This window comes from Phyllobates terribilis, unplaced genomic scaffold, assembly GCF_046119375.1.
Source record: "Phyllobates terribilis strain yellow unplaced genomic scaffold, ASM4611937v1 Scaffold_17__1_contigs__length_24005725, whole genome shotgun sequence".
NCBI classification, from domain to species: Eukaryota; Metazoa; Chordata; class Amphibia; order Anura; family Dendrobatidae; genus Phyllobates; species Phyllobates terribilis.
Genome location: NW_027362777.1, coordinates 9,796,537 through 9,868,625, shown reverse-complemented (window position 1 = coordinate 9,868,625; position 72,089 = coordinate 9,796,537). Strand labels below are relative to the sequence as shown.

The following is a 72,089-nucleotide window of genomic DNA, read 5'->3' as shown; positions in this document are numbered from 1 at the left end:
GAACGGGGACTTGGAAGAAGATTCGCTGTCATGGTTGTTATAGGAGAACTCAGCCCATGGTAAGAGCTCCACCCAATCGGTATGGTGAGCGTTGACGAAGTGCAGGAGGAAGCTGGTAAGGATCTGGTTGATACGTTCCACTTGGCCATTGGACTGCGGATGGTAAGCAGAGGAGAAATCCAGGGTGACATCCAGCAGCTTACACATACAGTGCTGGCCAAAAGTATTGGCACCCCTGCAATTCTGTCAGATAATACTCAGTTTCTTCCTGAAAATGATTGCAATCACAAATTCTTTGGTATTATTCTCTTCATTTAATTTGTCTTCAATGAAAAAACACAAAAAGAATTGTCCTAAAGCCAAATTGGATATAATTCCACACCAAACCTAAAAAAGGGGGTGGACAAAAGTATTGGCACTGTTTGAAAAATCATGTGATGCTTCTCTAATTCGTGTAATTAACAGCACCTGTAACTTACCTGTGGCACCTAACAGGTGTTGGCAATAACTAAATCACACTTGCAGCCAGTTAACATGGATTAAAGTTGACTCAACCTCTGTCCTGTGTCCTTGTGTGTACCACATTGAGCATGGAGAAAAGAAAGAAGACCAAAGAACTGTCTGAGGACTTGAGAAACCAAATTGTGAGGAAGCATGAGCAATCTCAAGGCTACAAGTCCATCTCCAAAGACCTGAATGTTCCTGTGTCTTCCGTGCACAGTGTCATCAAGAAGTTTAAAGCCCATGGCACTGTGGCTAACCTCCCTAGATGTGGACGGAAAAGAAAAATTGACGAGAGATTTCAATGCAAGATTGTGCGGATGGTGGATAAAGAACCTCGACTAACATCCAAACAAGTTAAAGCTGCCCTGCAGTCCGAGGGTACAGCAGTGTCAACCCGTATTATCCGTCGGTGTCTGAATGAAAAGGGACTGTATGGTAGGCTACCCAGGAAGACCCCACTTCTTACCCCTAGACATAAAAAAGCAAGGCTGGAGTTTGCCAAAACTTACCTGAGAAAGCCTAAAACGTTTTGGAAGAATGTTCTCTGGCCAGATGAGACAAAAGCAGAGCTTTTTGGGAAAAAGCATCAATGTAGAGTGTATAGGAAAAAAAAAGAGGCATTCAAAGAAAAGAACACAGTCCCTACAGTCAAACATGGCAGAGGTTCCCTGATGTTTTGGGGTTGCTTTGCTGCCTCTGGCACTGGACTGCTTGACCGTGTGCATGGCATTATGAAGTCTGAAGACTACCAACAAATTTTGCAGCATAATGTAGGGCCCAGTGTGAGAAAGCTGGGTCTCCCTCAGAGGTCATGGGTCTTCCAGCAGGACAATGACCCAAAACACACTTCCAAAAGCACTATAAAATGGTTTGAGAGAAAGCACTGGAGACTTCTAAGATGGCCAGCAATGAGTCCAGACCTAAATCCCATAGAACACCTGTGGAGAGATCTCAAAATGGCAGTTTGGAGAAGGCACACTTCAAATATCAGGGACCTGGAGCAGTTTGCCAAAGAAGAATGGTCTACAATTCCAGCAGAGCATTGTAAGAAACTCATTGATGGTTACCGGAAGCGGTTGTTCGCAGTTATTTTGGCTAAAGGTTGTGCAACCAAGTATTAGGCTGAGGGTGCCAATACTTTTGTCCGGCCCTTTTTTGGAGTTTTGTGTGAAATGATCAATGATTTGATTTTTGCTTCATTCCCTTTTGTGTTTTTTCCTTGCAAGCAAATTAAATGAAGAGAATAATACCAAAGAATTTGTGATTGTAATCATTTTCAGGAAGAAACTGAGTATTATCTGACAGAATTGCAGGGGTGCCAATACTTTTGGCCAGCATTGTAGCTCTCTAGAAGCCCGAAGTTAACTGCACCCCTCAATCAGACACAATGTGGAGGGGTAGGCCGTTGAGACGAAAGATGTGATGGATGAAATCCTTAGCCAGCACAGATGCAGACGGGAGACCAGGCAGAGGGATGAAGTGGGCCATTTTAGAAAAGCGGTCAGCGACCAACCAAATGACCGTACAACCGGCAGAAACAAGAAGATTAGTAATAAAGTCCATAGCAATGTGTTGCCACGGGGCAGCAGGTACGGGAAGAGGCAGGAAACAGCCGGCTGGAAGATGTCTGGGAACCTTGTTGCAGGCACAGGACGAACAGGCCGTGACGAAGTCTACCACATCCTGGCGCAGGGTAGGCCACCAGTAATGCCGGGTAATGAGCAGGAAGGTCTTCTTCTGGCCAGCATGGCCGGCTAGTTTGGATGAATGACCCCAGTGAAGAACCTTCTTACGATCCGTAACCGCTACAAACGTCTTACCGGGTGGGAGATGAGACAAGTCCAAGGGGGCCACATTCATCACTTTGGAGGGATCGATGATATGCATAGGCTCCTCCTCTTGATCGGAAGACAGGAAGGATCGGGACAAGGCGTCGGCTTAAACGTTCTTGTCCGCCGGGCGGTAATGTAGGGTAAAGTTAAAGCGGGCGAAGAACAAAGACTACCGGGCCTGACGCGGATTGAGTCTTTGGGCATTCTGTAGATATGCCAGGTTTTTGTGGTCAGTATAGATGACCACCGGGTGCAGAGTCCCCTCGAGCAGGTAACGCCACTCCTCCAGCGCCAATTTGATGGCTAACAGTTCTCGGTCTCCTGTGGAGTAGTTGCGCTCAGACAAGGAGAAGAGCTTGGAGAAGAAGCCGAAGGTTACCATTCTCCCGGATGGAGATTTCTGGGTGAGCACTGCTCCGGCTCCGGAAGAGGAAGCATCAATCTCCAGAAAGAACTGTTTGTTGCTATCCGGACGGTGCAGCACAGGGACAGAAGAGGTTTGTTTAAAGGAGAGGAAGGCCTCCTCCGCTTCGGACGGCCATTCCTTAGGATTTGCTCCCTTTCGGGTGAGCGTAGAGATGGGAGCAGTCCGGGAAGAGAAATGTGAGATTGTCATGGTTGTGTCGCCACGAAGATCGTCACGATTGCACAGCCTGACTTCTCGCAGCTGAGTTTTTGGTGTTTTGTGCTTTTCGGCAGTGAGGGAGTTAACTCTCTCTCTCTGTGCTAGACAAGGTCCAGCCTCGCCCAGCTGCAATCAATTCTGCAGTAGTGAGATTCCTTCATATGTCTGCTGCTCTGTTAGGGAAGTTGTCGGTGAAAGCATTTCATGCAGACTAACAGAGCGGATCGTGGTATTTGGAGTTTCAGAGCTAAGTGTATTTGGAGTGATTTTTCCCTTCCTCGCTTTATCATTTATCTCCTTTCCCGTTGGTGTTCCCTCTGTTGTAGTTGTGTAGTTTTTGTATGCAAGGTGGTTTTGGTTTTACCCTTGTACTGTCTCGTTCGTCTAAGTACTGAGTGTTGGCATATTATTACCTGTCCCCTTTTGTTGTGATCGGGGTCCTTCTCAGGACTAGATTACTTAGGTGCAGGGATCCTCAGGAGGTAGGGGTTACGCTGGCGGCCTGGACCTCTGTACCTTTAACAGTACCTCCAGGTAGAGGGATTAGTCAGGGCCCCAGCTCAGGGTCAGCTTAGGCCCCCTACCTCCAGTACACAGAGACAGCGTGACATTTTCACCGACCACTTAGATTTTCTCCAGCTACCATGGATCCAGTAGCCGGTCTAGCTCGGCAGTTGCAGAGTTTGTCCATGGAGCTGGCGGACGTTAGGTCCAAGGTTTTGTATCCCCAGGAGCAAGCCGGACCAGAACCTAAGGTAGCTCTCCCTGACAGGTTCACTGGGGGGCGGGACAAGTTTTTTGTTTTCCGGGAGGCATGCAAGTTGTACTTTCGGCTGCGGCCTCGGTCATCGGGGAGTGAAGAACAAAGGGTGGGAATTGTCATCTCGCTCCTACAAGGGGACCCACAATCTTGGGCGTTCTCTCTTCCCCCGGGCTCCCCGGCTCTCCAGTCAGTGGATAGGTTTTTTGCTGCTCTGGGTCTTGTATATGATGACCCGGATCGGATCTCCCTTGCTGAATCTAAGTTACGTAGGATCCAGCAGGGAGATCGTCCGGCGGAGGAATTCTGTTCGGAGTTCCGTAGGTGGGCCACTGACACCCAGTGGAATGACCCGGCTCTTAGGAGCCAGTTTTGTCAAGGTTTATCCGACAAATTAAAGGATGTGTTGGCACAGTATGACTCTCCCGCGTCACTGGAAGCCGCTATGGCCCTTGCTATTCGCATTGACAGACTGCTTCGGGAGAGGTGCGGGATAACTCCACCCCCTGTGATGACTCCACCTCCTACAAGGTCCCCTCATATGGTGGTTCCCCTGGTCAGTCCAGAGGAGCCTATGCAATTAGGAGGGACATCATTTTGGGGGAGGGGACCGGTGGCACACCACAAGACTGGAAGGTGTTTCTTCTGCGGGAGAAAGGGACATTTTATTGGGGGGTGTCCATCCCGTCCTTTGCAGAGTAAAGAGTCGTCGGAAAACTTTTAATCCCAGGTTGTGTGGTGGACGGCAATCTGGAAGTAGGTATTTCGTCCCTGTGGTCATCTCAGTTTCTCGTAGTTTCCCTGGGGCCGGGAATACGGATGACCCGGTTCCTATCCTTCAGGAGGGGGTGGTAGTGTCGGCAGTATGCTCTGAGCTTGAGGAGGAGGTATTGGAGGCTCAGGGGGACGCCCCTGTTGGACCTCCAGGGAGACTGTTTGTTCCAGATCAGCTACGACAAAAGGTGATCGAGGCACACCATAACTCAGCTTTAGCCGGACACCCAGGAAGTAAAGCAACTGTGGATCTCCTCTCGCGTCGGTTTTGGTGGCCTAACTTACATAAGGAGGTGGTAACTTTTGTTGCGTCCTGTGGGGTTTGTGCGCGCTCTAAGACCCCACATACCCGTCCGTCTGTGGCCCTCTTACCTTTGAAGATCCCGGAGCGTCCTTGGACTCATCTGTCTATGGACTTTATTACGGACCTCCCGTCGTCTTCGGGTAAAACTGTCATTCTCGTTGTAGTAGACAGGTTCAGCAAGATGGCACATTTTATCGCTCTTCCTGCTCTTCCTAATGCTAAAACTCTTGCGCAGGTGTTCATTGGGGAGATTGTGAGGCTTCACGGGGTACCCTCCGATGTGGTGTCGGATCGGGGGTCTCAGTTTGTGTCCAAGTTCTGGAAGGCATTTTGTACTCGGCGGGGGATGCATTTGTCGTTCTCATCGGCTTTTCATCCCCAGACCAATGGTCAGACGGAACGTCTGAACCAGAGTTTGGAGACATATTGTTACAACTCTCCTGTTAGGTTTTTTTTAGTTTGCTGGTCACATGACCATTTTGCCTATTTAATCCGGCTCCGCCCTCCTGGCTTTGCTGGACTTCATTTGTATTTACTACTGTTGAGCTAGCTTGTTGCTCTATTGCCGTTCTCTGTTAGTTTTGCTAGGTCTTCTGACCTCTTTGCTTTTTGTTGTGTGTTTGTCTTTGACTGCTACTATTTCTGCTAGGAGGTGTCCAACTTATTCCAGTCCCTAGATCTTGTAGGGATCCCTCCCCCACATCTATAGGTCTGCGTTCAGACTAGCCGAGGACTTTAGCGGGTCTGATCGCAGGATCAGGTTCCCCGTTACATCGTAGGGATCTAGTTTAGTTCTATTGTAGGGACAGATCTCCTGCCTTTCCTTAGTTTCTGTAGCAGATCATAACAGTAAGTCCAGCCATAAAAAAATAATAATAAAAAAAAAAAATAATAAGGGGAAAGGATTTTCTCTGGGGAAAGACCTCCAGTTTTCCATCATGATCTCGGTGCAAGATTTGGCTCAACGCTTGCAGGGACTCTCTCTGGAGGTGACCAAGCTCCAACAACACGTGAGTAGCTGTTCTGGAGCGCATTTTGTGGAACCAAAGGTACGTCTGCCTGATTTATTCTTTGGCGAACAACAAGATTTTTTTTCTTTTAAAAATGCTTGTCTATTATATTTTCGTTTGAGACCCGGATCCTCTGGTGATGAATCACAGCGCATAGGGTTCATAATGTCACTTTTGCGCAAAGATCCTCAGGGATGGGCCTTCTCTCTCCATCCTAGTGATCCGTGCTTTAGTTCAGTGGATAGTTTTTTTTCTGCTTTGGGTTTGTTGTACGATGATCCTGATCGTGTCTCATCTGCTGAGTCTGAATTAAGACGTTTGAGGCAGGGATCAGGTAATGTGGAAAAATATTGTTCTCACTTCCGTCGGTGGTCTGCCCAGGTGGGGTGGAACGATTCAGCTTTGAAAAGCTTGTTTCTTGCAGGCCTAGGTGAAAGGTTTAAGGATTTACTGATTGCTTATCCCACACCTGGAAACTTGCAGGAGGCAATGCAATTAGCTATACGGGTGGACAGAAGACTGCGTGCAAGGGTTAATGAGAGCAAATCCTCTGCTATGTCAGCTTCGAGTCCTGAGAGGTTCTGTGCTGACAATGGAGAGCCGATGGAAATTGGGGCGATGGCACCCCGCTCTCAGGAAAAAGACCGCCGACTTTCTGAAGGCTTGTGCTTCTATTGCGGAAGTTCTGGTCATTTTATTAAGAGCTGTGTGCTTCGTAAGAAGAAAGAAAAAAAAAAAGGTCAGTCATGCTCGTATTGCCTGTTTAAATTCTAAGGGGGTATTCCTATCTGCCACTACTGCTGCTCAGGATGAATTAATTGAATTTCGGGTATTTGTGGATTGTGGATCTACTCTGAATGTGATTGATGGGGGATTCTTGGAAAAACTTAGATTAGAACCTAAAACTTTGTCATCCCCTATTGCTGTGGTTTCTGTCGATGGCTCTCCCTTGAAGAGTGTTACTCACAAGGTCTGTGAATTTCCCCTCACTATTAATGGTATTCATCAAGAGAATTTGGATTTGGTGGTATTGGATAATTTGCCTTCTCCAGTAATATTGGGGTTACCCTGGTTAAAATTGCACAATCCTGTACTCAGGGCCGGCGTCAGCACCCGGCGCACCCGGGCAAATGCCGGGGCCCTGAGCAGGCAGAGGGGCCCTCTGGCGGTCGCGCACCCCGCTGGGCTATGGGCGGAGGAGAGCGGTGTCAGCGCCCGCCCTTCTCCGCCGCTTGCTCAGGGCCCCGGCAGCTGGATACTTACCTCTCCCCGTGCCTCCGCAGATCAGCTGTCTTCCTGCTCTGCGCTCCCTGTGACGTCTCAGGTCAGAGGGCGCGGTGACGCCTTTACACCGCACCCTCCCCTGAGTCATCACAGGGAGCGCAGAGCGGAAAGACGCCGCCAACGCTGGAGTTCGGACCCGGACAGCGGGCAGCGGGCAGCAGGCAGCAGGTAGCAGGTGAGGAGAAGGGAGGTGAGTATTTGATTTTTTTTTTTTCATGTTTGGAGGCATGGGGCAGTATAAAGAGAGGGGGGGACATCCTGCATGGGGCATTATAAAGAGGAGGGGTGACAGCCTGCATGGGGCATTATAAGGTGGGGAACAGCCTGCATGGGGCATTATAAAGGGGGGGCAGCCTGTATGGGGCATTATGTGGGGGGTAACAGCATGCATGGAGCATTAAAAGGGGGGGGGCCTGTATGGGGCATTATGTGGGGGGGAACAGCCTGCATGGAGCATTATAAGGGGGGGGCAGCCTGTATGGGGCATTATGTGGGGGGTAACACCCTGCATGGAGCATTAAAAGGGGGGGGCCTGTATGGGGCATTATGTGGGCGGTAACAGCCTGCATGGAGCATTATAAGGGGGGGACAGCCTGTATGGGACATTATGTGGGGGGTAACAGCCTGCATGCAGCATTATATGGGGGCCAGTATCCTGTACGGAGCGTTATAAGGGGACCGGTATCCTGTATGGAGCGTTATATGGGGGCCAGTATCCTGTATGGAGTTTTATAAGGGGACCAGTATCCTGTATGGAGCGTTATATGGGTGCCAGTATCCTGTATGGAGCTTTATAAGGGGACCAGTATCCTGTATGGAGCGTTATATGGGGGCCAGTATTCTGTATGGAGCCTTATATGGGGGCCAGTATTCCGTATGGAGCCTTATATGGAGGCCAGTATTCCGTATGGAGCCTTATATGGGGGCCAGTATTCCGTATGGGGGCCAGTATTCCGTATGGAGCCTTATATGGGGGCCAGTATTCCGTATGGAGCCTTATATGGGGGCCAGTATTCCGTATGGAGCCTTATATGGGGGCCAGTATTCCATATGGAGCCTTACATGGGGGCCAGTATTCCATATGGAGACTTATATGGGGGCCAGTATTCCGCATGGAGCCTTATATGGGGGTCAGTATTCCGCATGGAGCCTTATATGGGGGTCAGTATTCCGCATGGAGCCTTATATGGGGGCCAGTATTCCGTATGGAGCCTTATATGGGGCCAGTATTCCGTATGGGGCCTTATATGGGGGCCAGTATTCCGTATGAAGCGTTATATGGGGGCCAGTATTCCGTATGGAGCCTTATATGGGGGCCAGTATTCTGTGTGGAGCAATTCACCGGTTTCTGAGCTATTGTGCAATTTACAATAGATATCACTCATGTAATGTAAGTAGTGAAATCTTTGCATTGTACTATATATATATATATATATATATATATATATATATATATATATATATTCTCCGCCGTATCTCTGCATCATGAATCGTGGTATGTGTTAAAGGGGCCCACTGAGACTCTTTCGCCCGGGGCCAAGAAAAACCTGGAGCCGGCCCTGCCTGTACTGGATTGGTCTACCAATGAAATTAAGTCCTGGAGCCCTAAGAGTTATGACAAGTGTTGTAACGGGCGCATTGCTGCTGTGGATAGAGGGGAATTGCCTGTACCTATTCAGGATTTTTGGAGAGTTTTTTTCTGAGGAGGAGTCGCAGGTTTTGCCTCCCCATAGAGACTATGATTGTACCATTGAATTTGTCCCTGGAGCGACTCTTCCTAAGAGTCGTTTATTTAATCTTACTATTCCTGAGAGAAAGGCTTTGGAGGAATACATACAGACAAGCTTGGCCGCTGGTCACATTAGGCCTTCCAAGTCTCCTGTGGCTGTTGAGTTTTTTTTTGTGAAAAAAAAATATGGCGGTTTACGTCCTTTTCTGGACTTTCGTGAGATTAATAAAATTACTGTACGCAATCCTTACCCACTGCCATTGATTCTTGATTTATTTAACCAGTTAGTGGGGGCCAAGTGGTTCTCTAAAATTGATCTCCGGGGGGCATACAATTTGTTGCGCATGAAGGAGGGTGATGAATGGAAGACTGCTTTTAACACTCCTGTGGGTCATTTTGAGAATCTGGTTATGCCTTTTGGTCTCACCAATGCTCCAGCATTTTTTCTGAATCTTATTAATGACATCCTTAGACCTTTAATCGGCAAAGATGTGGTTGTGTATTTGGATGACATTTTGATTTATTCGCCGGATCTGGAGTCTCATTGGCGGAGCGTACGTGAGGTATTACAGTTATTAATGGACAATTCGCTTTTTGCTAAGCTGGAGAAATGTGAGTTCGCTGTACAGAGAATTAGTTTTTTGGGCTACATTGTCTCCAGTGAAGGTTTTGAGATGGACCCGGTTAAAGTTCAGGCTGTACAGGAATGGCCTAGGCCTATTGGTTTGAAATCTATACAGAGGTTTTTGGGTTTCGCCAATTATTACAGAAAATTCATAAAAAATTTTTCTATTATTGTCAAACCGCTGACCGATCTCACCAGGAAAGGTGCTAATGCGGTTCAGTGGACTTCTGAGGCCATTGAAGCTTTTGTGTTTTTAAAGGAGAGGTTCACCTCTGCTCCCATCCTTATGCAGCCTGATGTGACTAAGCCGTTTTTGGTTGAGGTTGATGCTTCTTCTGTGGGGGTTGGTGCGGTGTTGTCTCAGGAAAACAAGGATGGAGTACATCCCTGTGCCTTTTTTTCAAAAAAAATTTTCCGAGACTGAACTTAATTACGATATTGGTAATCGGGAATTGCTGGCGATTAAACTCGCATTTGAACACTGGCGTCACCTCTTGGAAGGTGCTGAATTTCCCGTTCAGGTTTTCACTGATCATAAAAATCTGATCTATCTTGATGCTGCCAAGCGCTTGAATGCCCGTCAGGCTAGGTGGGCACTTTTTTTCTCGCGGTTTAATTTTTCCGTTACTTACATCCCGGGTACCAAGAATGTTAAAGCGGATGCTTTGTCTCGCAGCTTTTCTCCCATGGTCGGTGTTGAGGAGGAAGAGGCGACCATTTTACAAGAAGGTGTTGTGATTGCTGCTTTGGACTTCGTTTTGGAGGATGAGATTCTTAAAGCACAGGAGAATGCCCCATCTAACACTCCCCATGGGAGGTTGTTTGTGCCTAGGACCTTTAGGAGAGATTTGTTTGTTGAGTGTCATGAGTCTCGGTTGGCAGGTCATCCAGGAATTTCTGAGACCAAGAGACTTGTGGGTCGCAGTTTTTGGTGGCCTGGATGGCAGAAGGAAGTCATTAAGTGGGTGTGCCAATGTACTGTGTGTGCAAGATCCAAGTCTTCGCATGCTCCTGCTGCGGGGTTGCTTTGCCCTCTGGAGGTTACTAGTGCACCTTGGACACATCTGGCTATGGACTTTATTACTGACCTTCCTCCCTCTGAAGGTTTCACGGTCATCTGGGTGGTCGTGGATCGTTTTAGCAAGATGTGTCACTTGGTTCCCTTCATCAAACTGCCTTGCGCTAAGACACTCGCTAAGGCCTTTGTCAAGGAGATTGTCAGACTACATGGTGTTCCTACTGACATTGTTTCTGATAGGGGACCTCAGTTCGTGGCTCGTTTTTGGCGTGCCTTTTGTGACAGGTTGGGAGTTCATTTGTCGTTTTCATCCGGATATCATCCTGAGTCTAATGGCCAGACAGAAAGGAAGAACCAGGATGTTGAGCAGTTCTTGCGTTGTTTTGTGGCAGACAATCAAGAGGGGTGGTCTGAGTTTCTGCCACTTGCTGAATTTGCTCTTAACAACCATACATCCTCTTCTGCTGGGTGTTCGCCTTTTTTTTGTTGTTCTGGGAGACATCCGTCTTTTGGGTCATTTTCCAAATTGGTTTCGGCTGTGCCTGAGGAGGAGAGTTTTTCCGGTGATTTGGAGAGAGTTTGGACGGATGTGAGTGGTAATCTTCAGGGGGCTAACAAAAAAGAGGTACTTTGATAGGAAACGGCAAGAGGTTTTGTTTGCTGTTGGTGACAAGGTTTGGTTGTCCTCTAAGAATCTGCGATTGAGGATTCCTTCTAAAAAATTGGGTCCCAAGTTCGTAGGGCCCTTTAAGGTACTTCAGATAGTTAACCAATCTGCTGTTAGGCTGGAGGTTCCTACGTCCTGGAGGATTAATCCGGTGTTTCATGTTTCTCTGTTGAAAAAAGCTGATGTGTCGGATGGTGACGCCTCTGCCACTGTTCCTCCGGTGGTGGAGGACGGGGAATATGAAATTTCCCGCATCCTAAATTCTAGACGGTATAGAGGGAGTTTGCAGTATCTCGTCGCTTGGAAGGGTGTCGGACCTGAGGATAACTCATGGGTGAGGGCGGATGATGTTTCTGCCCCCAGACTTGTCCGAGCGTTTCACAGGAGGTTTCCTGGTAAGCCTGGGCCTAGGGGATCCGGAGGATCCTCTTAGAAGAGGGGGTACTGTTACAACTCTCCTGTTAGGTTTTTTTTAGTTTGCTGGTCACATGACCATTTTACCTATTTAATCCGGCTCCGCCCTCCTGGCTTTGCTGGACTTCATTTGTATTTACTACTGTTGAGCTAGCTTGTTGCTCTATTGCCGTCCTCTGTTAGTTTTGCTAGGTCTTCTGACCTCTTTGCTTTTTGCTGTGTGTTTGTCTTTGACTGCTACTATTTCTGCTAGGAGGTGTCCAACTTATTCCAGTCCCTAGATCTTGTAGGGATCCCTCCCCCACATCTATAGGTCTGCGTTCAGACTAGCCGAGGACTTTAGCGGGTCTGATCGCAGGATCAGGTTCCCCGTTACATCGTAGGGATCTAGTTTAGTTCTATTGTAGGGACAGATCTCCTGCCTTTCCTTAGTTTCTGTAGCAGATCATAACACATATCTCCGGTGTTTTGTGTCAGAGAACTAGGAGGACTGGGCTTCTTTCTTACCTCTGGCGGAGTTTGCTCTTAATAATAGGCGGAGCGAGTCCACTGGTAAGTCCCCGTTTTTTGGGGCATATGGTTTTCACCCCCAGTTTTGTACTTTCAGTAGAGGGGGCTCTTCGGGGGTTCCTGAGGAGGAACGATTTTCGTCATCACTCGCTTCTGTATGGAGAGGGGTACTGAATAATCTGAGTACTATGGGGAACCGTTACAAACGTATGGCTGACAGGAGGAGAGTGTCTGGTCCGGACCTAAGTGTGAACGATCTGGTATGGTTGTCTACTAAGAATATAAAACTTAAGGTTCCTTCCTGGAAACTGGGTCCCAGGTTCATCGGGCCGTACAGGATCAGTTCTATAATTAATCCGGTGGTATTCCGTCTTGATCTCCCCCCTACGTTTAAAATTCACGTGTTCCACAGATCGTTGCTTAAGAGGTATGTGGCGCCGGTGATACCGTCACCTTTACCTCCGCCTCCAGTGGTGGTCAATGGTAACTTGGAGTTCCAGGTATCGAAGGTCATCGATTCACGCTTTAATCGTCGGTCCCTTCAGTACCTGGTTCATTGGAAGGGGTATGGTCCTGAGGAGAGGATGTGGGTTCCTGCGTCAGATATTAACGCAGACCGGTTAATTCGGGCCTTCCACACGACTCACCCGGATAAACCTGGCCCTGAGGGTCCGGAGGCCCCTCGTAGAAGGGGGGGTACTGTCATGGTTGTGTTGCCACGAAGATCGTCACGATTGCACAGCCTGACTTCTCGCAGCTGAGTTTTTGGTGTTTTGTGCTTTTCGGCAGTGAGGGAGTTAACTCTCTCTCTCTGTGCTAGACAAGGTCCAGCCTCTCCCAGCTGCAATCAATTCTGCAGTAGTGAGATTCCTTCATATGTCTGCTGCTCTGTTAGGGAAGTTGTCGGTGAAAGCATTTCATGCAGACTAACAGAGCGGATCGTGGTATTTGGAGTTTCAGAGCTAAGTGTATTTGGAGTGATTTTTCCCTTCCTCGCTTTATCATTTATCTCCTTTCCCGTTGGTGTTCCCTCTGTTGTAGTTGTGTAGTTTTTGTATGCAAGGTGGTTTTGGTTTTACCCTTGTACTGTCTCGTTCGTCTAAGTACTGAGTATTGGCATATTATTACCTGTCCCCTTTTGTTGTGATCGGGGTCCTTCTCAGGACTAGATTACTTAGGTGCAGGGATCCTCAGGAGGTAGGGGTTATGCTGGCGGCCTGGACCTCTGTACCTTTAACAGTACCTCCAGGTAGAGGGATTAGTCAGGGCCCCAGCTCAGGGTCAGCTTAGCCCCCTACCTCCAGTACACAGAGACAGCGTGACAGGGATAAAGAGACGGTAATAGTTGGCGAAGCCCAGGAATCACTGAATCTCCTTCAACCCCTCCGGACGGGGCCACTTTAAGACGGCAGAGACCTTCTCGGGGTCCATCCGTAGACCTGTCTTAGAGATAATATAGCCCAGGAACGGAAGAGAGGTCTGCTCGAAGAGGCATTTTTCAAATTTCGCATATAGGTGATTCTGCCTGAGCCTAAGCAGGACCTGACGAACATCCCTCCGGTGTGTAGGAAGATCCGGAGAGAAGACCAAGATGTCGTCCAGGTACACCACCACGCAAGAATATAAGAGGTCATGGAATATGTCTTTAACTAATTCTTGGAAGACGGCGGGAGCATTACAGAGACCGAAGGGCATCATATGGTATTCATAGTGACCGTCCCGGGTATTGAATGCCATCTTCCACTCGTCTCCTTGGCGGATCCGGACCAAGTTATACGCCCCACGAAGATCGAGCTTGGTGAAGACCTTTGCGCCTTTAAGGCGGTCGAACAGCTCAGAGATGAGCGGCAGGGGGTATTTTTTCTTGATAGTAATTTGATTGAGTCCTCTATAATCGATACAGGGGCGTAGTGAACTGCCTTTCTTTTTTACGAAGAAGAATCCGGCTCCAGCCGGGGAGGAAGATTTCCGGATGAATCCCCTAGCCAGATTTTCTTCAATGTACTCCGACATGGCCCGGGTTTCGGCCAACGACAACGGGTAAATACGCCCACGGGGTGGAGTGGCACCGGGTACCAGGTCGATAGGGCAATCATATAGCCTATGAGGTGGCAGAGTCTCTGCCTCCTTCTTTTTGAAGACATCAGCATGGGACCAGTAAGGTGCCGGTAGACCAAGTAAATTAGCCGGAGTAGATGGAGGTCGAGCCGGGCGAACCGGAACCAGGCAGGTCTCATGGCAATCCTGCCCCCAACGGACCACCTCACCGGATTGCCAATTCAGAACGGGTTCATGTCTCTGTAGCCAGGGTAGACCTAGCAAAAGGGGGTGAGAGTGTTAGAACCTTGCTCTTAGGTCATTTTTCCTTTGCTGGTCACATGACCTTGTTGGCCTATTTAATCCTGCTCCGCCCTTCTGGCTTTGCTGGACTTCATTGTATATCTACTTTCTAGCTAGCCTGTGCTCTGTGTCTTGCTCTGTTAGTTTGCTTGGTCTACTGACCTCTATGTTCTATATATTTTGTTTGTTCGTCTGTCTGCTACTATTTCTGTTAGGAGGTGTCCCATATTCCTCCCAGTCCTTAGTACTTGTAGGGATTCCTTCCCCACATCTATAGGTCTCCGTACAGACTAGCTTAGGACTTTAGCAGGTCTGATCGCAGGATCAGGTCCCCTGTTACATCGTAGGGATTAAGCTGAGTTCTATCGTAGGGACAGATCTCCTCTCTTTCCTTAGCTCTGGTAGCAGAACATAACAGTAAGTCCAGCCAGCAAATTCTCTAAGGAAAGATTTTTCTGTTCCATCATGGTGTCGGTTCAGGATTTGGTTCATCGCCTGCAGGGACTCTCTCTGGAGGTGGCCGAGCTCCGTCAGCATGTGAGTAACTGTCCTGGAGCACATTTCTTGGAGCCTAAGGTATGTTTGCCGGATTTATTTTTTGGTGAACACCAAGAATTTTTTTCATTTAAAAATGCTTGCTTATTGTATTTTCGTTTGAGACCTAAGTCCTCTGGGGATGAATCCCAGCGCGTAGGGTTCATAATGTCACTTTTGCGCAAAGAGCCTCAGGAGTGGGCCTTTTCTTTGCAACCTAGTGATTCATGCTTCAGATCAGTGGATAGTTTTTTTTCTGCTTTGGGACTATTATATGATGATCCTGACCGCGTCGCATCAGCTGAGACTGAGTTGAGACGTTTAAAACAAGGATCAGGTAATGTGGAAAAATATTGTACTCATTTCTGTCGTTGGTCTACTCAAACAGGGTGGAACGATTCTGCTCTGAAAAGTCTATTTCTTGCTGGGCTCAGTGAAAGGGTTAAAGACCTGCTAATTGCTTATCCTACACCTGAAGATTTGCAACAGGCTATGCAATTAGCTATACGGGTGGATAGAAGACTGCGTGCAAGGGTTAATGAGAGCAAATCCTCTGCTATGTCAGTTTCTGGTTATGAGAATGTGTGTACTAACAGTGGTGAACCGATGGAGATTGGATCGGTGGCACCTCGCTCTCAAGAAAAAGATCGTCGATTTTCTGAAGGCTTGTGTTTCTATTGCGGAAAATCTGGTCATTTGATTAAAGGCTGTGAGCTTCGTATGAAGAAAGAAAAAAAAATGGTCAGTCACGCCCGTATTGCCTGTTTAAATTCCAAGGGTATATTTTTAGCTGCTTCCACGATTGCTCAGAAAAATTTTATGGAATTTCGGGTGTTTGTTGATTGCGGGTCTACACTGAATGTAATTGATGGGGGATTCGTGGAAAGACTCAATTTAAAACCTGAACCTTTATCATCCCCCATTGCTGTGGTTTCTGTGGATGGTTCCCCTTTGAAGAATATTACTCTCAAGGTCTGTGAATTTCCTCTCACTATTAATGGTGTTCACCATGAGAAATTGGATTTGGTAGTGTTGAATAACTTGCCTTCTCCAGTAATATTGGGATTGCCCTGGTTAAAATTTCACAATCCTGTACTGGATTGGTCTACCAGTGAAATTAAATCCTGGAGCCATAAATGTTATGACAAGTGTTGTAACGGGCGTATTGCAGCTTTGGATAGGGGAGAATTGCCTGTTCCTATTCAGGATTTTTGGAGAGTTTTTTCTGAGAAGGAATCGCAGGTTTTGCCTCCCCATAGAGACTATGATTGTTCTATTGAATTTGTCCCTGGAGCGACTCTTCCTAAAAGTCGTTTATTTAACCTTACTATTCCTGAGAGGAAGGCTTTGGAGGAATACATACAGAGAAGTTTGGCCGCCGGTCACATTAGGCCCTCTAAGTCTCCTGTGGCGGTTGGATTTTCTTTTGTAAAAAAAAAGGACGGCGGTTTACGTCCTTGTCTGGATTTTCGTGAGATTAACAAAATTACTGTACGCAATCCTTACCCACTGCCATTGATTCCTGATCTGTTTAACCAGTTAATGGGGGCCAAGTGGTTCTCTAAAATTGACCTTAAGGGGGCATACAATCTGTTGCGCATGAAGGAGGGTGATGAATGGAAGACTGCTTTTAACACTCCTGTGGGTCATTTTGAGAATCTGGTTATGCCTTTTGGTCTTACTAATGCTCCTGCATTTTTTCAGAATCTGATTAATGACATCCTTAGACCTTTGATCGGTAAAAATGTGGTTGTGTATTTGGATGACATTTTGATTTATTCGCCAGATCTGGAGTCTCATTGGCGGAGCGTGCGTGAGGTATTACAGTTATTAATGGACAATTCGCTTTTTGCTAAGCTGGAGAAATGTGAGTTCGCTGTACAGAGAATTAGTTTTTTGGGCTACATTATCTCCAGCAAAGGTTTTGAGATGGATCCGGTTAAGGTTCAGGCTGTGCAGGAATGGCCTAGGCCTATTGGTTTGAAATCGATACAGAGGTTTTTGGGTTTCGCCAATTACTACAGAAAATTCATAAAAAAATTTTCTAGTATTGTCAAACCTCTGACTGATCTCACCAGGAAAGGTGCTGATGCGGTTCAGTGGTCTTCTGAGGCCATTGAAGCTTTTGTGTATCTCAAGGAGAGGTTCACCTCTGCTCCCATCCTTATGCAGCCTGATGTTACTAGGCCGTTTTTGGTTGAGGTTGATGCTTCCTCTGTGGGGGTTGGCGCAGTATTGTCTCAGGATAACGGGGATGGATTACATCCCTGTGCCTTTTTTTCAAAAAAATTTTCGGAGACTGAACTGAATTACGATATTGGTAATCGGGAATTATTGGCTATTAAACTCGCATTTGAACACTGGCGCCACTTCTTGGAAGGTGCGGAATTTCCCGTTCAGGTTCTTACGGATCATAAAAATCTGATATATCTTGATGCTGCCAAGCGCCTGAATGCCCGTCAGGCTAGGTGGGCACTGTTTTTCTCGCGGTTTAATTTCTCCGTTACTTACATCCCTGGTACTAAGAATGTTAAGGCGGATGCCTTGTCTCGCAGTTTTTCTCCCATAGTCGGTGCTGAGAAAGAGGAGAACATTTTACAAGAAGGTGTTGTGATAGCTGCTTTGGACTCCGTTTTGGAAAATGAGATTCTTAAAGCACAGGAGAATGCCCCTTCTAACACTCCTCATGGGAGGTTGTTTGTGCCTGGGACCTTTAGGAGAGATTTGTTTGTTGAGTGTCACGAATCTCAGTTGGCAGGTCATCCCGGAATCTCTGAGACCAAGAGACTGGTGGGTCGCAGTTTTTGGTGGCCTGGATGGCAGAAGGAAGTCATTAAGTGGGTGCGTCAATGTACTATATGTGCTAGATCTAAGTCCTCACATACTCCTGCTGCGGGGTTGCTTTGTCCTTTGGAGGTTCCCAGTGCTCCTTGGACACATTTGGCTATGGACTTTATAACTGACCTTCCCCCCTCTGAGGGTTTTACTGTCATCTGGGTGGTCGTGGACCGTTTTAGCAAGATGTGTCACTTGGTTCCTTTCGTCAAACTGCCCTGCGCTAAAACTCTCGCTAAGGCCTTTGTCAAGGAAATTGTCAGACTTCATGGCGTTCCTACTGACATTGTTTCTGATAGGGGTCCTCAGTTCGTGGCTCGTTTTTGGCGTGCCTTTTGTGATAGGTTGGGAATTCATTTGTCGTTCTCGTCCGGATATCATCCTGAATCTAATGGCCAGACAGAAAGGAAAAACCAGGATGTTGAGCAGTTCTTGCGTTGTTTTGTGGCAGACAATCAAGAGGGGTGGTCTGAGTTTCTGCCACTTGCTGAATTTGCTCTGAACAATCATACATCTTCTTCTGCTGGTTGTTCGCCTTTTTTTTGTTGTTCTGGGAGACATCCGTCGTTTGGGTCGTTCTCCAAGTTGGGATCTGCCGTGCCTGAGGAGGAGAATTTTTCCGGTGATTTGGAGAGAGTTTGGACGGATGTGCGTGGTAATCTTCAGGAGGCCAACAGAAAATCTAAAGACTACTTTGATAGGAAACGACAGGAGGTTTTGTTCGCTGTTGGTGACATGGTTTGGTTGTCCTCTAGGAATCTGCGGTTGAGGATTCCTTCAAAGAAATTGGGTCCCAAGTTTGTAGGGCCCTTTAAGGTGCTTCAGGTTGTCAACCAATCTGCTGTTAGGTTGGAGGTTCCTACCTCCTGGAGAATTAATCCGGTATTTCATGTCTCTCTGTTGAAAAAAGCTGTTGTATCGGATTGTGACGCCTCTGCCTCTGTTCCTCCGGTGGTGGAGGACGGGGAATATGAAATTTCTCGCATCCTTAACTCTAGACGGTATAGAGGTAGTTTGCAGTATCTTGTGGCCTGGAAAGGTTTCGGTCCTGAGGATAACTCTTGGGTGAGGTCGGATGATGTTTCCGCGTCCAGACTTATCAGAGCGTTTCACAGGAGATTTCCTGATAAGCCTGGTCCTAGGGGATCCGGAGGATCCTCTTAGAAGGGGGGGTACTGTTAGAACCTTGCTCTTAGGTCTTTTTTCCTTTGCTGGTCACATGACCTTGTTGGCCTATTTAATCCTGCTCCGCCCTTCTGGCTTTGCTGGACTTCATTGTATATCTACTTTCTAGCTAGCCTGTGCTCTGTGTCTTGCTCTGTTAGTTTGCTTGGTCTACTGACCTCTATGTTCTATATATTTTGTTTGTTCGTCTGTCTGCTACTATTTCTGTTAGGAGGTGTCCCATATTCCTCCCAGTCCTTAGTACTTGTAGGGATTCCTTCCCCACATCTATAGGTCTCCGTACAGACTAGCTTAGGACTTTAGCAGGTCTGATCGCAGGATCAGGTCCCCTGTTACATCGTAGGGATTAAGCTGAGTTCTATCGTAGGGACAGATCTCCTCTCTTTCCTTAGCTCTGGTAGCAGAACATAACAGAGAGAGTCTGGAAAGCACATGGAAGGAGATCCTCTCTGAGTGCAGCATTCCCACCTGCAGGGTTACGGGCTCTGTGATAAGCAAGATGGTCACCGGAAGGAGTCTTCCATCCACGGAAGTGACTGCCAATGGTTCAGCCTGAGGTTTGGTAGGAATCTGATACTTCTCTACAAGGGACTGGGAAATGAGATTCCCAGAGGCTCCGGAATCCAGATGTGCGGTTTCAACTAAACAACTAAACAGTTCTCTCCACAGGAGATAGAGACGGACAAAGTCAAGAACGGAGAGGATTTACTCTTGTCTAGGACGACCTCTCCGAGCAGTCCTAGACACTGGAATTTCCCGGCATCACCCGACAGGAACGGATCAGGTGCTCCTTACTACCACAGTAGAAACAGCTCCCCTCGGCTCGGCGTGTTTCTTGGCGAGACTTGACCATCTTGGTCTGGTTGATCTGCATAGGTTCGGGCGAGCGTGCCTGGGGAGTTGCTGGTTGGGAATCCCGTTTCTGGAAAACAGGAGCAAGACGAGGAAATCTTCTCTCCCGGGTAGTCTCCTTAGCACGTTCTAAGAAACGGATGTTAATCCGGGTAGCTAGTGACATCAGGTCATCCAGGGTGGTAGGAATGTCCTGGCCGGCTAACTCATCCTTAATCCGACCAGAAAGGCCCTCCCAGAAGGTGGACACCAGGGCCTCGTCCCAGGCCAGCTCAGAAGCGAGGGTACGGAAGCGTATGGCATTCTGGCCCACGGTGAGACTCCCTTGGCGGAGACGGAGCAATGAGGAGGCAGTAGAAATCCTTCATCCGGGTTCATCAAAGACCCTCCGGAAGGCAGTGAGGAAAGCCGGAAGATCAGACACCAGGGAATCCCCTCGCTCCCATAGAGGGTTTAGCCATGCCAATGCTTCCCTGGTGAGGTGAGACATGATGAACGCCACCTTAGCCCGGTCGGAGGGAAACTGATGTGCCAGAAGTTCAAAGTGCAGCGTGCACTGGTTCAGAAAGCCCCGACATAAGATGGGGTCACCTCCAAAACGAGGAGGTGCAGAAAGCCGGGGTCCTATGCTGGATGCCGGGGTATTGGTAGGCAGCGGCGCTGCCGGAGCGGGTGTCGCTCAACTCGAGGCGGGCACAAGTGGGACAGACTGCGTGTCTAGGCGAGAGTTGACAGACCGCAGATAGGTCAGGATGGTTTCCTGTTGGGATCTCTGATGAGAAACCTCCTGGTACAGGTCTGCAAGCGAAGGGGCCTGGGGGCCACCGGGTTCCATGGCCCATGCAAACTGTTATGGATCCGGGTGGTGGAACCTCTGTGCTACGGTGCAAGGAGAGACCAGAGGGGCGTAACTAGGTATCAACTCAGACTGACCAAGGTCGTACGGCGGCTCAATCGACTCCGTGACTAGGCAAGGACGGAGCAGAGGGACCAGGTGCTACTCTGGGCCAGACCGTGTATGAGAGCAGGTGACTCCCACGGGTCAGAAGGCAGGGACTGACCGGTACAGCAGATGAGCATGGTAGGCAGGCTGATGGGTGATCTGGCTAGACCTTACCTGCCGTGTCTGCCAGTCCAAGCAGGAGCATCCAGGTAGGCTGACTGGTAGGAACAGCAGGTAACAAGCAGGAGCCTCCAGGTAGGCTGACTGGTAGGCACGGCAGGTAACAGGCAGGTGCTTCCAGGTAAGCAGGCGGGCAGGGCCCATAGACAGACTGGCGGACTGGACTGTAGACAGACTCTCGGGCTGGAGAGTAGACAAGATGGCGGACAGGACTGGTAGTCAGGCTTGTGGACTGGACTGGTAGTCAGGCTTATGGACTGGACTGGTAGTCAGGCTTATGGACTGGACTGGTAGTCAGGCTGGCGGACTGGACTGGTAGTCAGGCTGGCGGACTGGACTGGTAGTCAGGCTAGCCGTGGGACCTGAGGGCTGAAGCAGAGTTTAACCCACAAAGCTACAACCTTGCACGGGCACCTCCATCTTGGAGGAGGTGCCTTTTATATGAGAGGTCCTCCGGCCATTGGCCAGGGACTCCTTAGGATGGCAGGAGCGTCGGAGGACGCCAAGCGGGGAGCGCGGCGGTAAGAGGGACAGCGTCTCTGCCTGTCAGGGGGCAGAGACGCCGATAATATAGGTAGAATACTTTGCCAACAGTTTGGAAACAGCTAATATGCCCATACTGTGTGGGATACACGAGTAGAAATTTTTTTTTGCAGTGTAAAGGCATATCTATGGAAGCGAAATACTCCCAATTCTGCCATTGAGCCCCTGGCAGCGATTATTAGGGAGCATCCAGGAATAATTGAGTTCTGTAGGGGAAATAGAGAAGAGAAGGGTGCTCTCTATGCCGATGACAATTTGTTATTCTTGGCTAAAGCTTCTGAGTCCCTTCCTATAGCCATGAAAACGATTGAAACATTTGGAAAATATTCGAGTCTAGTGATAAATTGGAGCAAATCAGTTATACTTCCATTAGATAGATAATATAGATGAGAATGCTTCCGACTACACTAACTCAGGCCTACAGGTGGTATTAGAGTTTAAGTACTTAGATTTTGACAAAACGGCTAAAATACAGGGTGAGCCATTTATATGGATACACCTAAATTAAATGGGAATGGTTGGTGATGTCAACTTCCTGTTAGTGGCACATTAGTATATGAGAGGGGGAAAACTTTTCCAGATGGGTGGTGACCATGGTGGCCATTTTGAAGTCGGCCATTTTGGATCTAACTTTATTTTTTTTCAATGGGAAGAGGGTCATGTGATACATCAAACTTATTGAGAATTTCATAAGAAAAACAATGGTGTGCTTGGTTTTAACGTAACTTTATTCTTTCATGAGTTATTTACAAGTTTCTCTTTGTTTACAGCAATTGACATGTCGCAGAGGTTAACACGTGAGGAGCAGATAGAAATTGTGTTGATGTTTGGTGAATGCAGTACCCGGGTGATTGCAACAGATTTCAATGCAAGACACCCTACGAGACCACCAATCTCCCATGCTACAGTTAGCAAACTGCTTGCCAAATTTCGTGAAACAGGTTCAGTGCTGGATTTGCCAAAATGTGAACGCAAGAAAACTGTCACTAATGAAGAAACATCAGTGGCTGTCCTAGCTTCATTCAGCAAGAGCCCACAGCGTAGCACTCGCCGCATGTCACTGGAGAGTGGCATCAGTCGAACATCTCTTCGGTGGATATTAGCTACTCACAAATGGCACCCTTACAAAATACAGCTGCTGCAGCATCTCAACGAGGATGACCCAGATCGGTGCACTGAATTTGCAGAATGGGCAAAGCAAAAATTGGAACAGGACCCTCAGTTTAAACAGTGATGAAGCAAACTTTTTTGTGAATGGTGAAGTTAACAAACAAAACCACCACTATTGATCTGACACTAACCCACAGTGGATAGATCCCTCCAAGACTGTTCGAACACAAAAATCAATGGAAACCTCAATGCCACTGGATATCTGAAATTGCTACATGATGATGTGTTGCCCTCTTTATGCACTGAAGATGGCACTTTCCCTGAGTTTTTCCAACAAGATGGTGCACCACCATATTATGGGTGTCAGGTCCGAGCATTCCTACATGAACAGTTTCCTGGAAAGTGGATTGGTCATCGTGGGCCAGTTGAATGGCCACCAAGGTCTCCCGATCTGACCCCCTTAGACTTTTATCTTTGGGGTCATCTGAAGGTAATTGTCTATGCTGTGAAGATACGCGATGTGCAGCATCTGAAACAACGGATACTGGAAGCCTGTGCTGGCATTTCTTCTGTGGTGTTGCTATCAGTGCGTCAAGAGTGGGAGAAGAGGGTTGCATTGACAATCCAACACTATGGGCAGCACTTTGAACAGTTCATAAACTTGTAAATAACTCATGAAAGAATAAAGTTATATAAAAACCAAGCACACCATTGTTTTTCTTATGAAATTCTCAATAAGTTTGATGTGTCACATGACCCTCTTCCCATTGAAAAAAATAAAGTTGGATCCAAAATGGCCAACTTCAAAATGGCCACCATGGTGACCACCCATCTGGAAAAAGTTTTCCCCCTCCCATATACTAATGTACCACAAACAGGAAGTTGATATAACCAACCATTCCTATTTTATTTAGATGTATCCCTATAAATGGCCCACCCTGTAGATGATTATGAGAAGCTGAAACCAAAGTTTAAAGGTAAATTAGGGGCTTGGTCCAAGTTACCGTTATCGGTTGTGGGCCGTGCTAATCTGATCAAAATGATTCGGATGCTGCAGTTGCTGTATGTTCTACACAACTCCCCAATATGGATAAATCAGAGATATTTCTTTAAAGTTAATCAGGAGTTTAGAAAATGAATATGGGGCAAACCGACAACAAGAATTAAACTGGAAATACTGCAAAGGAATAAAACAATGGGCGGCCTTGCAGTCCCCAATCCATGGGTTTATTATGTGGCATCTCAACAGGCCAAAAATGGATAGCAGACCATGAACCTGTGACATCAGAATTTATAGAAAAAGTTAATTGGATAGTAAATATGGAAAAAGGTATATACCTAAAAAGAGACTCTATATAAGAGATCTATAAATTTGATAATTTATAGAATTTATGGATTGATAGCTCCGGTTTTGGGGTCTAGGGAATTGCAGAGATTCCGCATAGGTCTGTTTGACTCCACATTTTATGTGACACCTTAGATTTCCCTAAGAATAAACAAGTATTTTCATATTATTTTCATGAACTATAAAAAGCTAAAATGTTTATTGTTAATGTGACCCAGCACACTGCTATCTACACCTGGAAAAGAATATCCTTATTTTCCAGAACCAAGAAACATAAACACTATGTGTGAAATGTTTGTTACTGTTGAGGGGTAGAGGACTACGTTCCTCTAATCTTTATGTTGATGTTTTTTGGAAAATTTTATAAAAATCACTAAAAAACATTTGATTTAAAAAAATAAGGCTGTTGGCTTCCTAGAACCCTGATATCTTATTGGATGAATCCACCTTCTCTCCCTTCTGTGCTGCTGAATGTGCTCATATGGTCCCTACAAGACCAGGTCCAGTCTTTCTGGCCAAACTTTACTTTTATGATCGACAACATTAAATGTGCAGTGAGGCCAAGTGTGAATTTCTGTACAATAACAACAGAGTTTCCCTTTATCCTGACTGTTCTATTTCTTTTTAAACCAACTAACTTCAAACAGGATTGTGATAAACTATACAGAAAGCATTACACCTGTGCCATGATATATCTCTAAGCTGTGCGTGGCTGATGGCTGTAATATACATTTATTCACGCCTGCAGGAGATGTGTTGGCTCGAGCCCTGGTGTCATGGATTCACTCAACGTCATAAATTCCATTATATTTTCAATCCTAAGTAATTCAGATTACTGCACAATCTCTCCTGAAATGGGGGCGCTAATACTTTCTCTACTCTTCTGGTCGGGACTGCACTATTATAAAAAGTTCTCTTTGAATGTCAAATATTTCTGACAGAAAATATTGTCCCTTACGATAGTTTAGATTCCCAAGAGCCACCGAGCCCCATACTCCAATTGCCCCAGAGAGGTTTCACTACTAGTTACTGATTTATTACTGATGGAGACTGTTGAGTTTGATCATGTCAGTAGATGTGTTATTGTCTATAGTCACAGTTTTTCACTACAGTAGTTGGTGCCCAAAACACTCTGATTTAACCCCTTCCTGCAGCCAGTTTTGTGTTCCTAATCAGGTCCCATTTTTCAAATCTGACTTGTGTCACTTTATTTGGTGATAATATTGAGATTCTTCATAAACGATTAAAGGAAACAAATGGACCTTACAAATTATTTTCCAACTTCTCTTGAATCCGACAATACCCTGTATGCAATTGTACACTACTGTCTGGGCACATGGCAGGTTAAGAAGGGAAGGAGCGACATTTAGCTATTAGGAATGCAGATTTTGCTGGGATAGTGTGCAGACACAATGTATTGTGGACACTGTTCATGGTCACCTAGCAGCTCAAAAGATGGCCACCACGAACAGGCTTGGCGTCATCTACTCCATTTTCCAGATCCCAGGATTATCTTGCTCATCATCCTTTATCCCTTCTACATGGATCTATTCTTACACAGAGACCCCTAGGCTTGGGCCACGGTGTTACCTGCTGTTCTGTGGAGTGAGATGGCAAGAATAGTCAGATTAGCACATATTAAGATAATATTATATACGTTGTGCATCCACTGGAACCAAACAACCTATATATTAAATACACAACAAAATAATTTTCAATTTAATTTTCCCTCATCAAAGCCCAGGTGAAACGCACGTTGGGAACTGAAATGAAATGTAAAAGAATATGAATGAAAATAAAAAATATTCAATAGTGCACATAGTGTTTTTACAATTTGTAGGAAGAGAATAGTTTTGTGAAGCTGACTGTCAAAATGTTTATAGATAAAAGACAAGCGTGATGACATTAGTGAATAAGAGTGGGTTAGGTGGGGTGTGGGAGGGAAGCTAAAAAACAAAACAGAAAGGATATATAAATGCATGATACAGTGTTGATATTACAGTCCTGTCTCAATCAAACATTATACTTATAAAGAACTCCTTCAGCCCAAAAGATGATCCCCCAAAAAACCTTAAATGAGGTTTAAATCAGAATATAAAAAGAGGAACGAAGTATGTCCAACAAAGGTTGGTACTGTCTTATCTTGAGGATGAAATCCATGAAATTAAAAACTCCCACTATCATTTAGTGCTTCGTTGATTTCCTCCAGGGTTTGTGGTTCCACGATGGAAATCATGTCAGAAAAGTGCAGTCAAGAAGCTTCAGACGTTTCTCTGCTGGAAAGGATCGGCTCCCTAAGAGACGGCCCAGTAAAAATCCAAACAAGCAACTCTGGGGATCAGTCATCAGGGGAACGCAACAGCAAACCAAGATGAGTGGAAGAAAATACGTATATCTCTTAGTTACTTCAGGAAAAACCAGCCACGTTCTGTAGGTATCAGGAATAACAAAGCTTGAAAAGTAGAAGAAAAATAGATAAGTTAAATCATTTAAAAACACCTAAAATGAAACCCCTGCATTCTTAATGCTTCCATGTGTTGTTAGAGAAATGCCCCAAACCCTAAATTTTCATTTCGAAAAATGTCATTTGTGGTGCTAAGGTACCGAACCTATAGATCCATTTACTTTCTTATTTAGCTAGAAACTTCCCTAAGTCCCCCCTCTAAATCCCAGGGTCACAGCATCAATTCCTTTATATTTCAATAGATGTGGTAATTTCTTAAAGGGTTTTTTCTATTTATTTAACTCACTTATATATCGCCATTAATTTCACAGTGCTTTACAGATATTATCAGTAGTGTTGAGCGAATTTGTTCGGCATTTCAAATTCGTGTTCGGGATTCCGGCTTGTTCGCGCCAAAAAATTGGTGGTTCTGTCCACGAACATCCCTGATTTGCCACGCTGTCACCCAGATCTGTGTGACAGCGTGGCAAATCAGGGATGTTCCTGGGTGGAGCCGATTTTTTGGAGCGAACAAGCCGGAACCCTGAACATGAACCCGAATTTGAAATGGCAAACAAATTTGTTCAACACTAATTATCAGCACTGTCCCCATTGAGGCTCACAATCTACATTCCCTATCAGTATGTCTTTGGAGTGTGTGAGGAACCCGGAGGAAACCCGCGCAAACACGGAGAGAACATACAAACTCCTTGCAGATGTTGTCCTTGGTGGGATTTGAACCCAGGACCCCAGCGCTGCAAGGTGTTTTGCTTCGATTCACGGGGTAGGTAATAATATCTGTTTTAGTATGGGATCTGTAAAGAGAATATTCCAATGCTTTTTAATTATTTCTTTGAAATCGTACCACTGATTATAAAAATTTGAGACCAATCGTACCTGATCATCTATAGCAGGTTGTTTATGTAATGCCTTGTTCTTATATAGTAGAAGATCCCTGGGTGTGTTTTTGGCTCTTTGATAGCCTTTCCGAATGATTCTGCGGCTGTATCCTTCCTTTTTTGTATATAAAGCATCTTCACTCTCGGCTCTTACAAACAAAATGGTGGGAAAACGAAACACTTTTTTTTAATCAGTTATTTTTTATTACAGTTTTTTCTAAAAAATGAAATTACAATAAAATGTCTTCAATCCCTTTTTCTCCGTCTCCCAATCCATAATGCTGGGGTAAGATTATCTCTAGAGACCCCTGTACAGACTCCGCACACACGTCTCCGTAAACACACAGCTCCGCTCCGTACACCTTGTACACACATGACTCCGCTCCGTACACCTCGTACACACACGGTTCTGCTCCGTACACCTCGTACACACATGGCTCCGCTCCGTACACCTCGTACACACGCGGCTCTGCTCCGTACACCTCGTACACACGCGGCTCCGCTTCGTACACCTCGTACACGCGCGGCTCCGCTCCGTACACCTCGTACACGCGCGGCTCCGCTCCGTACACCTCGTACACGCGCGGCTCCGCTCCGTACACCTCGTACACGCGCGGCTCCGCTCCGTACACCTCGTACACGCGCGGCTCCGCTCCGTACGCCTCGTACACGCGCGGCTCCGCTCCGTACGCCTCGTACACGCGGCTCTGCTCCGTACACCTCATACACACGGCTCTGCTCCGTACACCTCGTACACACACGGCTCTGCTCCGTACACCTCGTACACGCGGGTCTGCTCCGTACGCCTCGTACACGCGCGGCTCTGCTCCGTACACCTCGCACACACACGGCTCCGCTCCGTACACCTCGTACACACACAGCTCTGCTCCGTACACCTCTTACACACGCGACTCAGCTCCGTACACCTCGTACACACGCGGCTCTGCTCCGTACACCTCGTACACACGCGGCTCCGCTCCGTACACCTCGTACACACACGGCTCCGCTCCGTACACCTCGTACACACGCGGCTCTGCTCCGTACACCTCGTACACACACTGCTCCGCTCCGTACGCCTCGTACACGCGCGGCTCTGCTACATCCACACTGTAAACCCCTCCTGACCCCACACATAAACTTCAGCTCATCCAGCACCATGACAACCAGCACAGCAGAGTCCTGCATCCACTGAGGCCCCTGATCATGTGACCCCTGACTCCTCCCCTCCTGTGACCTCATCACAGCTCCTGTGCGCACAGAGCAGCCATATATGTGGTGGCGGCTCTGCAGGTGGAGGTATGTGGAGACCCCATTACTGGGCGCAGGGGGCAGTAACCCCTTCAGCACGGAGACTCTTTTGGGGTCTTGTGTTGCCCCTTTATAAGAATCATAAGGTTTTTGTTCTGTTTCCTGTAATAGATACATACGACCCAACTATGGAGACAGGAAGGAGGAAACGTATTGTTCTCATAGTACAGGACCCCTTTACTGGCCCCACAGTGTAATGCCCCCATTATGCCCCTTATGCAGGATGTATGATGCCCCCACAGTGTAATGCCCCCATTATGCCCCTTATGCAGGATGTATGATGCCCCCCACAGTGTAATGCCCCCATTATGCCCCTTATGCAGGATGTATGATGCCCCCACACAGTGTAATGCCCCCATTATGCCCCTTATGCAGGATGTATGATGCCCCCACAGTGTAATGCCCCCATTATGCCCCTTATGCAGGATGTATGATGCCCCCCACACAGTGTAATGCCCCCATTATGCCCCTTATACAGTATGTATGATGCCCCCACACAGTGTAATGCCCCCATTATGCCCCTTATGCAGTATGTATGATGCCCCCACACAGTGTAATGCCCCCATTATGCCCCTTATACAGGATGTATGATGCCCCCACACAGTGTAATGCCCCCATTATGCAGGATGTATAATGCCCCTACACAGTGTAATGCCATTATGCCCCTTATACAGTATGTATGATGCCCCCACACAGTGTAATGCCCCCATTATGCCCCTTATGCAGGATGTATGATGCCCCCACACAGTGTAATGCCCCCATTATGCCCCTTATGCAGGATCTATGATGCCCCCACACAGTGTAATGCCCCCATTATGCCCCTTATGCAGGATGTATGATGCCCCCACACAGTGTAATGCCCCCATTATGCCCCTTATGCAGGATGTATGATGTCCCCACACAGTGTAATGCCCCCATTATGCCCCTTATGCAGTATGTATGATGCCCCCCACAGTGTAATGCCCCCATTATGCCCCTTATGCAGGATGTATGATGTCCCCACACAGTGTAATGCCCCCATTATGCCCCTTATGCAGAATGTATGATGCCCCCACACAGTGTAATGCCCCCATTATGCCCCCACACAGTGTAATGCCCCTATTAGGCCCTTTATGCAGGATGTATGATGCCCCACAGTGTAATGCCCCATTATTCCCCTTATGCAGTATGTATGATGCCCCCACAAAGTGTAATGCCCCTTATGCAGGATGTATGATGCCCCCACACAGTGTAATGCTCCATTATGCTCCTTATGCAGTATGTATGATGCCCCCACACAGTGTAATGCCCCCATTGTGCCCCTTGTGCAGTATGTATGATGCCCCCACACAGTGTAATGTCCCCATTAGGCCACAGCCCCACTATCAGTATTTGGTCAGTATTCGGTCAGTACTTTTTCTCAGGAGTGGGAGCTAAAACCAGGAGTGGGTGATAAATTCAGAACTGGTGTCTTGTTTCTATTATACCTTTTCTCTGATTGTTTCTCACCTGATTTTGGCTCCCACTCTTGAGAAAAAATACTGACCAAATACTGATAGTGGGACCTACAAGCACTAATAAACTATTGAAGTGGGATAGTCACCACCCCATCCCCCTAGAAAAGGAAAAACCCAAGGGCCAATTTGTATGGTTGAGAAGGAATTGGTCTACTGTCACAGATTTTAATATACAGACAATAGACATGAACACCAGAAAAGGGGTCCCCACAGTACATTTTGGATTTCGCACAGTCGTTTGCAGAAAGATGGGCGAGACAGACACTCCTCCATACCTAACCAAGAGACCAATAAAAAGATGGAATTGAACAAGTAATATGAACTTATGACAATCAGAGTGACCGTATTTTTAAAATCCTTAGAAAGCACTGAAATATTCTTGCGACCTGTGGGTGCTGTGGGATTTACTCCTACAATAACTTTCAGAAAAGGTTGGTCAATTAGGGACTATTTAGTGCATAGTTTCTATTAAAAACTCTCCACCAAAGGTGACTTGGCTAGATAGAAGAATCTACGGTTTCTTTAGATGTGGAGAAAGTTGTACATGTAATCGGATGAGACCATATAAATCTTTCTCAAGTTCATCCATGGATAAAACCTTTTTCCAGAGGGGTTATTCCAATTGTAAAACACCAGGAAATATACGGTTGAAACCAGAAGTTTCCATGCACTATATTTCAAGGCACATCTGCATGTTTTTCTCAATATCTAACATGAAATCAGAATAAACTTTTCCCGTATTAGATCAATTAGGATTACAATAATTTTTAATATTTGCCAAATGCCAGAATAATGAGAGAAAGAAAATGTTTTAAGGCATTTTTATTACTTACTGCAAAGTCAAAAGTTTACATACACTAAGATTACTATGCCTTTAAACAATTCTGGACTACCCATATGATGATGTCATGGGTTTGGAAGCTTCTGATAGGTTTTTTGCCAACATCTGAGTTAATTAGAGACACACCTGTGAATGTATTTTAATGCACACCTGAAACACACTGCTTCTTTGTGTAGCATCATGGGAAAGTCTAAAGAAATCAGCCAAGATATCAGAAAGAGAATTGTGGACTTGCACAAGTCTGGCTCATCCTTGGGTACAATTTCAAGATACCTGAAGGTGCCTCGCTCATCTGTACAAACAATTATATTCAAATACAAACAAGATGGGAATGTCCAGCCATCATACCACTCAGGAAGGAGACTGGTTCTGTGTCCCAGAGATGAATGTGCTTTGGTCCAACATGTACATATCAACCCAATGGCAAAAGCAAAAGACTTTGTGAAGATGATGGCAGAAGCTGGTAAGATTGTGTCAATAACCACAGTGAAATGAGTACTGAATCAACATGGGCTGAAAGGCCACTCTGCCAGGAAGAAGCCATTACTCCAAACGAAACGAAAAGTCAGATTAATGTTTGCAAATGCACACAGGAGCAAAGTCCTAAAGTTTTGTGGACATGTCCTGTAGTCTGATGAAACTAAAATTGAACTTTTTGGGCATAATGACCATCGTTATGTTTGGAGGGAAAAGGGAGAAGATTGGAAGCCTAAGAACACCATCCCAACTGTGAAACACAGGGGTGGCAGCATCAAGTTGTGGGGTTGTTTTTGCTTCAGGAGGGATTGGTGAACTTCACAAAATAGATGGCATCATGAGAAAAGAAGATTATGTGGCAATACTAAAGCAACATCTCAAGACATCAGCCAGGAAGTTAAAGCTTGGGTGAAAATGGGTCTCCCAAATGAACAATGACCTGAAGCATACTGTCAAAATGGTAACAAAGTAGCTTAAGGATAATAAAGTCAATGTTTTGGAGTGGCCATCAAAAACCCCTGATCTCAATCATATTGAAAATTTATGGGCAAAGCTGAAAAGGCTGGTGTGAGCAAGGCGACCTACAAACCTGGATCAGTTACACTAGTTTTGTCAGGAGGAATGGGCCTAATTTCCGACCAACTATTGTGAGAAGCTTGTGGAAGGATATCCCAAATGTTTGACCCTAGTCGTTCAGTGTAAGGGCAATGGTACCAAATACTAATGAAATGTATGTAAACTTTTGACTTTGCAGTAAGTAATAAAAATGCCTTAAAACATTCTCTCTCATTATTCGGGCATTTGGAAAATATTAAAAATTATGGTAATCCTAATTGACACAAACTAGCGAAGGCCAGAAACTTGCTATGAAAGTTTCAACTAGATATAGCAAACAAGTGCATATAAAATATAACTTTTATTAATGAAATATTTAAAAAAGAATTTTTGCAAGATGCCCATATGGTGTATAAATATATCGTGAGTAAAAAGATATAAATATCCAGAATATAGCTAGACAGAGTATCAAGCCCTATCAGGTCCAGCACAGGTAAGGATCCAAAAAGGTACTCAAACTGTGAAGTCCAAAAAGAACCTTACATATAAGCAATAAGCCGAAGTACACATCACCAAATACCCATATAGCAATATATACGGTGATCATACCTATATCTGCATATACCCATAAACATAACAAGCCATTATTAAATGGTAGGTATGTATACAGAAATAGAACTATGAGGAGCCTTCTATTACCATCCAGGCATTAAATCCTCATAGAAAATGGAAACATCTCACCCGGGGTCTTTTTATGTATGTTCCCCCTTTACATTACAGGTGATCAGTTGATCCATGGAACATCCCGACGCGTTTCAATCCTTCATCAGGGGTACATAGTTCCTCTTCATCAAGGGTATATAGTTCCTCATTCCCGCATTAGTTCCTCAATTACATCCTAATGCCTCGGATGGGTACATATGTTGCCGTGCTTTATATACGTGCATCAAGCCGCGCTCCTTCATAATTACCGCGCTAACCGTGACGTACTTCCGGTCCCAGAATACCCAGTTGCCGGAAGCCAACATCACGCGTTCCTATGAATAGGGAACGCACTTCCGGTCCCAGAATACCCAGTTACCGGAAGCCAACGTCACGCGTTCCTATGGACATGGAACGCAAGCGTGATGCTAAGAGACACGCATCACCTTCCCAATACGTGGTACCGCCTCACGCCATGCTGGAGCGCACAGACTCCTCCCCTATGCGGTCCAGCAGTCATATTGAATGGGGTAAGAGATATTCAACAGAGGGAAAAGAAACCCTAAGCTGTCCACATCTCTATTATAGGAAATGCCCCGTATTAATGGTATGTAAAAAGGCTCTATCTGATGATCACCAGAAAAAATGCCTAATTGCCTAAACAAACACATACAGTTCTCTCCATATATATTTTTTACAGATAGATCACGGATTGAGAAGGTTTGTATCAAGATAGAAAAGACCATAAACGTACAATGCATCAGTATATTAAATGGGGGTTCCCATAGGACGAATGATTAGACATGGGACCAATAATTAGATAAGAAATATTATATTAATTAGTCGCCAGAACCACAACGGACCTCTCAAGAGGAGCAGAAGAAAAAAGGGGGGGCCCTATTAAAACGAACAACTCATCTGCTTACCCTACCTACGTGGGGGTTGGCACCCTACAAATCCTGCGCAAATGGCGCCCCCACTCTACGGTGGCTCTCCCTATCTAACTATCCCTATTCTGTCCCTATTCTGGAAGGAATGGGGCAAAGGATAGAATCTCATTCATACCAAGTGGGGTAGTGGTGCCCAGGGTAAAGATCCATCGAGTTTCCTTTTGTAGTATGCGTAAATCCCAGCTTCCTCCTCTTATCGGTGGTGTCACCTTCTCAATGCCCATAAATTTAATGACATTGGCATCACCCAGGTGCATAGTATTTACATGATTGGCTATTGGGGTATCTTTCTTGTTTTTAATATCACGTAAGTGTTCTAATATCCTTTTCTTTAACTCCCTTCGTGTCTTCCCAATATATTCCAATTTGCATATACATGTGGCCTTGTATATCACTCCCTTCGATCGACAGTTGATGAGTTCCCTGATCTTAAACTCCCTCCCCTTAACAAAACTCCCAGATAAACTGGCCCTACAACCACAAATTACTTATCGTAGAGGGAGATCCCTTAGGGGTCGTCTCGTCCATAGTCATTTTATGTCCGAGCGTAGTCCTACATGGTTGGATCGAGGAGTTTCTGGCTGTTATCGGTGTAACAACTGTAAGGCATGCTCTGCCATGACCCAGGGGAACACTTTCAGGAGTTTTGTTAAGGGGAGGGAGTTTAAGATCAGGGAACTCATCAACTGTCGATCGAAGGGAGTGATATACAAGGCCACATGTATATGCAAATTGGAATATATTGGGAAGACACGAAGGGAGTTAAAGAAAAGGATATTAGAACACTTACGTGATATTAAAAACAAGAAAGATACCCCAATAGCCAATCATGTAAATACTATGCACCTGGGTGATGCCAATGTCATTAAATTTATGGCCATTGAGAAGGTGACACCACCGATAAGAGGAGGAAACTGGGATTTACGCATACTACAAAAGGAAACTCGATGGATCTTTACCCTGGGCACCACTACCCCACTTGGTATGAATAAGATTCTATCCTTTGCCCCATTCCTTCCAGAATAGGGACAGAATAGGGATAGTTAGATAGGGAGAGCCACCGTAGAGTGGGGGCGCCATTTGCGCAGGATTTGTAGGGTGCCAACCCCCACGTAGGTAGGGTAAGCAGATGAGTTGTTATCTAGTCGTTTTAATAGGGCCCCCCCTTTTTTCTTCTGCTCCTCTTGAGAGGTCCGTTGTGGTTCTGGCGACTAATTAATATAATATTTCTTATCTAATTATTGGTCCCATGTCTAATTATTCGTCCTATGGGAACCCCCATTTAATATACTGATGAACTGTATGTGTTTGTTTAAGCAATTAGGCATTTTTTCTGGTGATCACCAGATAGAGCCTTTTTACATACCATTAATACGGGGCATTTCCTATAATAGAGATGTGGACAGCTTAGGGTTTCTTTTCCCTCTGTTGAATATCTCTTACCCCATTCAATATGACTGCTGGACCGCATAGGGGAGGAGTCTGTGCGCTCCAGCATGGCGTGAGGCGGTACCACGTATTGGGAAGGTGATGCGTGTCTCTCAGCATCACGCTTGCGTTCCATGTCCATAGGAACGCGTGACGTTGGCTTCCGGTAACTGGGTATTCTGGGACCGGAAGTGCGTTCCCTATTCATAGGAACGCGTGACGTTGGCTTCCGGCAACTGGGTATTCTGGGACCGGAAGTACGTCACGGTTAGCGCGGTAATTATGAAGGAGCGCGGCTTGATGCACGTATATAAAGCACGGCAACATATGTACCCATCCGAGGCATTAGGATGTAATTGAGGAACTAATGAGGGAATGAGGAACTATATACCCTTGATGAAGAGGAACTATGTACCCCTGATGAAGGATTGAAATGCGTCGGGATGTTCCGTGGATCAACTGATCACCTGTAATGTAAAGGGGGAACATACATAAAAAGACCCCGGGTGAGATGTTTCCATTTTCTATGAGGATTTAATGCCTGGATGGTAATAGAAGGCTCCTCATAGTTCTATTTCTGTATACATACCTACCATTTAATAATGGCTTGTTATGTTTATGGGTATATGCAGATATAGGTATGATCACCGTATATATTGCTATATGGGTATTTGGTGATGTGTACTTCGGCTTATTGCTTATATGTAAGGTTCTTTTTGGACTTCACAGTTTGAGTACCTTTTTGGATCCTTACCTGTGCTGGACCTGATAGGGCTTGATACTCTGTCTAGCTATATTCTGGATATTTATATCTTTTTACTCACGATATATTTATACACCATATGGGCATCTTGCAAAAATTCTTTTTTAAATATTTCATTAATAAAAGTTATATTTTATATGCACTTGTTTGCTATATCTAGTTAATCCTAATTGACCTAAAACGGGAAAGGTTTATTCTGATTTCATGTCAGATATTGAGAAAAACACGCAGATGTGTCTTTTTATTTAGTGTGTGTAACATTCTGGTTTCAAATGTGTATGGCTACATGCACCTGCCCCCTAGATAATGTAGGCACGGCCAAGAGTTTGGTTTAGCACGAGGGTGGGGAAGGGGCCATTTGGGCGATATACACCATGGTCAGGACTAGTGATGAGCGAATTTGTTCAAAATCTAAACTTACGACTTAAATTCAACACTAATATGGCACATTCGGATTTGTGATTGGAAAGGCGAGCACAATTTCTTAAATTCGGGAAAAATTGGCAACGTTCGGCGAATAAATGCGGGAACGTAGTAGTGAAAGTGGCAGAAACAATTTCTGTGAGTCCTTTCACACATTTTTTAGACCAACTCGTGCACCTGCACAACAGAGTGCAAGTCTGACGACTGGAGAGGATGGTGCACTCCTGGTTGAGTCTCCATCTGCTGGGTTGTCTGTAGAGGAAGAGGTTTTGGTTAGTAATTCTACAATTTCTACTGTAGTGAAATTGATGTCACTTTGCTGGTGTCTGCCACAAATTTTTGGAAAGTGGAGAATCCTGATTGGGTCTGCATCTATTGTGTTGGCTAGGGTGGAAGAGGTTTCTGTCTCCATTAAACTACTTCTACTCTGGTGAAATTGATGTCACTTTGTTAGGCCCTAATTTAGGGAAATATGAACGCTTCTGGTTAGGTCTCCATTTCCTGGATTGGCTGTAGTGGAAGAGGTTTTGGTCTCCATCCATTAGTATAGTTATAGTGTAGTAAACTTAATTATTTGGTGCAGATATTGTTCTCCACAAAGGGGTACACAAACATGATAAACTCAAAACTGGTTTTCAATAAGCAACCATCAAACACATCTGCTGCTTCTTCCTCCTCCTTTGTTACCGTGTCAAGTATTGTCACGCAGGTCTCCGAAACTACGGTTGTATACTTGCTCCAGTCAGGCTGAGTGAAAGCCCATCAGCTGTAACAGAAGCGGACATGCTTGATGTGTTTATTTCACTGAGCACACCACATGTTTCTGAATCCACCGTAACATCTCCGCCTGCACCTCACTCACGGTCTAGCAGTTTGTCCGTTTCACTGTACTCCGCCCTCTCTCAGCACCGGAGCCAGCATTCAGTCCTGCAGTTGTGGTCCGTAAAAGATTGTTTACTCCTACAAATGACAAAGCTAAAAGGTTGAACTCCACCATCTCCAATCTGTAGGCCGCAGAAATAATGGTCCTGATTGTGTCTCCATCTACTGGGTTGGCTGTGCTGGAAGAGGTGTTGGTCCTAATTACACTATTTCTACTGTAGTGAATTTAATGCCACTTTGCTGGTGTCAGCCACTAATTTTTGGAAATGTGGGGTGTCATGGAAATATTAAGAAAAATATTAAGGATTTCTCTTTTTCCCTGAAACCTCTCTTCATCCCCCTCCCCTATAATATTTGTCAAAGGACCAAGAGCTGACACTTGGACCAACTGCTTCCATGCAAATTAACACACACAGCAGAAGTCACTTGTAGACAAATGCATCACAAAAGGTGCTACAAACCCAATCAGCATGCGAGTGTATTTCCGCCGGCAGAGGCAGGGAATAATTAGACACAGGATTACGATAAATCTACATATAGGTGAGAAGGTTGTACTCCCAGGACGTCAAAAGGAATTTAAGAGCGGTCTCCAGATGTTCGGCACCAACACGAAATATGGAATAACTAAAGTTCCATAATTCCAATAACAATGGGGCCCACATTTTTAGTGACAGAGTCAGCTAAGGAACAATATGCTTATTTTTTCATAGCCGTACGCCCCTCCGGGGAGCTGTGGCGCAAAAGTATCAAAATAGCAGACCGCAACTATGTAATCGAGAGAAAGGTAAAATCATAACGGAAAATATGGCATCGCTTGCAAGTCTCTACGATCAACCAGTGTTAAGTTATCGCAAAAGCCAGCTATTTTAATAAAAATGTGAAGGCTGGAGTCCAGCCCACGTGATGCCATCCCAGGGGGTGTGTGGGCAGGTCTTTCTCTTCAGCATAAAAGAATCCACTGAGGATGGATCAGTATTCATTGCTGGGAGTATATATTTATTATAAGCAATGGATCCCGTTCAGTAGCGGACAAATCTGGAGTGCTTCCCTCTTCCTATATTGAATCGTCTCTGCTATCTTATAGTAAGTTTCTTCTTTAATCCTTATTATTTTGTGTAACTGCATATGTATTGTAATGTCTCCTTTGTAAAATCCTTTTATATTTTTCCTAAACACTGCCTCCCTTTTGGAAGTCTTGCCTGCTTACAAGTCTTGATGCCCTCTTTCAGTCTGTGGGAAAGCTGTATGAGTTTCACTTAATGACCTTCAGTGGCCTAAACCGTGCCTTTGCTTATGCATGTTATTTCTCAAAACGCATTGCAGATCAGGCCATAGTCCAACTCTGTAATGATTAAATTCAAGGCATAAAGAAAGATCTTTGTCTGTGACTAAGCGCCACCGAGAAGTGTGAGCTGATGTTGGACGGGCTGCCATTGCTTATTCAACAAGCTGCATTAGAGGACTTTCTGGGAGAAATGACAGCCAGAGTAGATACGGTTTCCCCCTATGCCAGTCCTTTCACCAAGCTAAAGAATATGAATGTGGTAAAATACAATTCTCACCGAGAAGCAGTGTCAGACTGAAGAACATTGGGCCCACCAGAGGATTTGATTCTGAGGGACCACCTTTCTCCCCTGCTAAAGAGCCCTATAGCAGCTGCAAGGTTTGCGCTATGAACTCTCCTGAAAGAGAAGCCAGGGCCCACTGGAGGATTCTCCGGTTCTCTGGTGGGCGAGTCCAACCCTGCCCTGGCTAAGAAAAGTCTGTGGGAAGGTTCCCGGACACTTTATGGCTGCTTTTTTACTGTGGACTGGCTCCAGTGAGATGTATCATCCCTGGTCACATTCACTTGTCCACATGTTTGTGGTTGGGCAGTCCTTCCCACTAAGTGCACTGAGGAGGGCATGGGTAATGTTCTGCGACCCATGCTTGTGGAAGGCGGGGACAACCCGGGAAGAAATAGTGGTGGCTGGGGACCGAGTATGGATACTTGGCCGCTGCCATGAGGTTGTGAAAAGTTTCCGCCTCCAAGAACCTTAAAGGCAACATTTCAAGTGCAAGCAGCTGTCCAGAAATGTGGCAGTTTAGTATTGCGGCCTGTGGATGGGTAGCTGGCTGCATACTTGCGCTTCCATTCCAAGTAACAGAAAACGAAGGAGCTTGATGGCCCCATCATTATCACAACCTGCAAGGTGTGCACTATGAACTCTCCTGATGGAGAAGCCAGGGCCCACCGGAGGATTTTCCGGTTCTGGTGGGCCCATCCAACCCTGCCGAGAAGCAGCTAAGAAAAGTCTGTGTTAAGGTTCCCGGACACACTATGACTGCTTTTTTACTGTGGACTGGCTCCAGCAATCCATAAGATTGCAATCTGTAAGATCCCTTCACTGGCCCCTAATTGTCCCGCGTATCTAGTTGAAACTACTAACACTACCATGCCATCCATAACCTTTCTTCTCCGTACATTTCTGAACTAATCTACCGATATATTCCCTTACGTAATCTCCGGTCCTCCCAAGACCTCCTTCTCTCCACACTTATTTGTTCCTCACCCAATTGCCTCCAATACTTCTACCAAATATCCACCATCCTCTGGAATTCTGTGTCTCAACACATCCAATTAGCCACCACATTTGAATCCTTCAGACACAACCTGAAAACCCATCTCTTCAAGACAGCTTACAGCCTGCCATTGCCTCACTGCCACCTCGACACCACCGGAGCTAATGCAACTCCACAACCTACTGTCCCCTTCCCCACCGTCCTGTAGAATGTAAGGCCTCAAGTGCAGGGTCTGTAAGACTAAAGATGCAATATGGCACCTTGGCAAAGCCCAGTTATGTTCTCCCTCTGATATCTAACAATAACAAACAGGTCATGCTGGAGAAACTTGCACCTACTGCCACTTATTGTCTTCAGCTCCTTTGTGAGAAGCTAATGTTTGTTCAGCCAGTCTACCAAATAAAATTCCTGAGGTACGAAAATGGCTTTGCTTCTGGTACTGGTTGCTAATACCAAACCATGGCGTTCCATTCACTGGATATTCCTGGCTAGTTGGAGACAAGCTCATTCCCACAGAAAAGTACAATCAAGCTAAGGAGATGGTGGCCTCTATCATCATGAAGGAGTTTGCTCGTTTTCTAGTAATCTGGCTTTTATACAGTGGGTATGGAAAGTATTCAGTCCCCTTTAAATTTTTCACTCTTTATTTCATTGCAACCATTTGGTAAATTCTAAAAAGTTCATATTTTTTTCTCATTAAAGTACACTCTGCACCCCATCTTGACTGAAAAAATGGAAACGGAAACGAAATGGAAAAAAAGAAAAACTGGAATATCACATGGTCATAAGTATTCAGACCCTTTGCTCAGTATTGAGTAGAAGCACCATTTTGAGCTAGTACAGCCATGAGTCTTCTTAGGAATGATGCAACAAGTTTTTCACACCTGGATTTGGGGATCCTCTGCCATTCTTCCTTACAGATCTTCCCAAGTTCCGTCAGGTTGGATGGTGAACGTTGGTGGACAGCCATTTTCAGGTCTCTCCAGAGATGTTCAATTGGGTTTAGGTCAGGGCTCTGGCTGGGCCAGTCAAGAATGGTCACAGAGTTGTTCTGAAGCCACTCCTTTGTTATTTTAGCTGTGTGCTTAGGGTCATTGTCTTGTTGGAAATGTGAACCTTCGGCCAAGTCTGAGGTCCAGAGCACTCTGGAAGAGATTTTCATCCAGGATATCTCTGTATTTCATGTTTCCTTCAATTGCAACCAGTCGTCCTGTCCCTGCAGCTGAAAAACACCCCCATAGCATGATGCTGCCACCACCATGTTTCACTGTTGGGATTGTATTGGTCTGATGATGAGCAGTGCCTGGTTTTCTCCACACATACCGCTTAGAATTATTACCAAAAAGTTCTATCTTCGTCTCATGAGACCAGAGAATCTTATTTCACATAGTCTGGGAGTCCTTCATGTGTTTTTGAGCAAACTCTATGCGGGTTTTCATATGTCTTGCACTGAGGAGAGGCTTCCGTCGGGCCACTCTGCCATAAAAACCCGACTGGTGGAGGGCTGCAGTGATAGTTGACTTTGTGAAACTTTCTCCCATCTCCCTACTGCATCTCTGGAGCTCAGCCACAGTGATCTTGGGGTTCTTCTTTGCCTCTCTCACCAAGGCTCTTCTCCCATGGTTGCTCAGGTCTAGGAAGACTTCTGGTGGTCCCAAACTTCTTCCATTTAAGGATTATGGAGACCACTGTGCTCTTTGAAACTTTGAGTAATGCAAAAATTCTTTTATAACCTTGGCCACATCTGTGCCTTGCCACAATTCTGTCTCTGAGCTCCTTGGGCAGTTCCTTTTGATCTCATGATTCTCATTTGGTCTGACATTCTCTGTGAGCTGTGAGGTCTTATATAGACAGGTGTGTACCTTTCCAAATCAAGTCCTATCAGTTTAATTAAACACAGCTGGACTCCAATGAAGGAGTAGAATCATCTCAAGAAGGATCACAAGGAAATGGACATCATGTGACTTAAATATGAGTGTCTGAGCAGTTTGGCATACCAAGCCATCGAAAACATGTCTCCTCCATACATGTGTGACCTAGTCTCCCTGCATGCAATCGCCCATCCTTCCAAGATCTTCTCTACTTCCCTCTTATCTCTTCTTGCCACAATCGCATACAAGATTTGTCCCGTACTTCTCCCCTACTGGGTAACTCTGTACCCCAACACATCAGACTGTCGCCTACCCTGGAAACCTTGAAAAGGAAGCTAAAGACCCACCTCTTACGACAAGCCTACAACCTGCAGTAACCTTCGTTCCACGACTAACTCTACCCTCGCCTACTGTATCCTCACCCATCCCTTGTAGACTGTGAGCCCTCGCAGGCAGGGTCCTCTCTCCTCTTGTACCAGTCAGTGACTCCTTTTCACATGTAAAGCGCCACAGAATAAATGACGCTGTAATAATAATAATAATAATAATAATAATTATAGTACTTGTACTCTGGTTCAATTGATGGCACTTTCCTGGTGTCTGCCCCTAATTTGATGCGTTTTGGCAGCTTTTGGGCCAGTTTGAAGGTGTTGTGTTTGCGTTTGTTGTTGCCCCCCATTGAATCCTATGACGTTCGTCAATGTTCGGCGAATTTTGCAAATTCGACAATCGTAATCTGACCCGAACATTGAAACATTCACTCATCTCTGCTCACTAACATATCCCGAACAGGAACACATACATTCTTACCAGAGGCATAAGTAAAGTCTGATGGGCCTGGTGCAAGATTTGGACCATACCCCACCCAGGAAAAAAAAAAAAAAAATATATATATATATATATATACCAGACTTCCATCTGGTATATACAGTACAGACCAAAAGTTTGGACACACCTTCTCATTTAAGGATTTTTCTGTATTTTCATGACTATGAAAATTGTACATTCACACTGAAGGCATCAAAACTATGAATTAACACATGTGGAATTATATACTTAACAAAAAAGTGTGAAACAACTGAAAATATGTCTTATATTCTAGGTTCTTCAAAGTAGCCACCTTTTGCTTTGATGACTGCTTTGCACACTCTTGGCATTCTCTTGATGAGCTTCAAGAGGTAGTCACCAGAAATGGTTTTCACTTCACAGGTGTGCCCTGTCAGGTTTAATAAGTGGGATTTCTTGCCTTATAAATGGGGTTGGGACCATCAGTTGTGTTGTGCAGAAGTCTTGTAGATTCAAAGCTGATAGTCTACTGAATAGACTGTTAGAATTTGTATTATGGCAAGAAAAAAGCAGCTAAGTAAAGAAAAACGAGTGGCCATCATTACTTTAAGAAATGAAGGCCAGTCAGTCGGAAAAATTGGGAAAACTTTGAATGTGTCCCCAAGTGCAGTTGCAAAAACCATCAAGCGCTACAAAGAAACTGGCTCACATGAGGACCGCCCCAGGAAAGGAAGACCAAGAGTCACCTCTGCTTCTGAGGATAAGTTTATCCGAGTCACCAGCCACAGAAATCGCAGGTTAAGAGCAACTCAGATTAGAGACCAGGTCAATGCCACACAGAGTTCTAGCAGCAGACACATCTCTACAACAACTGTTAAGAGGAGACTTTGTGCAGCAGGCCTTCATGGTAAAATAGCTGCTAGGAAACCACTGCTAAGAACAGGCAACAAGCAGAAGAGACTTGTTTGGGCTAAAGAACACAAGGAATGGACGTTAGACCAGTGAAAATCTGTGCTTTGGTCTGATGAGTCCAAATTTGAGATCTTTGGTTCCAACCACCGTGTCTTTGTGCGACGCAGAAAAGGTGAACGGATGGAGTCTACATGCCTGGTTCCCACCATGAAGCATGGAGGAGGAGGTGTGATGGTGTGGGAGTGCTTTGCTGGTGACACTGTTGGGGATTTATTCAAAATTGAAGGCATACTGAACCAACATGGCTACCACAGCATTTTGCAGCGGCATGCTATTCCATCCGGTTTGCGTTTAGTTGGACCATCATTTATTTTTCAACAGGACAATGACCCCAAACACACCTCCAGGCTGTGAAAGGGCTATTTGACCAAGAAGGAGAGTGATGGGGTGCTACGCCAGATGACCTGACCTCCACAGTCAACAGACCTGAACCCAATCGAGATGGTTTGGGGTGAGCTGGGCCGCAGAGTGAAGGCAAAAGGACCAACAAGTGCTAAGCATCTCTGGGAACTCCTTCAAGATTGTTGGAAGACCATTTCCGGTGACTACCTCTTGAAGCTCATCAAGAGAATGCCAAGAGTGTGCAAAGCAGTCATCAAAGCAAAAGGTGGCTACTGTGAAGACCCTAGAATATAAGACATATTTTCAGTTGTTTCACACTTTTTTGGTAAGTATATAATTCCACATGTGTTAATTCATAGTTTTGATGCCTTCAGTGTGAATGTACAATTTTCATAGTCATGAAAATACTGAAAAATCTTTAAATGAGAAGGTGTGTCAAAACTTTTGGTCTGTACTGTATGTCCCTCATCATGGTCCCTTATCTTAGAGCCCCATACTGGTATATACGGTATATATCCCCCATTCTGATGCTGTTCTTTACTGTATAGAAAAAAAAGCTAAGCATTACACTCCCCAGAGGTGAACACAGAAGTCATAGTGCCCCATAATCCCCCCTACAGTATTATGCTCCTACTTATAGTAATGCACTCCCCATACTCCTCCATACACTATAATGAACCCCATAGTACTCCATACAGTATAATGCACAGCCCATAGTCCTCCCTATTGTATAATGCACTCCCTATACTCCTCCATATAGTATAATGCACCCTCAATAATCCACCATACAGTATAATGCACACCCTATAGTCATGCATGTAGTATAATGCACAGCCTATAGTCCTCTGTATAGTATAATGCACAACCCATTCTAAAATATGTTCCCCATCCTGGTATGTGGCCCTCATCCAGGACCCCATCCTGGTATATGGCCCTCATCCTGGTATATATTCTCCATCCTGGTGTATGGCCCTCATCTTGGTATATGGCCCGCATCCTGGTATATGTCCCCCATCCTGGTATATGGCCCTCACCCTGGGCCCCCATCCTGATATATGGCCCCGCTGTTGGTCAATACACAGAAAAAAACAATAAACGCTCCTACTCACCTTCCTAGCACTCACCATGCTGTGCGGTGTCCACATCTGAAGCTGGCAGCTGATTTTGGTTGATTTTGACAGGAGCACATAACATCACTGCAATGCACCCCCGGTCGCCTCTGATTAGCCAGCAGCATGTATTGCGGAGCACGGATTTTGCAAGTGTTTGCGCTGCAATACACTTCACCTGAATATGTGTTCTAGGATGCACATTCAGCTGAAATAGGGGCTGGCACCGGCGGGCCCCATGTCCGCCGGGTACGTTACGGCCCTGATTCTGATGTTCTATTGTATACCTGGCAGGAGCCAATATATTGTGATGACTTCACTATTATATACCACCAGGAGCCCTTACATTATAGTGTCTTTAACAGTGAAACGGCTAGAATGCATGGGCTGCAGTCAAGACCTGGAAGGAGACCATACATTGCAGGCTACATTCTGCTAGCTTCATTAACATATACCTGGGAAGAGATCATAGATTCTGCGGCCTCCAATAATATATACCTAGCAGGAACCCATAGGTTCTCCTGCCTCCAATAATATATACCTGACAGGAGCCCATACATTCTGCTGCCTCCAACAATATATACCTGACAGGAGCCCATACATTCTCCTGCCTCCAATAATATATACCTGACAGGAGCCCATACATTCTCCTGCCTCCAATAATATATACCTGACAGGAGCCCATACATTCTGCTGCCTCCAACAATATATACCTGACAGGAGCCCATACATTCTCCTGCCTCCAATAATATATACCTGACAGGAGCCCATATATTTCCCTGTACTAATTACATGCACACAACCTCCCATCCTTCAAGATCTTCTTCTCTACCTCCCTCTTATCTCTTCTTGTCACAATTGCATACAAGATTTGTCCTGTGCATCTCACCTACTGTGTAACTCTGTACCCCAACACATCAGACTGTCGCTTACCGTGGAAACCTTGAAAAGGAAGCTGAAGACCCACTTCTTGTGACAAGCGTACAATCTGCGGTAACCCTCGCTCCAGCATACCACTGCACGACTAGCTGTACCCTGACCTACTGTACCCTCACCCATCCCTTGTACATTGTTTTTGCGCCCTCACCGGCAGGGTCCTCTCTCCTCTTGTACCAGTCGGTGACCCCTTTTCACATGTAACGCACAATGGATTAAATGTCGCTGTAATACTGATAATAATTATAGTACTTGTACTCTGGGTCAATTCATGGCACTTTCCTGGTGTCTACCCCTTATTTGATGTGTTTTGGCAGCTTTTTATGCCCATTTAAAGGTGTTGCATATGCTTTTTTTTTCGTCCCCCCTTTGAATCCTATGGTGCTTGGTAATGGTCGACGAACATTCGACCAATAAATTTGGCGAATGTCTAAATATTCGGCGAACATTGAAATGTTCACTAGTCTCTAGCCAGAAGGTCTAATTAAAGGGGATTAAGTTAAGGAAGAATTCCTTATCTTGGACAAGCAGGATTTAAACAAAAAAGTGTCTATACTAGAGAGGAAGCTACAGTGTCACCAAACAGGGACACCAGTTCTCCTATGGAGAGCTAAAGATGCAGTGCCACAGCAAGGAGTATGTGGCCCTCATCGAATGGACTTTGAGAGTATGAGTGACATGCGCACTAAGTAATCCAGTATGAGTTACAATATTGATGTTCTTTCTTTGAATTTGTTTCCAGTATGGAATCATTTAAAAGTTATATCTCTATTTTCATATGATCTTATAAATTTTTATGTAAATGAGTCTCTGATTTTTCCCTTCTTCCTGCTTATTTTACAGGTCACTCATTAATTCTACTCACGTAGTGCATTAAATAGTAACATAGATTGCACTAAAATAATATTTTTTGCCCACCGATTACTATATTGCTATCCTTGCTTCGCTAATTGCCTAGTCCATGCTGACAGCGATTCTGCGCAAGCCAGGAAGCTCCTTATAGTGCATTCCACTGCAGTGTGCGCTCCAATAGTGGATATCTTAGTGCGCATGACTAGTAGCTTTACTGCACATGTCCGGAAGTCTTCAGCATTGTGCTCCACCGGCGTGCTTTCCAACAGCCAGACTTCAGAGTGCTCTGGACTGGAAGCTCCCTGACACGTCCAGAGACAGCGCGCACTCGATCACTCACTAAACCACCAATGGCACCACAGGGTATTTGAGGAGCATTATCCTCCCCTTGGCACCTACAAACACCGCTCATTTCCACAGCCACCCCATATTCACCCCACGCAGCAGGTATGTGTGTTCATATGTATATTGCTGTTATGACATGGAACTCTCTGATCCATTAGATCCAGCAAATCTATTATTTTGCAGTTACAGATTCGTGACCTTCTTTATACTCTGCTTTATGCCAGGGCATTACAGGATCCTTTCTGACTACTAGGCCCCTCGTCCTGATTTCCACTAAGCCTTTTTTCCAGCATACTAGGTATTCATTCTTTGTTTTATTCTTATTCCTTAACAATTAGGTGCTCACCATTTAGGCACAATTCCCATGGAATATATATTCCTATGAATAAGTTGTTTTGGTATCACCACTCTATGAATTTATATTACTCTTATTAAATTGCCTGATCTTATATAATTGACAATATGAAATTACATCATGTATGAAGTAACCCTGATGAAGTATAATAATGTTCACATTAGAGTATATCCTATGTCTTTAAGTTGTCTTAACTCGGCAAAAAATGTCTATGAAATGTTTGTATTTTCATAAGATTTTGATTTCTTTATTCTTTATATATTTATTTAGACATATACCCTGCTTTTCTATATGGGGTTCTTCAAAAAAGTATTTTAAAAAGTATCATCATTGGACTGCCAAAGTTTTTTCTATTTGATTTCTGGAGTGGACGAGGTCTCTCATGGCAGTTTTTGACTGGTGGGTATTGTCGTGGGTAGCTTGAGCCATCATAGGATACAGAACTCAGGGAAGCCAACCTTTGTCCCCCACGTGCCACAGTCCTTCTGGTAACTGCACGGCTCCCTTCTCTTGCCATCTGGCCAATTCTTTAACACCAGCCTGTTGTTGTCGTAGGCCACCAGTGGTTCTGTGGCTGAGTACACCTGTGCAGCTGTCACCCTGGCAGGGTTGTCTCTTTGTTGGTAAACTGCAGAGTTTGCAGCCTGGTCGGGCAGGTGGTTGCCTTTAGCTGTAGTTGAGTTATCCTTTGCATGACCTTTGACTTTCACCATGGCAACTTTCTCTGGTAAAGGTAGGTCCTCCATCAGGAGTTGGACAGGTTTATCATTCTTGATAGACTTACTTTCTTAAGATCCAGCTCTCCATATAGGTCCATAGTCATGAAAGCATAGCGGCTGGCTGTATAAATCGTAGCAGTCTGATCTTTAGCATGTCTGCAGGCTTCTTCAAGGGCACGGAGCTCAGCTTTCTGGCTGGACATGTGTGGAGGAAGCTGCTCTGCTTCTATGGTTTCATGAAAGGAAACGGCAGCATGTCCAGTGTAGAACCGGCCATCAACACCATACTGCGATCCATCCACAAAGCTCTCATGGTCTGGGTTATGTAGTGGGACATCGGTAACATGACTGAAACCCCCCCCGTGGGACATTATTTGTAAACAGTCATGTTCCTCTTGTGTCTTAATAAGCAGATCACCCACATTATCACTACTACCCCTCTCCCTACCTCCAGAGGCAACAAGGTGGCTGGATTCAGAGTAGTGAAACATGAATGGTGATGTTATCAGGCATGAGAAGGGCACATTAAAGTCTGAGATGTCAAGCAGTAAGAGAAAGTTAAAAGAAATTCCTGCAGACTGATACAGCAGAAATAGATTCTTAGTGAGACACTGACTGTCCCCCCTCCCTGAAGAGACTGGAGAAGGGGAAGGAGGGGGGGTTATCATTAGTCTAGCACAGCTGCAGTTTCTGTGTGTATTTAGGCTTCGCACAATTAGAACGTGAAATTTCTTTGTCCTTGCCAGGACTGGTTGTACATAATAGGGGCTCTGGACCAGGTTTTTGCCTTGTTATTAAGTGCATTTGTTGCTACCACACCCTTGGCTATTTGGAGTATTACGGCTGGGGACATAGACAGGTACTCCGGGCAGGACACTATTTGTGGCTCTTTAATCATGGGCTTTAAACTTTCAACAAAGGCACAGGACAGTAAACGGGTGTGAACCTTAGACATGTTCTCATATACTAAGTACTGCCATCTTCCAGAGCCAGGTATAATATTTTTCTACTAACAGGAGAAAGCATTTCTAATTTTCTCTACTTTCTCTAACAAATGGCATGGGAAACATTTCAGGGTCTGTCATTCTACTCATCATGGCCAGCATTTCAGTAGGATTCCAGTGACGCCACACACTCCTGGGGCTCTAGACTGGGGTGTGAGGTTTGGTGGTAGCAGTCTGGGCGAGAGCTGCGAGCGGGGTTAGGGTGAGCTGACCACCCTGACTAATTGTCCTAGTGAGTCTTTCATGGCTGCAAAAGGCTGACGTATAACTACTGTATCCATTTGGGTTGTGTTAGGGGAGCTTCTGGAGGGCAGGGTCTGAAGGGGCGTTGGTCCCATCCAGTGCAGGCATAATATTCAGTGGGGGCCTGACCAAGACTTATGGGGGGATTGCACATGGGGCTCTGGCCAAGGGGGGCACACTATGCAAATGGTTTGTGGGGCGTTAACAAAAAGGGTGCAATACTGTTTTAGTAGTAGGGCGTTTAATGGTTCCTATGTGCCAACAGTGGGCACAACATACACAACAGGTCTCCACCCAATCTGGATTCTGATTCCTATATACACAACATGTCCATCCTTCAGGGACAATGTATGGGGGTGGAGTCAAACTGGGAGGGGCAGGGGAATGAACGCCATCTTTGTTACATACTTCAAAATACAAAAACTTATCATCACGTTTTTCTTCCTCCAATCGCCTCTATTTACAGATTTAGAGTTTTTCCACCATATCTCAGTCTGTTTTAGTAAACCAAGATCATTTAAAAAACCTTGCTGTTCCTCCAACACTTTCAAGAAACCTTCATCAAATCTGCCACCCGGTGGATAACCACACACTAAACAAAACCTATGCATTTTCTGCACAAATTTCTTTTCTTTCTTTCTGTTTCTTTAAAAACAGGAATACATGAGTAGACACAAACCAGTGAGAAGTCATACCTTTCACTATGGATTGTATACTCTATACAGCACCTCTACCATGCTCAATCTGTTTCTTACTAAACAGATTAATACCCGTGTTCTGTTTCTTAAAAAAGAAACAGGAATACAGGACTAGAGAGAAAAACCAGTGGGGACTCTTACCTTTCACTATGGTCTCCTACTCTGTCACGCCATGCCTGACTTATAATCAGATGACAACCATCAGCCCCTACGTCTAGGAGCCTGAACCATATGGGTTTCCTTAGCAATACAAGAGGCTGCTGTAACAACCAACAATCTGCTCCACCGGGTACAATCAACTAATCACTACAATCCAACTGCATGTACAGATGACCAGTGAAACACCAAATCCACACTCCCCATACAACATACAGCACAAGAATTCAACACAGTACACAAGGTCTCATCAGGGTTCTTTGTCTAACAATAATGGACCCACTTACTATGAACAGATCAAATGACCTGTGACTACTTACCCAACGCGTACTGCAACCCATGAAAACAGAGGGATAAATTCAGGTAGTGTAAGAATAATGCTTCTTACCAATTGCTGCAGCAGTCCCGGATATCTGTCTGTCTGGGTTCCATCAAATTGGTTGGGTCAGCAGTCTTTTGCATTAGTGGGTCCCTGTTCATTGCGCCAGGTTTTGTTTTCGCCACATAACGTGAGGCGTTCTGAGACGTTGTGCCTGTTCCAAATTAAATTGTAAAATTCAAATACGTGCATGGCAGAACTACGACTGATACATTTGAGCATCAGGCTAGATCTACTTTTACATGCTCTGGTCCAGGTTTATATAGGTTATTAGTATTCATACTTTAAACAATATAATTTGCTCAGCTTATCTCTAAATATGTGCTGGCATTAGCATACATACATCTAATTGGCTAAGTTAACACTACTGACACCCAGCTTTCTGACTTTCGTTTCTTCCTTATGTTTTCTCTGGTCTCTAGACAAAGACATTCCTGAGGGACATCTTATCTCACACACACATACTGACTCAAACTCCATTTTAGTAAGCAGAAGATACACTTGCAAAAATCAAAATGGAGTCAGGATAGATAAAGTATAACTCCTGCTCTCACACTGTACTACTATAGTGCGGTATATTATCCCTGCCAGTCAGTGTAATACTAACGACCCCATATACATGAGATAAGTGTTGGCTGAATGGTCATTTGGCAGACGGCTATCTCTCCTGACTCCCCCATACACACAAATATTCCAGCTTTCCTGTGATCTGTATGAGGGTCGTCTCCAGACTCCTCTAGCGGAGGATTATCTACAGGAAGAACAAACGGATTAGCCTCTGAAATTCAGGATGCCAGATCCTTCTCTGCCCTGACATCATCTGTCGGGAGGTCCCCAAATACATTATATAGTTGAGTAAACCCCCAAAATCAGTGCTTTCATGCAACTCTAATCTAATGTGTACTGGGAGGTTAAAAGGTAACTTATTGGACGTTGTCTCTGGCCCCGGCCTAATAGAATTTCATACATTTCAGGCCCAGACACCATTATTAGGCATTTAACTATGGTAGTAACTGGGCAGCCCCATACTATCGAGTACTTGGGGAAAGAGGGGCATTCAGCTGAACTCTGTCAAACCTTCTTAGATGCCATGTTTGTTTTTGACAGCAGAAAATGGTTAAACTGCCAGGGGTTTTGTTGCAGCCGCACCTGTGCCATCATTGTGGTGTACATCTATGTCCTGATGCCCAAAATTTTTTATTTTTTTTAAAACAAATGTTTAACCCCTTTAAAGCCTGGGGCGTAATAGTACGCACCAGGCCATCACCTCCGGTTCAGTGAGGGCTCCGGCACTGATCGCGGGTCACTGATGGGTGGGCATGACAACCCTGGGTCTGTAATGATCGCTATGAGCACCACCTAGTGGTCGGCGCTCATAGCACAGGAGCATTTCTGCTACATAGAGATGATCTTATCATCACCTCTATGTAGCAGAGGTGATTGGACAGTTGCTGCTTCTAGTCTGCTATGGAGACTATAGAAGCAAGCAAAAAGTGTAAAAAAAAAAAATGTTTTTTAAAAAAATAAAAAAAATGTAAAAGTTTAAATCACCCCCTTTTCGTCCGATTCAAAATAAAATAATAGAAAAAAAACACATACACATTTTTGGTATCACCGCGTTCAGAATCGCCCGAACTATGAATATAAAAAAAGAATTAATCCAAGCGGTAAACGGCGTAACGAGAAAAAAGTACTAAACATCAGAATTACATTTTTTGGTCGCCACAACATTGCAATAAAATGCAATAACGGGCGATCAAAACATCGGATCTACCCCAAAATGGTATCAATAAAAATGTCAGCTCGACATGCAAAAAATAAGCTCTCATCTGGCCCCAGATCCTGAAAAATGGAGACGCTATGGGTCTTGGAAAATGGCGCCATTTTTTTTTTTTTTAGCAAATTTTGGATTTTTTTTTCACCACTTAAATAAAAAAGAACCTATACATGTTTGGTATCTACGAACTCGTAATGACCTGGAGAATAAGAGTGGCAGGTCAGTTTTAGCATTCAGTGAACGTGGTAAAAAAAATTAAAAATAAAAATCTGCGGTATTGCACTTTTTTTGCAATTTCACTGCACTTGGAATTTTTTCCCCATTTTCTCGTACACGATATGGTAAAACCAGTAATGTTGTTCAAAAGTACAACTCGTCCCACAAAAATTAAGCCCTCACACGGCCATATTGACCAAAAAATAAAAACGCTATGGCTCTGGGAACAAGGAGAAAAAAACAAAGATGCAAAAACAGAAAATCCCAGGGTCTTTAAGGGGTTAATGTTTTCAAAAATGGGGAAGACGGGAAACATTCATATAGACGGCCGGTGGTGATGTAGTCAGTGACGGACTCTGGCCAAATATGTTTCTAGAGCCTTAGTAAAAGATGAAGATGTCGTCCTCATCATGAAGTAGTTATTTCTCATGTCACGTGTAATGAATATCTGTTGCAGTATTACTAATGCCGATTCCAGTGTCAGTAAATGAGACGAGAATTAGCAATAAGGAAGATGAGTCTATGAGAAAGGTATTCAGCTACAGACTCCAAGGAAGAAATTACTTGTTGTCTGTGTCCTAAAATATTTAGGTTTTATTACTAGATGTAAAGAAGAAAACTAAATACTGTAAAATAATAAATCTCCTCATATGTTTCCCTTATTATCTCCAGTAATTGTATTATTACACAGGATTTTTATGATGTTACATCGGCTCATCTTCTTCTCATTCAGGTCTCTACAATATCAGATCCTCTCAGTGAAGATCTTCTACATAAGAGAATCTTCCTGATTTACCCATCAAGGATGGATATGGACAGAGACAAGATGGCGGAGAGGATATTACACCTCACCCTAGAGATCCTCTTCCGGATTACTGGAGAGGTGAGAGATTCTGATGACGTCACATTACATCATTCTTATCTATGGGAATAACAGATGGACAGAACTGGAGAGGTGAGGACTCTGGAAATGTCTGTAGTGAGATTTATTAATGTGTCTCTACATAACCAGGATTACACAGTAGTGAAGAAGACCTCTAGTGAGCGCTGTCAGGACCCTGTGTCTGAAGGATTGGGAAGACCCCTGAGCCCAATGACAGGGCCTCTACCTCACCCTCTGATGCATGAGGACATCAATGACCAGAAGATCCTAGAACTCACCTACAAGATGATTGAGCTGCTGACTGGAGAGGTAATACTGCTGGGAATGCTGGGATATTATACAGTAACGCTATGAAGGGAAAGGGGGGTGACGTTATCATTGTATGTGTCAGGTTCCTATAAGGTGTCAGCATGTTGCCGTTTATTTCTCCATGGAGGAGTGGGAGTATTTAGATGGACACAGAGATCTGTACAAGGATGTCATGATGGAGGTTCCCCAGCCCCTCACATCACCAGGTACTCTTCCTTCCTTTGTTTACCTTGTCTCTGCCCCCTTGATGATGTTACAGTCACGTGACCATTTCTAGCATTTCTATTGGTGGGTGGCCTGTAGCTGATTTTTGCCCTTAGTTTGCCCTGAGCCAAGATGGCGGATTTGTTTACCTTGTCTCTTCCTCTTTGATGATGTTACGGTCATGTGACCACTTCTAGCGTTTTTATTGGTGGGAAGAGCTGATTTTGCCCTTAGCTTGCCCTGAGCAAAGATGGCCGACTTGGCAGCACGCATAGGTTCTCTGGGGCCGGGAATGAGCATGTGGACGGTTGGTCATGTGTCTCTGGCGTCACAGGATGTCATTCTTCCTGACCTGTGGCCTCTCGAAAACGCCCCCTCACTGTTCCTCTGCCGGCCTGACACAGCCCACATGCGCCGGTGATGCCAATTAAGCATCAGAGGCGCTCCTATAAAACTCCCCCTTTGCACACTCCTCTCCACATGCCCCCGGAAGCAGCATCTAGCGAAACATGTGTTGGGCCTGCACTTTGACACGGAGGGACAGCACAACTCCTGGATACACTATGGGTGAGCAATAATTTACATTTGGGGACCTGTTAGCACTTTAGAGAGGAATATAGGAGCGGATTCTTATACCCTTGTTATATACCTTGTCATAATACTGGGACCCAATTTTGTTACTTTGCAAAAGGACCTTAACTGTACCAGATGCACTTTATCTTCCCTCTGTTGCCTTCGTGTTATTCTTTTCCCCTACCTTGCCTCTCTGCTCAGGCCTTTGTTTATCCCGTTATTGCCTCCAAGATTTGTATAAGCTGTCCACAATGTAACCGATTATTAAACGGAATTGCATTTTGCACACTAGCATGGATATTCTTGGTGTTCTTATTTGGACTCATTATTTTTTGGTTTAAATTTGCATATGGAGTAGAAGGCCCTTCCTTAACTATGTTGATGTCCTGGTTGTGTCCTTTTATTTATTATAAAGATCTGTACAAGGGTGTCATGATGGAGGTTCCCCAGCCCCTCACATCACCAGGTAATAGACAGGACTAAATACACACGGTCTATAATTATCTGTATGTAAAGAATGAATTCAGCCCCTGTATGTGTTTCCTCCAGATCTATCCAGTAAGAGGACAACACCAGAGAGATGTCCCCGTCCTCTTCTTCCACAGGACTGTAAACAAGAAGACCCCAATGTTCCTCAGGATCATCAGGTAGATGGAGAGAAGGTGTCATGAGATTTCCCCTATGATGTGTAGACGGCTGTGAAGGTCTTGTGCTCAGTCTTGTTTTATCCACCAGTATTTTATGTTTTATACTTGTGCAATGAGAACGGTGGAGATGGCAGGATTAGAGCTGATGTGACTTCTTCTCTCTGTGACTTTTTTTTGTTTCAGGGTGAAGGTCTGACCCATATTAATATTACAGAGACATATGTGAGGGGTGATGAGTGGTGTAAAGAGGAGATTCCTATATATGACTATCCGGGTGAGTAGTAACCACTAAATGTAGAGAAGTCACCGATTATTCTCAGTCACCGGCTGTGGCTGCTTTATCATTGGTGTAGGGTCTGCTGTATCACAATCGTGTGATCACCATTTTGCCTCTAGACCACAACATTTTCCTCCACCCAAAACTTTTCAAATGACTTTGGGTATTGAAAACCCTTTGAAACCTGAACAATCCACCTACACTCTGATATTAGAATACGCTGACCGTTACCTGCCCAGATCTGTGATTTACAAAGCCAAATGACAGCGTACGTAGAATGTGCTGACAAGTTAGAAAATCACTTGAAGAAAAATTACGATGGACCTCTTAGAGAAAGCGGAGGGTAATGATGCTGTTGGCTTTCTAGAATCCTGATATCTTATTGAATGAATCTGCCTTCTCTCCCCTCTGTGCTGCTGAATGTGTTCATATGGTCCCTAAAAGACCAGGTCCAGCCTTTCTGGCCAAATTCTGCTTTAATAATCGACAATATTCTTCTTGAAACTCTTCTGATAGAAAGCCCCATACTCCAATTACCCCAGAGAGGTTTCACCACTAGTTACTCATTTTTACTGATGAGGACTGTTGAGTTTGATCATTTCAGTAGATGTGTTATTGTCTATACTCACAGTTTTTTAATACAGTAGTTAGTGCCCAAAATACTCTGATTTAACCCCTTCCTGCAGCCAGTTTTGTTTTCCTAATCAGGCCCCATTTTTTAAATCTGACGTGTGTCACTTTATGTGGTGATAACTTTGGAATTCTTCACAAAGGATAATAGGAAACAAATGGACCTTACAGATTATTTTCCAACTTCTCTTGAATCCAACAATACCCTGTATATGGTTGTACACTACTGTCTGGGCACATTTCAGGGTTAAGAAGAGAAGGAGCGACATTTAGCTATTTGAATGCAGATCTTGCTGGAATAGTTTGCAGACACTATGTATTGAGGGCACTGTTCATGGTCACCTGGCAGCTCAAAAGATGGCTGCCACAAACAGATTTGCCACTCTCTACTCCGTTTTCCAGATCCCACTTATTGATTTGTTCATCACCCTTTAATCCCTCTACATGGATCTGGACTTACATAGAGACCCCTAGACTTGGACCACGGTGTTACCTGCTGTTCTGTGGTGTGAGATGGGAAGAATAATAGTCAAGTAGCCGGGTCAGAACCATGAGGGCAGAGAAAAATCAGAAGACACAACAGTAGTCAGTAAACGGGCCGGGCTCACAACAGGAAACAAATACACAAGCCGAGAGCTGAGCACAGAGGACTGAACCCGAGGAGAACAAGGCTGTATCTGGCGGCTTCCAGCAATATGCTCCGAGCTTTAGTAGGGTGTGGTGCTTTCTGATTGGCTGAAGCAGGGAGCAGATTACTCCAGCTGGACAGCACACACACCCATACTGCAAGACTGGATGGTGCAACTGGTCCCAGCAACCCTAATCTTAGTGGCTGGACAGAACCTGTGCCACCCAGAGCTTCTGGTTCCTATGTCTCTTCCATAACCTGTGCCGCCTGCAGAATGAATAAGGCGGCTCCTGGTGAGAGAAGCAGACGTCGCAGGAGCAGATCCCAGAGGAGATGGGACCCACCATTTGCAGAAGCCCTAATATAATAAAATGGCAGAAAAACAGAGCAGTAGAAATCCCCATAAAGTGATTCTATTTTGGACATTATAACTCTCATTGAATTAATCTACAGGAGTAGTGACTATTTTGACTCCACAGCCACTTTCAAGAAATTATCATGCAGTGGATGTTGCAGAGTGAAAATTACAAATATGCCATTTTATTCCCCAACACATAGTGCCCAGATTGTGCTCCAGGAGACTAAGTTAAGTGGGATCTTCTCACTATAGTAATGCCAAATACATGGATGCTAAATGTAATTTGGGTACACTGCAAGGCTCAGAAGCGAAGGGGGATTTGACTTTGTGAGTGGATATTGGTGGATTGGTTTATGGAAGCCATGTTGCATTTCAAGATCCTTTGAGCTGCAAATGTGGAAACCTCTGTTGTTCCACTAATAGATGATGAACCAGAGTGGGGACTTGTTTTTTGTGAGATGAGTAGAAGTTTTTATTGGTATCATTTTTGCCAACATAACATTGTTTGGTGGCTTTTTATTCCTTATTTGAGGGGCAGAATGAACAAACAGTTGAATACCACGCTCCACTGGTTCATCCTATGAGGTTTCTGTGATTGAAACAGCTTCAAATCTTAATCAGCCAGACATGTAGATTTGTTAAGCAAAGACACATACAGTTGTGCTCAAACATTTACATACCCCGGCAGAATTCTTGCACTCTTGGCCTTGTTCAGAGAATATGAATGATAACAAAAAAACTTTTTCTCCACTCATGGTTATTGACTTGGTAAAGCTATTTATTGTCAAACTACTGTGTTTTCTTTTTTTAAATCTTAATGACAACCAAAAACATCCAGATGACCCTGATCAAAAGTTCACATACCCTGATGATTTTGGCCTGATAACATGCACAGAATTTGACACAAATGGGTTTGAATGGCTACTAAAGGTAACATCATCACCTGTGACCTGTTTGCTTGTAATCAGTGGGTGTGCATAAAAGCTGAGTGAGTTTCTGGAATCCAGACAGACTCTTGCATCCTTCATCCAGCCACAGACGTTTGTGGATTGTGAGTCATGGGGAAAGCAAAAGAATTGTCAACGGATCTACGGGAAAATGTAGTTGAACTGTATAACACAGGAAAGGGATACAAAAAGATATCCAAGGAATAATGCCAGTCAGCAGCTTTCAAGCTATGATTAACAAATGGAAAATCAGGGGCTCTGTAAAAACCAAACCATGGTCAGGGAGGCCAGTGAAAATTTCGGCCACAACTGCCAGAAAAATTGTTCGGGATGCAAAGAAAAACCAACTAATAACATCAGCTGAAATTCAGGAGTCTCTGAAAACTAGCGGTGTGGCTGTTTCAAGATGCACAATAAGGAGGCACTTGAAGAAAAATGGGCTGCATGGTCGAGTCGCCAGAAGAAAGCCATTACTGCGCAAATGCAACAAAGTATCTTGCCTACAATATGCCAAACAGCACAGAGACAAGTGTGGTCTAGCAACAAGCTCGGCTGTATGCGGAGGTAAAACTCAGGATACTGTCTCTTTAAATTTTCGGGTTAGTTTATTTAGCAGTTATAAACTAACCTCGAGTCCATAAAGAAAAACACAGCCCATTCGGCTAAAGAGACAAAACAAACTACAAAACTTGCAGCAAAGTCCATATCCTGGGCCAAGGTCTGGCCACACACAATTAGTCACACACTGGTTCAGCACAGTACGTGTGAGCTCCTTTCTGTAGCAGAGTTTACCCGGGTACTGAACCCACCTGAGTGTCAGGGCTAGCTATTTAAAGCCCAGATTCTCCCTTGATTGGGAGGTAGGGTGGATAACGTCCCTCCCACCACTTTTGTTATCCACTTAAAACATTCCCTTGTAAATGTGGTTCTCTTAACCCTCTCTGCACCGATTGTGCAGGAGAACTTGCATGTTTTCACATGACTGATCTTAAGAGTCTCAGCGACAGATACCTCCCTTCAGACACACTACCAGTGACTTTATCACACAAGCCTAAAAACTTCTGGAACAAGGTAATTTGGAGTGATGAGAACAAAATTTAACTTTTTGGCCACAACCATAAACATTACATTTGGAGAGAGGTCAACAAGGCCTATGACGAAAGGAAGACCATTCCTAATGTAAAGCACGGAGGTGGATCGCTGATATTTTGGGGATGAGTGAGCTACAAAGGCACAGGAAACTTGGTAAAAATTGAAGGAAAGATAAATGCAGCACGTTATCAGCAAATACTGGAGGCAAATTTGCACTGATCAGCCCGGACTCTGCGCATGGGATGTAGTTGGACGTTCCAACATGAAAATGATCCAAAACACAAGGCCAAGTTGACCTGTCATTGGCTAGAGCAGAACAAAGTGAAGGTTCTGGAGAGCTCTGGGGAGATCTCAAGCGCGCAGTTCATGTTAGACAGCCCAGGAATTTACAGGAACTGGAGGCTTTTTGCCAAGAAGAATGGGCATCTTTACCATCTGAGAAAATAAAGAACCTCATCCACAACTGCTACAAAAGACTTCAAGCTGTCATTGATGTTAGAGGGCGCAATACATGGTATTAAGAACTGGGGTATGTTAACTTTTGATCAGGGTCATTTAGATGTTTTGGTTGTCATTAAGATTTAAAAAAAGAAAACACTGTAGTTTGACAATAAATGGCTTCATTCATATTCTTTGAAACAAGGCCAAGAAAGGAAAAATTCTGCCGGGTATGTAAACTTTTGAGCACAACTGTACACTATTGTGTTTGTGTTGACTTGTGAATGTATGTGTTTTTCTTTGGCTGGTCAAGAAGGACATACTATTATGTGTATAAACCTGAACGTTGACTTCTCTTGGTCTGGAAACAATAATGTTTGTTAATATGCTAATTAGATATTGTACTAAAGCCAGCTAATTATTTACAAGAGTCCCCCTGCTATACCACCTATGTAAATTGATTAAATGCACAAACAATTAGACCTGAGCCCTGAGTAATAATATCATCCCTTATCCTTGACCTGTGGATGTGTACTTTAAAGGACAATTGTAACTATTTAAGGGACATATGCCTCTGTAGCAGTCAGAATTGAAAGAGAGAATCAAAGATCAGAAAGATTTCAGGACATCAGCTTGGTAGCATGGTTCCATCCAGAGAGGCACAGATTTGGATTCTACATGATTCCGGCCTAAGAGTACATGGCCCTGACTGGAAGGATATGGATCTGCTCCATTCACCATCAGAGAACCCATGGATACATTTGGGGAGACCAGGTTGGGACGATGAGATTGCCTGGCCCCATGGACATGTTGTTTGGGGTTGCCAGGTGGGACCCTCCGGTCACCTGAAACCCATGGAGACATTCGGAGAAGCCAGATTGGGACCCACTGGTCATCTGACCCCATGAAACTCTCGGAGACCAGGCTGGGACCCTCGGGTCTCCTGGCCTTGTACCTTGATGGACAGTCAGCTTCCAAAGCTTGACGCTACCTCCTGTCTGTGGGGGGCTGCCAAAAGTGGGGCCACTGGTTGAGGTAGTTGGCCCTTGAAGTCCCAAAGTCACAGCTGTTCTATCCCAGGCGGGCCAGAGGAAGGGTGAAACTGTGTAATTTTGCACTAACTTGGGTATTTGCTGGGACTGCCCTATGTGTTTATTGTCTGGTTCAATAAAGTATTGCCACACTATTTTACCCTGTGTTGTCTGAGTACTATTATGCCCATGGAAGACCGCGGGTCTTCACAGTTTCTTATTAGACTATGAACTGTCATTGTCTTGGTGAATAATTCCATATTTTTACATAACTTGCTATTTTTATGGAGAGTTTAAGTAGAAATGTTCAAAAATATAAAATTCAAGGATATTTTTTGTTCAAAAATAATTTTGTTTTATTCTTGACAGATGACTGTACCAGGAGATCAGAGGGACAGCTGGTATCTCCAATTTTTAAATCAGATGTTCTTGAGATCCCACAGGATACAATTGAAGTGAATGCCATTACTCCAGATATACCATCATCCCTTCACAGCAAAGAGCTGTCATCATCTGATCTTTTGAAATGGATCCTGACTTCTGATTCATTACCAACTACTAAGGAAAATCTAAGTCACAAAATAAGCATTAAAAAACAAATTGCTCCTAAAGCAAAGATGCAATTTTCACGTTCAGAATATGAGAATAGTTTTCCTCTTGAAAAGTGGTTTCTTAAATATCAAAAAATTCATAAAACGGAAAATGGATTTTCTTGCTCCAAGTGTGAGAAATGTTTTAGCCAGAAATCAAATCTTGTTAGGCATGAGAGAATTCACGCAAGAGAGAAGCCTTTTTCATGTTCAGAATGTGGGCAATGTTTTAGCCATGAATCAGATTTTGTTTTCCACCAGAGAACTCACACAACGGAAAAGCCTTTTTCCTGTTCAGAATGTGGAAAATGTTTTGTGAAGAAATCATCTCTTTATAGTCACCAAAAAATTCACACAGGAGAGAAGCCTTTTTTCTGTGCAGAATGTGGGAAATGTTTCAACCGGAAAAGTAATCTTGTAATACACCAGATAACTCACACAGGAGAAAAGCCTTATTCGTGTTCTGAATGTGGGAAGTGTTTTAACCACAAATCAAATTTTGTTAAGCACCAGGGAACTCACACAGGGCAGAAACCTTTTTCCTGTTTCGAATGTGGGAAATGTTTTAACCACAAATCAAATTTTGTTAAGCACCTGAGAACTCACACAGGGGAGAAGCCTTTTTCCTGTTCAGAATGTGGGAAATGTTTTAGCTATAAATCAGATTTTGTTAAGCACCAGAGAACCCACACAGGGGAAAAGCCTTTTTCCTGTGCAGAATGTGGGAAATGTTTTAATCGGAAAAGTAATCTTGTGATACACCAGATAACTCACACAGGTGAGAAGCCTTATTCATGTTCAGAATGTGGGAAATGTTTTAACAATAGATCATATTTTGTTAAGCACCAGCGAACTCACACAGGGGAGAAGCCTTTTTCCTGTTCAGAATGTGGGAAATGTTTTAACCAGAAATCAAATCTTGTTAAGCATAAGAGAATTCACACAAGGGAGAAGCCTTTTTCATGTTCAGAATGTGGAAAATGTTTTAGCCATAAATCATATTTTGTTAAGCACCAGAGAACTCACACAGGGGAGAAGCCTTTTTCCTGTTCAGAATGTGGTAAAGGTTTTAACGATAAATCAAATTTTGTAACTCACCAGAGAACCCACACAGGGGAGAAGCCTTTTTTCTGTTCAGAATGTGGGAAATGTTTTAACGATAAATCATATTTTGTTAAGCACCAGCGAATTCACACAGGGGAGAAGCCTTTTTCCTGTTCAGAATGTGGGAAATGTTTTATCCAGAAATCAAACCTTGTTAAGCATAAGAGAATTCACACAAGGGAGAAGCCTTTTTCATGTTCTTAATGTGGGAAATGTTTTATCCATGAATCAGATTTTGTTATGCACCAGAGAACTCAAACAGGGGAGAAGCCTTTTTCCTGTTTAGAATGTGGAAAATGTTTTGTGAAGAAATCATCTCTTTTTAGTCACCAAAAAATTCACACAGAGGAGAAGCTTTTTCCTTTTCAGAATGCCTTCATCATGTTCTTAATGTGGGAAATGTTTTTCATGGAAATCAACCCTTAATAAACATCAGAGAAGTCACACAGGGGAGAAGCTCTTTTCATGTTCAAAATGTTGGAATTGTTTCAACTTAAAATTGTATATTAAAGGAGTTGTCCACTACTAGGACAACCCCTTATCATTCCTCATGTTTGACCTCGTTAAAATAAAAACACTCATAATCACCTTCCGTGTCGGCGCTGTTCTAGTGGTGTTGAGACTCCCATTCCCGGGGCTCATGTGAGGTTGTTACATCTCACGAGCCCTGCTTTCAATCTGCTTCACTGTCGCTGCCTTCGGACATGTTGAACAGCAACAGCAAGCCAGGGCTGCAGATGCTCTCTGACTTCCTCTTAATGTTCGATTTGTTCGAAGGTGGGGACAATAACACCAGCACTGATTGGGCGCAAGGTTCACAACAACCTCACATGAGCCTTGGGAACGCAAATGCTGACACTGCTGGATTGGGAAGTTTGTCTAATTTTGTTTTTATTTTAACAGGATCAAACATGAGGAATGAGAAGGGGTTGTCAAAGTAGTGGACAACCCCTTTAAACATCAAAAATCACACATAGAGACTAGTCATTATCATACCTAGTGTGTGAAAAATTATTTTCTGGAAAATTTGTTTTTTGTTGACCATCAAAAACAAAGAAGGGGAGAGAAACTATATATGTGATTGACAAACTGTTCAAAAACAGATAACAGACAGGTGTATAATTAAATGAGAAAGATATATTACTTTAAAACTGTATTTTTTAAACTATAAGACACTTTAAGCAAGAAAATAATCTTACTAATAAGTGAACGCATCTTTTAGACTGCAGGCAGATTCCTGTGACAGAGGAGAATAATGAGACCGTGTCCTTCCTGATCACTGAAAGAACTGCTCTCTCTCCGCCAGCCCCACACTTTTCTAACTGATTGGTGCAGAGCAGGAGAGGAAGGTACAAGGACTTGCACAGAGGCTGAATGTCCGAAGTGAGCAGCTGAAGAACCTTCTACCCGACTAGCTCACGGACCTTCCAGATCATGTAATGAATCACATGACCTTGAAGAAACTACAAAATGGGTTCATGTACAGTACAGACCAATTGTTTGGACACACCTTCTCATTTAAAGATTTTTCTGTGTTTTCATGACTATGAAAATTGTACATTCATACTGAAGGCATCAAAACTGTGAATTAACACATGTGGAATTATATAGTTAACAAAAAAAGTGTGAAACAACTGAAAATATGTCTTATATTCTAGGTTCTTCAAAGTAGCCACCTTTTGCTTTGATGACTGCTTTGCACACTCTTGGCATTCTCTTGATGAGCTTCAAGGGGTAGTCACCGGAATTGGTTTTCACTTCACAGGTGTCCCCTATCAGGTTTAATAAGTGGGATTTCTTGCCTTATAAATGAGGTTGGGACCATCAGTTGTGTTGTGCAGAAGTCTGGTGGATACACAGCTGATAATCCTACTGAATAGACTGTTAGAATTTGTATTATGGCAAGAAAAAAGCAGCTAAGTAAAGAAAAACGAGTGGCCATCATTACTTTAAGAAATAAAGGTCAGTCAGTGCAAAAAATTGGGCAAGCTTTGAAAGTGTCCCCAAGTGCAGTTTCAAAAACCATCAAGCGCTACAAAGAAACTGGCTCACGTGAGGACCGTCCCAGAAAAGGAATACCAAGAGTCACCTGTGCTTCTAATAGGCTGGGTGCCCACGTAGCATTTTTCAAGCGTTTATGCTGCGGAATTTCCGCAGCATAAACGCTTGTGAAACGCTAGGTAATCCGCACCCCATGGTCCCCAAGGGGATTCCGCATGTTCTATGCACATGCTGTGGATTTTTCCGCATCGTTTATGCTGCGTACAAAAATCCGCAGCATGTCATTTAATTTTGCGGAAGCGCAGCGGAACTCCCGCCATTAACTTGCATTGAGATGCATAGAAACCGCGACTGTACATTTGTACAAGCTTCTTCTATGCATCTCTATATGCGGATAGTACCCAGTTCTGAAGGAGAGAAGACTCTCATCCAGACCTGGGTACCATTGTACCTGTAAAAAAAGAATAAAATAACAAATAAAGTTTATACTCACCTTTCCGAAGGCTTCTCTCTGAATGCCGGCATCGTTGAAGGACCTTCGGTGACATCACAGTCATGTGACCGCAGGCCCTTCACCGCTCTGTCTCGCGATATGCCGGCAGCCAGGAACCAGACAGGAACGAGCGCTCCAGCCACGCCGGCATCGGGGGTGAGTATAGCTTATTTGTTTTAATTTTTACGGTTCACACTGTATAAATCCATGCTGTTTGCATGGATTTATACAGTGTGACCTAGTTGTCAAGCACTTTACAAGTGATGCTATCGTCTGGAAAGCGCTTGTCAATTTGCATGCGGAAACGCATGTGAATCCGCATGTATTCTGCAGGAAAAACGCATGCACAATCTGCATGCATTTTTTCTGCCAGGGAGATGCAGAAATGCTGCAGAAATTTTCTGCTTCATTTCTGCATCGTGGGCACATAGCCTAAGTTTATCCGAGTCACCAGCCTCAGAAATCGAAGGTTAACAGCAGCTCAGATTAGAGACCAGGTCAATGCCACACTGAGTTCTAGCAGCAGACATATCTCTTCAACAACTGTTAAGAGGAGACTTTGTGCAGCAGGCCTTCATGGTAAAATAGCTGCTAGGAAACCACTGCTAAGGACAGGCAACAAACAGAAGAGACTTGTTTGGGCTAAAGAACACAAGGAATGGACATTAGACCAGTGGAAATCTGTGCTTTGGTCTGATGAGTCCAAATTTGAGATCTTTGGTTCCAGAACGCAGAAAAGGTGAATGGATGGACTCTACATGCCTGGTTCCCACCGTGAAGCATGGAGGAGGAGGTATGATGGTGTGGGGGTGCTTTGCTGGTAACACTGTTGGGGATTTATTCAAAATTGAAGGCATACCGAACCAGCATGGCTACCACAGCATCTTGCAGCGGCATGCTATTCCATCCGGTTTGGTTTAGTTAGACCATCATTTATTTTTCAACAGGACAATGACCCCAAACACACCTCCAGGCTGTGTAAGGGCTCTTTGACCAAGATGGAGAGTGATGGGGTGCTACGCCAAATGACCTGGCCTCCACAGTCACCAGACCTGAACCCAATCGAGATGGTTTGGGGTGAGCTGGACCGCAGAGTGAAGGCAAAAGGGCCAACAAATGCTAAGGATCTCTGGGAACTCCTTCAAGATTATTGGAAGACCATTTCCGGTGACTACCTCTTGAAGCTCATCAAGAGAATGCCAAGAGTGTGCAAAGCAGTCATCAAAGCAAAAGGTGGCTACTTTGAAGAACCTAGAATATAAGACATATTTTCAGTTGTTTCACACTTTTTTGTTAAGTATATAATTCCACATGAGTTAATTCATAGTTTTGATGCCTTCAGTGTGAATGTACGATTTTCATAGTTATGAAAATACAGAAAAATCTTTAAATGAAAAGGTGTGTCCAAACTTTTGGCCTGTACTGTATATACAGTGCATGCGTATGAAAATGTGCATATTTAGTAGAGCTGTATATATGTAAATGTGCATACCGAGGCATGTAAAAGTTTGGTCAAAATTACTGTTATTGAGAACAGTTAAGCAAGTTGAAGATTAAATGATCTTTGAAAGGTCTGAAGTTAAAGATGACACAGTTCCTTTGTATTTTAGACAAAAGAAAAAAATGTCATTTTTTAAATTGTAAAAATTACAAAAAGGAAAATGGGGCGATGCAAAAGTTTAAGCATCATTTGAGATTTGTGTGCTTAGATAACTTTGACCAAGGTTTCAGACCTTAATTAGCCTGTTAGAGTTATGTCTTGTTCACCATCATTATTTGTAAAGGCCAGGTGATGCAAATTTCCCAGCTTTATTAAAACCCAGCCTCCTCTAACCTTGTGCCAAAAAAAACAGCAGCCATGGATTCTTCTTAACAGCTTCCTAGCACTCTGAAAATGATACTGTACTACTTGAAAAAGGGGTGTATCTAGGTACTGACCATGCAGGGTGCCCAAAATTTAGCAGCGAAGCATTTTTGCTTTTGTAATTTTTAAAATGTAAAAAATGACAACATATATATTTTTTGCCTAAAATACAAAGGAAATGTGTCATCTTTAATTTTAGCTTTTTTAGAGATCATTTCATCTTCAACTTGATTAACTGTTCTCAATAGCAGTAATTTTGAACAGGGGTGCCCAAACTTTTACATGCTACTGTATATAGCAGAGTTATGTGTATATGTGAATATACATATGTAGCAGAGATTTTGTATGAAAATGTGTGTATGTAGCAGAGCTGTGTGTATGTAAATGTGCTTATGTAGCAGAGCAGTGTGTATGTAAATGTGCATATGTAGCCGAGCCATGTGTATCTAAATGTGCTGTCGCAAAGCTTAGTGTGAGTGCACTGTCTATGCAGCAGTGTTGTGTGTGTGTGTGTGTGTATATATATATGTGCACTGTAAATATTTGTGCTGTAGATGCTATATGTAAACAAAACACAGTGCAGCGAAACACTAACAAAATATTTATTACTTTGCTATTCTACACTAGTGCATTAGAGTCACGAGAGTCATTGGGTGTTCTCATCTGATGGTCTGGATTTATTTAGAGAGATTACACGGGCTGGAGCTCATCCCTCTGAATGCCTGTACTCCGTCCCCATGGGGCAGAACACTACTCAGACAACACAGGGTGAGGGTATCACACTTCGATAAGACTTTATTGGGTCACCAACATTTAACAACATATATTACATAGTAATAGTGCACAAAATAGTGCAAGTGACAGTCTCCTCCTTCGACTGGCTTGCTGTGGATTCGAACCTCTATGACTTCAGGGCTTCTAGTGCCAACTACTACAACCAGCAGCACCCTTCTTTTGGCAGACACCCACAGAGAGGAGGCAATTGCAAGCTTAGGAAACTGACCAAGCACAGTGAGGTATGTGGCTAGGTGACTGAATTGTCCCAACCTGGGTTATCTAAATAAACTCATGGGCTCAGTATTGGCCAGTTTTGTAATCCACCAGCTGGAACCATGGTCCCCAAGATGAAGTCCTGTGGAATCAAACCGGTGACAGGAGTAAGCTCCTATTTATAACCCTCAGATCCAATTTCAGGGCATTGTCTCACAAGATTGGGGGGAGATAGTCGTGACTGTTCTCTCATTGTTCAATTGTTTAATTAGACTGCCTAATTATCCTCCATATGATGCAAACTAGTACACCGCTGGGGGCTGATGCAATCCATAATCAGCACACATTTCACAAATTTGCATATAAATATGGGCTTTGGACAGTCTCACATGAAACAATTGTGGCTCCAGGCAAAATGTGTATAATCTGGGCTGCTGATCAAGATTTCGGGACGCAGGTGAAATTATTCGTACAGATTAAAAATCAACACGTTTCAAAGTCATACACAATATCTTCCTCAGGACATAACCTAATACAGGGTTCCCCAACTCCAGTCCTCAAGGCCCACCAACAGGTCATGTTTTCAGGATTTCCTTAGTATTACACAGGTGATAATTGCATCACCTGTGCAATACTAAGGAAATCCTGAAAACATGACCTGTTGGTGGGCCTTGAGGACTGGAGTTGGGGAACCCTGACCTAATAGGTACCATGTATAACTTCATCAGTTTTATATGCGGTCTTTTTGAAAAAAACTCCAAATAGAAGCACATGATATGTCAATTTTATATGTAAGTCCATTAAAACAAGGTCGGTTGAAGTGTTAAAAGACAGAAAAATATTTGATATTAATTGCATTAAAACATAATATTGTATATTTATAAAAAAAAAAACTGAAAAATGTATTTCATACCATTAGTGTAAAAAAAAGAAAAGAAATTATATGAGTGCATTCCTAAATGGGGTGCGAACTGGTGCTCAATTGATTTATTGGAGTATGAATGTGGTTTAACAGTGCTGTATGCCACCAAAGAGTTTGATTGATCAGTATAGAGCTGCAAAATTGGTTCATTATGAAAGGGGAATGATATCCCAATGGTTTATACTTAGTAGTGTTGAGCCACCCCCGTAGTGTTTGGGTTCGGTTCGGTTCGTCGAACACCCGTGTGTTCGCCGAACTGTTCGTTGAACACCTTCGAACACCGTTAAAACCAATGGCAGGCAAACAAAAACACATAGAAACACATAGAAAACACCTTCAAAGGTGTCCAAAAGCTGACAAACTGCTCAGAAGACACAACTAACACATGGAAAAGTGACAAGTACATATAGTCATGCGAAAAGAAAAGAGGTGGAGGAGTAAAAGGAGGGGGAGACACAGATATAGGCATGTCATGCCCTTCTAAAATCCAAAAAGTGAGAAGCCGACACGGCCAGTCCGCTCCTGAACCCTGACGGCCAGCCCCCCTCTCCCAATACTGGTGCCTGTCCGCTGGTGGGTCGAGCGAGCCCCCCTGTGGTGGAGGCAGCTCTAAGCTTTTTAATTTAAATTGTCTCTCTAATTTGAATGAATACACTTTAAATCCATTTACAAGGATCTATTGGAGGGCAAGCCTCATGCCAGCAGCCGCGTAATTCCAGCTCCAGTAGCGTCCACTAAAGCTGCTGCAGTTAAAAAGCTTTTATAAGGATCGAGCTCGGCTGTCCACCGCAAGGCATCCTACTGCCAGTCCCAGCCCCTATGCCTTGGGGTGCCTCCTGATGCTCTTCACTGAGTATCCCGTGGTCCCGAAGCATTTCCTTTGAAAAAATTAAGTGTCCAAACTACAGGTGGTGTAGCTTGCTTAACAGCCGGGATAATCCGCTGACTAGCAGACACTGCTACTAGGCACAAAGTATTTCCTGGGCTAGATGCAGTTAAAAATTTGTAATTAGATACTCTCGTTGGATGCTGAGAAAGCATTCCATAGAGTCTCCTGGCATGCCATATATGATTCTCTTGAAAAGCTTGGGGTAGGGGTCTAGGGGACCCTTTTATAGCCAAAATCACAGCCCTGTATCGCAATACGTCACCTAGGCTGAAGATAAATGGAACTGTAGCACCCTGAGGGCTCGGTTGCTACAGAGGTATTGCACCTCACCCAGAGGTGTGATATCTCACTCTCAGGTAAGGATGGAGTGTGAATCAGGACCCGACACCTGCATGCATTACACCACATTGCCGTGGGGCAGGGCGACCAATATGCCCCTGAGATGGGCACGACAGTCCCTGTCCCTGGCTGGAGAGGGGGGAGGGAACACTGAGGAAGGGGAACCCTGTAGTGCAGGAGCAGGGAGGAAGCAGTTCCTGGGTGCATTGAGAAGGGAGTATAAAAGGTGGGCACCATCTTAGTTCAGTGCAGAGAAGTCTGAGCAGAAGTGACAGGGAGCAGGGGCTCTGCATGAGCTCTGCTCCGGAGGCGGGCCTAGTAACAGGCCCAGGCCTGGAAGAGGGAGAAGGAAGGAAGAGGAGCGGAGAAGGCTCCAGGGACGAGGAACGAAGGGATCCCAGGGGTGCGGACGGGCGAGTCGCCACCGCACGCCCGAATCCACCTGCGTGGAGGGGTCAGGCCAAAGGGGGAGACCGGTCCCCGAAACTAGTGGAGGCAGGAAACGACCCTCAGCTAGAAACCGGAGGCTGTGACATTTTATGTGGCGCAGCCCCTCGCTACACCCGCTAGGAAGGCACCACATAGGGTCAGGGAAACTGGCGCCAAGTTTACCAAGAGGAGGCCCGAGGCAGCCGGACAGAAGGGTTGGTAAGAAAAGCCAGACAAAGGACACACAAAGGGGGTCCTGTGAAGCGCTCCAAAGTTATCTGGGAGTTGTCTGAGCCCCTCACCTGGTGAGCACAGTACGACGTGGGCAGCCGTTACCTGCAGACGTGGTCTGGATAATAAGAACTGTGAGTAAAGGCCCTGGACTGCATCACTGACTCCGTGTCGTTACTGCTGCTGCCCTGCACCATCACCCCCATCCTCCGCATACACTGCCCTGAGGCTATACTCCTCCCGTGGGGAGTTATGCTACGCTCTGCTGTACCCACAACACCAGCCTCAGCGGTCTGCCCTGCAGCGGCGGTTCACTCTGACCGCAATCCACGGGTGGCGTAGTCAGACATTTAAACATCAAAACCACATAAATAGTACCGCCACTTTTTTTGACCGCCCTGAGCCACGGAACCGGGTCGCCGCCACGGAGACTACAACCACCAGCATCCACCAAAAAGGGTCCGGCTCCGGGTGTCCCAAGGCCCAGGGGGTGCATCAGAACATTTTCATCACCTTTCACAATCACGAATGGGACAAGGCAGGGATGTCCTCTGTCCCCTCTCTTATACATCCTAGTGACAGAGCACCTGCTCTCATCAATTCGCCATAACCCCAATATTAGGTGGATTGAGGTGGGAGGCACCGAGTACAAGTGCTCTCTATTTGCTGATGATGTCCTAGTATATATCACTCAATCACATATATCCATCCATGCTGTTATGGCTGAAATAGATCACTTTGTTACATGGTCAAATTTTAAAATCAATGCAGCGAAGTCTGAGGCCCTCGATGTCTCCCTCCCCAAATCCATACAGGATTCCATCCAGTCCAACTTTCCCTTTGCCTGGCCCTCACAGGGTATCAAATACTTAGGAATTCCTATTCATAGAGACCTCTCCCATCTATGTTATCTTAATTTTGGGCCCTTTATTGAACAACTCCATACAGACCACGGTTGGCAAGTTAGAACTGTAAGATTCACTACGTGAACCACTGGTGTTTTGTGGAAAAGCACATGTACACTGTGTTCCAAATTATTATGCAAAAAGTATTTAGGAGTGATAAGGGAAGAATTTGTTTGTTTGTCAGTTAAACTCATTGATGGTGATGTGTGTCAGGGCTCTTTATATCCCTGTAAGCAATTGCAGACACCTGTGCTAATTAGTTTGGCAGGTGTGTCCAATGAAAGGCAAGACTACTTAAGAAGGCTCTCTCACATTATTAAGCAGCCTACATTTTCTGCCAAAATGGGAAAGAAAAAGGATGTGTCGGCTGCTGAGAAGCAACAAATTGTGGAGTGTTTAGGTCAAGGCATGACTACAATCAACATTGTGCGATGATCAGGATGAAGTGTCTTGGCAATCAAGAAGTATGTAGCTGATTCACAGTACACACGTGTGCGTGCTGATAAGGGCAAATTGAGGACTCTTTCCTACAGGCAATTACGTCAGGTTAAAAGAGCAGCGGCAAAAAAGCCTTGTCATAGCAGCAGACAAGTTTTTGAAGCTGCTGGTGCCTCCAACGTCCCCCGAACAACAAGATGCAGGGTCCTTCAGAGGTTTGCAGCTGTGCATACGCCATCCTGTCGATCTCCTCTATCCACTTCACACAAGCAGAAACGGCTCCAGTGGGCCAAACATTACATGAAGACTGATTTCAAAACTGTTTTGTTCACGGATGAGTGCCGTGCAACGCTCGATGGTCCAGATGGATGGAGTGGAGGATGGCTGGTTGATGGACACCCCACGCAAACACGGCTACAGCGCCAACAAGGAGGAGGTGGAGTAATGTTTTGGGCTGGAATCATG

At 44.6% G+C, this 72,089-nt stretch overlaps 1 protein-coding gene across 3 annotated transcripts; it reads left to right on the top strand.

Moving 5' to 3' along the window:
* The first annotated feature begins 28,489 nt into the window (after nt 1-28,489).
* Nucleotides 28,490-63,710, top strand: LOC141176068 (uncharacterized). Of its 3 annotated transcripts, none has more exons than XM_073660053.1 (8): nt 28,490-28,561; nt 53,146-53,295; nt 53,425-53,604; nt 53,687-53,810; nt 54,797-54,847; nt 54,931-55,028; nt 55,212-55,302; nt 60,799-63,710. In XM_073660053.1, the coding sequence occupies exons 2-8, from the start codon at nt 53,218-53,220 to the stop codon at nt 62,325-62,327; spliced, it is 2,151 nt and encodes a 716-aa protein (XP_073516154.1). In that variant the 5' UTR covers nt 28,490-28,561; nt 53,146-53,217; the 3' UTR covers nt 62,328-63,710. The 3 variants fall into 3 exon arrangements, with proteins under 3 accessions (XP_073516154.1, XP_073516156.1, XP_073516155.1); XM_073660054.1 differs by lacking the exon at nt 28,490-28,561 and adding an exon at nt 47,531-47,619; XM_073660055.1 differs by lacking the exon at nt 54,797-54,847.
* The last annotated feature ends 8,379 nt before the right edge of the window (nt 63,711-72,089 follow it).

Coding starts and splice junctions, on each gene's coding strand:
- LOC141176068 (XM_073660053.1), top strand. CDS start 53,218: ATGGATATGGACAGAGACAAGATGGCGGAGAGGATATTACACCTCACC. Junction 53,605..53,686: donor TTGAGCTGCTGACTGGAGAG/GTAATACTGCTG, acceptor TGTATGTGTCAG/GTTCCTATAAGGTGTCAGCA. Junction 53,811..54,796: donor CCAGCCCCTCACATCACCAG/GTACTCTTCCTT, acceptor TTTATTATAAAG/ATCTGTACAAGGGTGTCATG.